The following is a 70397-nucleotide window of genomic DNA, read 5'->3' on the forward strand; positions in this document are numbered from 1 at the left end:
TTCTCAAAAAAAAGCACGATCTGCTTTTCACCCCTGGGCAATTCAGCTCCAGGGACCACACATTCGCTCCATAAGAGGCACAGACATTTCCCCTTACTTTTTAGGAGGAAAAAGGTGCGTCTTATGGAGCGAAAAAACGCTATGTCACTGGTGAAACCGCTGCCGCTCCTGAGTCCCTCCAGCACCTGGCGCAGTGAGGAACAACGAAGCAGGAGGCAGAGGGACTCAGAGCCACTGTGGTTTCAGCAGGGATATACTGTTGAAATTGCAGTGTCCCGTGCACAGCGGAATGATGAGGAGTACGTGCCACATACTCTATATTACTTTATTTACACTTCAAAGCTGGTAGGTTACAGAAAAACATCTTGCCTCTGCCGGAGCAGAGAAAGCATCCTCTCTCCTCTAAAGCATGGAGAGAACTGTGAAAAACAGGAAACCAGTGTACGTCACATCCAGTCTCCTTTCCCCTGGGAAAACCCAACAGCACAGACTGTGGAATGTAAACACCTGTCTCGTGACAAGCACTTCGCTGCACAGTGAAGAAAGCAGAAACCAACATCCTCCCCCTTTCTGTGAACATCACTGGGCAGCGTGTTCGTACAATATCAGTACAAACCCAACTTCTGCACATAGGTACAGTGTTGATCCCTTGATACAATCTTGGACAATACATCAGCAGGAATTTCATTACCTGGCATATAGGACACCGTTACGAGTCCCTTCTGAATACGTTCCCTAGCATGTTGCAACTTCAATTGCAAGTGCTTCGTGCTTTGCTTAAAACCTTCAGAATTCAGCAAAGCCAAACATGCTTTGTTGTCCTGGTAAACCTGGATTGGACATTTGACAGGAATTTTCATGTCTTTGCACAATTGTAACAACCATTCACAATCTTTGAGTGAATAAGACAGTGCATTCAGTTCAGCTTCACAAGTACTTAAGCTAACTGTTGTTTGCTTCTTGCATGACCAATCAAATAGACCCTAATTGTACATGTAGCAAACTCCAGACGTGCTTTTCCTGTCTGTAGTGTCACTTCCAAAACTTGCATCTGCAAATATCTCAAGACCACCAGACTTCTGATTGTTAAATCTCAGTCTGTAATGCATAGTGCCTTTCAAATAGTGCACTATGCGTTTCAGAGCTTTCCAATCCTTAATAGTAGGATTGTTGACTTGTCTGCTTAGCAAATTACAGCTAACAGCAATGTCTGGTCTTGAACATCTGGCAATGAAGTTTAGCTTGCCTAGCACACTTCTGTACAGGGTAGTGTCAGAAAATGCTTCTTCAGTGTCATCTACCTGATAACCTGTTGTCATCGGTGTGTCTACAGGGTTAGCATCCATCAGGTTTAGTTTGTTTAACACATCAGCAATTTTCCGTGACTGGTGTACTAGAATGTTACCATCTTGATCTCTTTCTATTTCCAGAGATAGGTAGTTGTTTACCTCACCAAGATCTTTCATGTCAAAGTGCTCTTTCAGTTGAGCTAGGGCGTTATTGTACATTGTGACATCTTCCCAAAAGAATAAAAGATCATCAACATAAAACAAGCAATACAGTTTCTTTTGCCCCTCCTCTTTGATAAATACACATGGATCAGCTTTCCCTTGCTGAAAACCTAGAGAAAACAATACCTCAGTGAGTTTTGTGTGCCAACACCGTGCACTTTGTTTGAGACCATAAAGGGACTTCTTCAGAGCACAAACAAATCCCTGTTTTACCTGTACGCCATCAGGTGGAAGCATATAAAGTGATTCATCTAGAGATCCGTACAGAAAAGCTGTATTCACATCATGGTGACTAATGTGTAGATTCTCCTCTGCAGCTAGCTTGAGCATAAGCCTAATGCTCTCATACCTCACTGTGGGTGAGTAGGTTTCGTGATAGTCTTCACCTGGTACCTGTGCAAAACCTCTGGCTACCAATCTGGCTTTGTGTCTGACTATCTTGCCATTTTGATCAGTCTTCGCTTTGAAGACCCATTTGCTTCCAAGCAGTTTCATTCCTGGAACTACTGGAACAAGGTCCCATGTTTTGTTCCTTTCTAAGGAATCAAGCTCAGCCTTCATGGCATTTAACCATGGCTCAGCTTCCTTTGAATCCAAATCCTGGATTTCTTGGAAACTTGAAGGTTCAAATACCTTCCTGGAGCTTTTAACAGCTGTTACTGCTATCTTAGCAAACTCATCAGCAAATCTCTTTGGAGGTCTGCCTTTTGTTGCTCTTTGTGACCTGCGAATTAGCCGTAGGTCTTCAACACTCTCCTCTTCCTTCTTAGGAGAAAAGTGACCTATTGTGAACAATGGTTCTTCCAATTCTTGATCAGAGCTTTCAGAGGGTCGCATAGAGGCTTTCGCACTCTTGAAATCCTCTGAATCACCCGATTCAGTTTCAGACTCAGAATCAGAACCTTCATCAGTGGGTGTGGGTTGCTGTGGCTGCTTTTGACTATCCTCAGTCTCATCACTGTCATCAGGATAACATTGGAAAATTCCCACATTCTCCCCCCACTTGGCATTGTACTCAACACTTCTTGTGAGCTTAATTGTCTTAGAGTCAGTCATCATTATTCTGTAAGAACCTTTCTGATAACCTAGAAAGATACCATGCAAACCACGCTTGTCTAACTTGGAGCTTTGTGGTGAGTGAACCCACATGTCAGAACCAAAAATTTTCATGTGTTTGATGTATGGCTTTTTGCCAAACATCTTCTCATAGGGGGTACAACCAATCGCTGAAGATAACCTGCGATTATAACTGTAAGTAAAACACGAGAGAGATTCAGCCCAATAACTCTCTGGAAGATTTGCATCATGCAGCAAGGTTTTTAACCCTTGAAGCAATGTTTGATTTGCCCTCTCGCAAAGTCCATTCTGCCATGGCGAGCGAGGACTAGACAAATCGTGTTGAATTCCTTTCTCAGTCAGAAAAGCTTCAAACTGCTGAGAAGTGAATTCTCCCCCGCGATCAGTGAAAAGAATTTTTATCTTCTTACCATGCACATTTTCCAACCAAGCACAGAATTCCTTGAACCTTGGAAAAGCCTCTGATTTCTGCTTGAGATTGTACACATAAATATACCTGGAAAATGCATCAATGAGAACCATGAAGTACCTATTTCCACCCAAAGAGGGCGCTAGTGGTCCAACCAAATCAGCATGAACAACCTGGTATGGTTCTGTAGCTTGCCTACTAGACACCTTACCTTTCGCAGCTATTTTCACCTTGTTTGCTGCGCATGCCTTGCACTTCATGTGGTACCTGCATGGTTTAATAGTCATACCTTCAACCAAGGCAGGCATTTTAGATACTGCCTCAAAATGCAAATGACCAAATTTTCGAAGAAAATCATGAATACATTCTGCATGCAAACTTTTGTTAGAACCTGCAATGCAACAAGTGTCATCCTGCACAACATCATCATAATACAAAACATACAAACGATCAATATATTCAGCATGCAATACATAATCATTTTTCTTTGTGATGATGCACCTTTTGTTCTTAAAGGAAACGTCAATTTTCCGCTCATTCAGCTGTCCAACGCTGAGCAGATTATGTTTGGCATCCGGTACGTAAAGCATATCCTGTATCGATAAGTCCAAACTGTGAAGAACAACAGTTCCGTAGCCTTTACTGGGGATTGTGTGGTCATTCGCCTGGTGAATTGCACCTTCCTGCGGTGTAAAAGACACGAACAGTCGCTTATCGTTGCACATGTGGTGCATTGCAGTCGAATCAACAACGAAGAAAGATCTAGACGTCTTCTGGACCTTTGCAACCTCTGGAGTGAAGCGTGAGACCATTGCCTTGTGCTGCGTTGTCCTGGACACCGGACCTTTGCCTTTGCCTCGGCCTTTTCCACGCGATGAGCTTTCACTGCGCTGCTCTGTCTTGGCCCTGGGATATTTGCATTCCCTCTTCATATGGCCTAGACGTCCACACGAGTAGCATTTCACTGCCTTCAAAGCTTTGGCGCCATCTGGTGGTTCCACTGCACTCTGGGATGACGTCTGTGAAGACTCCCCCTTACCCATGCAGCTATCACCCTGGCGATCTGCTTCATTCTGAATCACGGCAGTAACATAGTCCACTGTCAGCTGAGCAGTTGGCTGTACAGCAATCTGAGTGGCAACAGACTCCCAACCTGAACCCAAAGATTGTAGTATCATGAAGGAATACACAGCCTCTGGAAAGTTGAGTCCTCTCTGTTGCAGCTCATGTCTCAGATTCTGCATCTCCATCAGATGTGTACGCACATCTCCGCCTTCAGCAAGAGCCATATTATGCAGCTTGGTAAAGTAAAACATAGTGGATCCAGCTTCTGTCCTCAAGTGAGCCTCTCTCAAAGCGTCCCAAATTTGTCTGGCTGAGGTCTTATCAGGCAATAGACAGAGCTCTTCTGGGGATACTATCAATGTAAGAGTTCCCCTTGCTTTGGAATCTTTAGCTTCCCATGCATCTGTAACTGGAGCTGGGGGGGTGTCTGTAATTACTTCAAACAGACCCTCTTTCCGCAGAATAGCCTCTGCATAGAGAACCCAGTCCGCATAGTTTTTCTTATTGAGCTTAGGAATCCCAAAAGCATCAGCTAGCTTTGCATTCGCCATTTCTGCTGCGTTAAATCAAGCTGCGTCACTGCTGCAGCTGCTTTATTCCAAAAGCACTTTTAAAAGTTACTTTCGGTTTCCCCAGCATAGGAGCTTGTTCCTTTGAGCCTTTGCCTGTGCCCGGCAAAATGGCCATAAAAGTTCAGAGTCCAGCCATAAAGCCATTAATTAGAAGCTGGCAGGCTGCCCGGAGCATGAGCACATACCTCATCAATCATCTTTACGCGCAGAGCAGATACCGTCCGATCCGTCCCTCTGCATTCCGATCCTTTTGCCGGCATTCAGATGACTGCGTCTTTCTGGGCCCATAACCAAAAATATTGAAATTGCAGTGTCCCGTGCACAGCGGAATGATGAGGAGTACGTGCCACATACTCTATATTACTTTATTTACATTTCAAAGCTGGTAGGTTACAGAAAAACATCTTGCCTCTGCCGGAGCAGAGAAAGCATCCTCTCTCCTCTAAAGCACGGAGAGAACTGTGAAAAACAGGAAACCAGTGTACGTCACATCCAGTCTCCTTTCCCGTGGGAAAACCCAACAGCACAGACTGTGGAATGTAAACACCTGTCTCGTGACAAGCACTTCGCTGCACAGTGAAGAGAGCAGAAACCAACATATACCGCTGGGCAAAACCGCCATTGCACTCTGCCCTGGCAGAGGGAGAATCAAGCTGCATTTGCCAGTCGCCGATACAGCTTGTTCCTCCCTCCTTTTCTTTAAACTGCTTAGCTGAGGAGCGTATGGCTGCCCTCGCCCCAGCCAAGCTGTTTTACGGAGCCCCCAACCCGCCACCAGCTCATAGAGCCATGGGCAGGGTGGGGGCTCCGTTAATCTGCTCCCACTCCCCAGCTGAGGAAGCCCCAATCCTTCTCCTGTGTAATAAATGAAAACCTGCCCTTATTCCCTTATGGGGGACACAAGAGCCCTTATAGAGTCCTTTGCAGGTTCTCCATCGGTCGAAGAAAATAACAGAGGCCAACCAGAGAATACTGAGAAGCAAAGCAGCTCGTAAGCCTGATCTTTATTGAACAGTTGCAACGGGGTGCTCCCCTCTCACGCAGGAGAAGGAGGAGGACCCCAAACAAAGGTGTGTCCGCCCTTATATAGACATTTTAAATTGCCCGCCCTGGAGTCCAAGACCACCCCCAGACACATCATACATACATCACAGAAGGGGCGGTCTACAACAGAAATCTGAGTGCGTTGTTTATCTCATGTCGTGGTTTATCTCCTGTCTGGCAGGTTACCTGTTAATGCTTACTTGATTGGATACCCTGGGGAGCCTGGCCAGTCTTTTGTAATGATAAGTACGGTACTTTTCCTTCACAAATCCTGTCTTAAGGGTATATCTGTGTTTGAATAGGATGAGCCTTTGACCTGGCTCAGGAACTAAGTATTTATCATTACAAAAGACTGGCCAGGCTCCCCAGGGTATCCAAACAAGTGACCATTAACAGGCAACCTGCCAGACAGGAGGTAAACAACGCACTCAGATTTCTGCTGTAGATCGCCCTTTTTGTGATGTAGGTATGATGTGTCTGGGGGTGGTCTTGGACTCCAAGGCGGGCAATTTAAAATGTCTATATAAGGTTGTGTGAAGGGGGCACCCTGCTGCAACAGTTCAATAAAGATCAGGCTTACTAGCTGCTTTGCTTCTCAATATTCATCTGATGGGAGGGCGTTCCAGAGGGCGGGTGCCACCACTGAGAAGGCCCTCTGCCTGGTTCCCTGTAACTTGGCTTCTTGCAGTGAGGGAACCACTTACTCTCTGGTAAGCAGGGTTAGGACTGCAGCCTAAGACAGAGAATCAGAGAACCAGTAGAGTTGGAAGGGATCTCCAGGGTCATCTTGTCCAACCCCCTTTAATGGGGGATTGAGCTTGTTTTCTCCTGCTCTGGAGGATATGGGCTTCATGTTACAAGAAAGGAGATTCTAACTAAACATCCGGAAGGATGTTAATAATATAATAATTAACATATATATATATATATATATATAATATAGTATATATATTATATAGTATATATAATAATAACGCAACAGGTTTGGGGGAATGGTTTTGATGAAAGACCTGGTGCCCTGCTATCTTTATTATAATTATTTGTATGGATTTAATAGCATATTTTATTTTAACAGACTATTCTATTAAATTGAATATTAAAATTTAAAATAATTTTCTATTAAAATCAGGCAAATAATGTAAAGCATATACAAATATCTCAGTGGATTTTTTCAAGAGTATTAAAAGAACTGGCAGATGTGATCTCAGAACCACTGGCAGTCATCTTTGAGAATTCCTGGAGAACAGGCGAAGTCCCGGCAGACTGGAGGAGGGCAAATGTTGTCCCTATTTTCAAAAAGGGGAAAAGAGAGGACCCAAATAATTACCGCCCAGTCAGTCTGACATCAATACCAGGGAAGATTCTGGAGCAGATCATTAAGCAAACAGTCTGTGAGCACCTAGAAAGGAATGCTGAGATCACCAATAGTCAGCATGGATTTCTGAAAAATAAGTCATGTCAGACTAACCTGATCTCGTTTTTTGACAGAATTACAAGCCTGGTAGATGAAGGGAACGCAGTGGATGTAGCCTAGCTTGATTTCATCAAGGCATTTGACAAGGCGCCCCATGATATTCTTGTAAAGAAGCTGGTAAAATGCGGTCTTGACTATGCTACCACTCAGTGGATTTGTAACTGGCTGACTGACCGAACCCAAAGGGTACTCATCAATGGTTCCTCTTCATCCTGGAGAAGAGTGACTAGTGGGGTGCCACAGGGTTCTGTCTTGGGCCCGGTCTTATTCAACATCTTTATCAACGACTTGGATGATGGACTCAAGGGCATCCTGATCAAATTTGCAGATGACACCAAACTGGGAGGGGTGGCTAACACCCCAGAGGACAGGATCACACTTCAAAACGACCTTGACAGATTAGAGAACAGGGCCAAAACAAACAAGATGAATTTTAATAGGGAGAAATGTAAAGTATTGCACTTGGGCAAAAAAAATGAGAGGCACAAAGACAAGATGGGTGACACCTGGCTTGAGAGCAGTACATGTGAAAAGGATCTAGGAGTCTTGGTTGACCACAAACTTGACATGAGCCAACAGTGTGACGCAGCAGCTAAAAAAGCCAATGCAATTCTGGGCTGCATCAATAGGAGTATAGCATCTAGATCAAGGGAAGTAATAGTGCCACTGTATACTGCTCTGGTCAGACCTCACCTGGAGTACTGTGTCCAGTTCTGGGCACCACAGTTCAAGAAGGACACTGACAAACTGGAACGTGTCCAGAGGAGGGCAACCAAAATGGTCAAAGGCCTGGAAGCGATGCCTTATGAGGAACGGCTAAGGGAGCTGGGCATGTTTAGCCTGGAGAAGAGGAGGTTAAGGGGTGATATGATAGCCATGTTCAAATATATAAAAGGATGTCACATAGAGGAGGGAGAAAGGTTGTTTTCTGCTGCTCCAGAGAAGCGGACACGGAGCAATGGATCCAAACTACAAGAAAGAAGATTCCACCTAAACATTAGGAAGAACTTCCTGACAGTAAGAGCTGTTTGACAGTGGAATTTGCTGCCCAGGAGTGTGGTGGAGTCTCCTTCTTTGGAGGTCTTTAAGCAGAGGCTTGACAACCATATGTCAGGAGTGCTCTGATGGTGTTTCCTGCTTGGCAGGGGGTTGGACTCGATGGCCCTTGTGGTCTCTTCCAACTCTATGATTCTATGATTCTATATCTCTGTCTATACCCCTCAATGTCTGATTGCTTTTCAATTGCTTTTTCTCCATGTTTTTATTTTTAATCTGCAAACCACCTCGTACAAATAAAATACATTTTGCTGATTTGGACGCTTCACCCGACGAACTTCTGCCTCCCCGCCCAGCCTCTTGCAAGCGGAAAGCAGCGCCAACGGCTCCGCAAGGAAGCCGCCCTGGGCCTCCGACGGGGCCGGAGCGCCGCCCGAGCAGAGCCGCCCAGGGTGGCCTCGGCCGGGAGAGGAGGCGCGGCGGGCGGGCGGGCGGGCGGGGGAACGTTTCCAGGGCGGAACGGAGCAGCGCCGGGAAGCCGTTTCCACGCCGAGGGGAAGGATTTCGCGGCGCGCCGGCGTCCCCTGGAGGCGCCACGTGGGCCAGCAGGGAGGGCGGATCAGGCTGGATGCAGGGGCGGAGAGACAGCTGATTGATTGATTGATTGATTGATTGATTGATTGATTGGCAGTCAGGCGCCTGGGTGGCCGCTCACCTGGCAGCTCGGGTCCCCTGGATCCCCTTTCCTTCCTCTGCCAGGTAAGCCCAGATGCCCCCCTTGGGAGAGGACCTTGTGGGGTCACTTCGCCCTGGGGTGCCGTGGGGGGTGGGGGGTGGCTCGGGGCAAGTGGGGGGCATTGGGGCGAGGCTGCTTACGCGCAGAGTTTTGGAGCTTTTCCCAGGGAGAAGCGGATCGGACCCTTTGCAAGGACAGTGTCACCCCCCAGCAACCAAGGCTCCATTCCGCTTCTTTTTTAAAAAAATATTTTTTTAATTAAATTTTCAGTTTTGCAATTCCAAAAAACATTTTACAAACTTTAAAATATCCAATGACTTCCCTTTCTTTCCTCCTTCCACTGTTCATTTTACATATCGTACATCCCTGCATATTTTACTATAACCATTCAAATCAGTTTTCCACTTTTACATCCGTCAAAAATTATTTACTCTGCTGAATTTATCTTAATGCTGCCAGCGTTTTCAGCTGTATACAGTCATCTTCCACATATTCAATAAATGTTTTCCACTCTTCTTTGCTCCAGCCTGCTACTTCTGTTTTTTGTCCCACTTCTGTTGAGCTGTAGTTTGAGGCTGCCCCTTCAGAGGGCAATAATCTGGTAACATGGGGAAGCATCTCAGAACAAAGCAGAACGATATGTATAAATTGACCATTAACGCGCTATTGTTTTTCCAGTCAGTCTGGAGGGGCACTCAGAGAAGGCTGTGAAACTTTGGAGAACCACAACTTCTCCATTCATGTAGAAATGCGCTGCTGTTGCACACGATGTTTTGCATTTACGTCTGTGCTCTTTCCAGTACTCAAGCGCTTTCCACTAGTTGGATTGTGTTTTATTTGATGCTGCCTTTGGAAAAAGGTTGCTGCAGTCACTAATCTGTCGGTTGTCTTAGGGCACAGGAGGTGAAGATGCAGTCCATACGCAGCTGCATCGCGGGAGGTCTGAGGGTGTGCCATCCGCGGCCTCCATGCTGGACCCTGCAACCGGCTGGACCCTGTGCTTGGGCTTCCACCAGGGGCTTGGATCCTGGGGTGCCCAGCAGAGAAGCAAAGTGCAAGGGAGGCCTGGAAGATTTTCATGCTAAGTTGGCGGCAGGGCCATCATTGCAGCATTTCCTACAAGACGCTGGACCTATGCAGGAAACTCACCATTTGCCAGCTGAAGCAGCGGAGGACTCAGCACCCTATCTTGGCTCCAGAACCCTGGCAGATGCCCCAAGAAAAGGTCTGTGTTGCTGCCTTGCTTTTTCCTGCCACACAGCACCACACACCTTCCAGAGCTGAGGATTCCTCTGGAGACTGGAACTGCAGTTCCTCAATTCTGGTTTTGCAACTTGTGTGGAAAGGAGGGAGGTTGGAGTGGGCTGCAGGTGGGGATGGCAGGCTGAGTCCTGATGCTTTGCCAATGTCATGCTCCCTTTGATTCCCAAACTCAGGTGTGATGTGTCAAGAGAATTGCATTCACACAGCAGACATCACAAACAGGCTTACAAGATTATAATTTAGGCCTAAACACTTTGGAAAGAAATGCCTGACCCACAGTTCTCTCTCTATAGATACAGCCTCTTGTGTGTGATTTGCATCTTTAAATATCTTTATTGCATAAACAAACACCTTCCTCACGAAAACACATTATTTTTGCTAGGCTAATCAGATATCTGCCTGGAGAAGACAGCTAATCAATTATAGCAGCAGATTATATTCCTTCATTAGACACCAGCATACAACACAATAAGCATGGTTTCCTATTCTTTGGTTAGAAATGAGTTGGGGATGAAGACTGTGGATAAGTCTTATTTTAGTTCCCAGCTGCAAAACAGGAAGAACCATCCACTCATATCATGGGGTTATCATAAACATGACATTTAAGTGTCTTTGCCGTGTTTCATAAATTGATGGTTCGGTTTGTAATTGTTTTCATAGAATTGTAGAGTTGGAAGGGACCAAAGGGTTATCCAGTCTATCCCCCCGCAGTGCAAGAATCCGTGATGGGAATGGGAGACAGAGCTGTTTGATCCCCTCCCAAAGAAACTCACCCTTTTCTCTTCCTCCTCCACTTCTCCTCCATACCCCTTGCAGTGTACCTGGAGTCTTATGGCTGTCAGATGAATGTCAACGATACAGAGATTGCCTGGTCCATCCTCCAGAAAAATGGCTACCTCAGGACCAGCAGTCTGGAGGAGGTATGCTTGGCCTCCGCAGTTATTTGTGGCAGGGAACTGAGAGTGTGGGGATTCATGGCAGTTGGAGAAAAACTTGTGATTTTCCGGTTTCGAAGCCCGTGGCACATGTTTCCCTGACCAATGGCTCTCTTCCACCTTGAGGGCTAGAAAGTTTGCTTTTTCTTTTTGAAACAGAATGATCTGAGTCTGAGGGTTCTAGTCTGGCACTAGAGTTCTGTCCCACTTAGATAGAGCTTTTGGCCTCGGATGCTTCCCATCCGGTTTTAGAAATATTTTTTCTCCCTTTCATTTCTCCCCTTCTTCTTCTCTCTTCCGTTAGGCAGATGTGATTCTCCTCGTCACGTGTTCAATCAGGTACGGAAGTATTATCTGGTTTCCAAAAGGGGGGCAACAGAGGTAACCCTGGCTTATTGTGACATGCTTTGGCGTCCTTCGGAGAAATAGTTCCCTAGCCCTGGCACAAAAGCTGATCCTTTGCTGATCCTCAGGGAGAAGGCTGAGCAGACAATCTGGAACCGCTTACGATACCTCACGGCTCTGAAGTCCAAGCGGCCCCGATTGGAAGCGCCCTTACGGATCGGGATATTAGGTAAAGCGAAACGCCACAGCAGGGGGGATTGGCATGGGGTAGGGCATATGAAGGAGGAGAGGGCTTATTGATTTGTTCTTGCTCTTGTTATAATAATAATAATAATAATAATAATAATAATAATAATAATTTATTATTTATACCCTGCCCATCTGGCTGGGTTTCCCCAGCCACCCTGGGCAGCTTCCAACAAAGTATTAAAATACAGTGGTCTGTTAAACATTAAAAGCTTCCCTGAACAGGGCTGCCTTCAGATGTCTTCTAAAAGTTTGGTAGTTGTTCTTCTCTTTGGCATCTGATGGGAGGGCGTTCCACAGGGTGGGTGCCACCACCAAGAAGGCCCTCTGCCTGGTTCCCTGTAACTTGGCTTCTCGCAGGGAGGGAACCGCCAGAAGGCCCTCGGAGCTGGACCTCAGTGTCCGGGCAGAATGATGGGGGTGGAGACGCTCCTTCAGGTATACTGGGCCTTTGAGGCCGTTTAGGGCTTTAAAGGTCAGCACCAACACTTTGAATTGTGCTCGGAAACGTACTGGGAGCCAATGCAGATCTCTCAGGACCGGTGTTATGAGGTCTCGGCGGCCGCTCCCAGGCCCCAGTCTAGCTGCCGCATTCTGGATTAGTTGTAGTTTCCGAGTCGCCTTTAAAGGGAGCCCCATGTAGAGCGCATTGCAGCACTTTGTGTTTTTATCCTGCATTTTTATGCTGTGAACCTCCCTGAGATCTACAGATGAAGGGCGGTATAAAAATTGAACAAATAGAAGACAGTGAAATTAACGGTAAAAACAGTAAAAAGAACTCCTTAACTTGGAAAGTATATATTCAGCAGTAAACAGTTCTCCCCCGTTTGCAGGTTGCATGGCCGAGAGGCTGAAGGAGAAGATCCTGGAGCGGGAGAAGTTAGTCGACATCGTGGCAGGCCCTGATGCTTACCGCGACCTTCCCAGGCTCCTGGCAGTGGCCGAAACGGGCCAGCAAGCCGCCAACGTCCTGCTCTCCCTGGATGAAACTTATGCAGACATCCTACCTGTCCACACCAGCACCAGCCCCACGTCGGCCTTCGTGTAAGTGCCGGGTGGGCTGCTTGCTCCTTCGGTCAGGCTCTGTGGGGTTGCGAGTTCAAGTGCGCTTGCACACGGGCTGCGAATCTGTTCAAAGTGACCAGAGCTCTTTGAGGTCCCAAGTCTCTCATCTTCATGCATGCACCTGCCTCCCTCTGAGTTGCAGAGCCTGGTTCTTTCTATGAGCCAAGCTCCATGTGCTGCAGGCAGTTGGATCTGAAATAGCCTCATTTTAAAAATCAAGATGCTAGCCCTCATGTTTGAATATACAATCAGAAGAAATTGCAGTTGGCATTTCCTGAAGGCTATTCTTTTAAAAAGAAAAACATTTTAAGTTCTGCTAGCTTTTAATTTATTTTTAGTGATTATATTTTCCATATCTTTAGCTTATTATGTTTTATTTGTGTAATTTTGATAAACTACCTTGAATCCTGGGATATAAATTGTGATCACACACACATACATATAATCTACACTACTTGATAGTGAAAAAACTGCTCAAAGTTGTCTAAAAGGTAAAGGTAAAGGGACCCCTGACCATTAGGCCCAGTTGTGACCGATTCTGGGGTTGTGGCGCTCATCTCACTTTATTGGCCGAGGGAGCCGGTGTACACCTTCTGGGTCATGTGGTCAGCATGACTAAGCCGCTTCTGGTGAACCAGAGCAGCGCACGGAAACGCCATTTACCTTTCCGCCAGAGCGGTACCTATTTGTCTGCTTGCTTTTGGATGTGCTTTCGAAGTGCTAGGTTGGCAGGAGCAGGGACCGAGCAACGGGAGCTCACCCTGTCGCGGGGATTCGAACTGCTGACCTTCTGATCGGCAAGTCCTAGGCTCTGTGGTTTAACCCACAGCGCCACCCGCGTCCCTCAGACTTGTCTACAAAAGGATAAAACAATAAAATTGAGAAAAATTCACCACCATGTTTAAAACATACAAAAAGTTAAAATACTAAAGCAGGCAAAAATTCACACCAACTTTCTAAGCATGTGGGTAGACTTGGGTGAACAGGAATGTTTTTAGTAGGTGCTGAAAACCTGCCCCATAATTAATATTAGTAAAGGGAAACACAGGCTTTGGGGAGGCTCCCCAGAGTCAATTCTTGGCTCTCATACCCTTTCCTTCACGGCTCCTTTTAAGCATCCTGATTTCCTCCCTCTCCCTTGGAGGCAAATTAGATATTGCAATTGGAACAGAACATAGAATTTGATTTAAGGTTGATCCCATCCTTTTTGTGCAGGGGCCTTGGTGGGCCTTGGTCTGTCCAGTTGGGGAGGGGTGTCATAAGTGTCAGGAGTTCAACCTACACTCGAGTAGGACCTGGCAGAGACACATGCCTGACTGGCATGTTCTCTCCCTCCTGGTCATTCGTTTGGGAGCTTCAAGAGCGTTCTTCAGCCCAAACATCACAGCGACCGATGCCAACAGACACCGGTACACTTAGGGATCCACAGAGTCTTCGCAGTTTGCGTAACAGACCTCAGCAACTCAGCATTTTGGCTAATCTACTTTATTTACATATAAACACACACGGAGCACTGCAACATGGCTCCATCTCTCTCTAGCATCAGACAGCAAAGAGAAAAAGAATAAACGACAATAGTCCCACTTCACGGAACACAGGAACACAAACATCTCCGTCACTTCCCACTTTGTGGAGTCAAAACATACACCGTCATGTGAAAGACAACAATCCCATGACTGCAATCATGGAGCAGGAATTCTACAAATAAGAAGAGCCTGCAGGATCAGGCCAGTGGTCCATCTAGCTCAGCATCCTGGTCTCACAGGGGCCAACCAGATGCCTCTTTGGGGAAGCTAGCAAGCAGGAACCCAGCTCTCTCCTCCTGGAACTGGGACTCTGTTGAGGCAGAGCGTAGCCATCTTGGCTAATAGCTGTTGATACCCTCTTCTCCATAAATTTGTCCAGTCCTCTTTTAAAGGCATTTAAAAGGCATTTGACTTGCTGGTCATCACTGCTTCATGTGGTCAGGGAGTTCCACCGCTTAACTTTGTGCTGTGTGAACGAGGACTTCCTTTTACCTGTCCTGAATCTTCCAACAAATTGGTCTGGCAGACTTGGTGTATATCTCAGTCCTGGGAGGGGAAACGGAGACTGTGACAAACTCCCCTGCTTTGGAAGCAAACTGATGCCAGTTTGACCACCAAACCCACCCCATAGGGGACTTCTTTCTCTCTCTCTCTCTCTCTCTCACACACACAGGTCCATCATGCGCGGCTGCGACAACATGTGCACCTACTGCATCGTCCCCTTCACCCGCGGGCGCGAGAGGAGCCGGCCAGTGGCCTCCATCCTGCAGGAGGTGCAAGCACTCTTGGACCAGGTGACCAGCCACACTGCAAAACTCCCCTGCTGCATTGTGGGCAGGGCGGTGGGAGGAGACCTGGAAGCCAGAAATGGGGATCTCCAGGCCCAGGGGGTGGGTGTGCTTTCCTGGCCCTAAAATTAACAAAATCAAGGAAGGGTACATGAAAGAAACTGCCTACTATCTTTGATGGCCTAGGATGCCTGGTGCAGCAACCGGCAACTGGCCTGTGTCCTGGAATGCTTATATGTGCTTGTCAGACAGAGAGAAATGGGCAGTAGAGGAAAAATGGCATAAATGTAGAAGCTTGTGGGATTTGAAATTACAGTGGTGCCCCGCAAGACGAATGCCTCGCAAGACGGAAAACCCGCTAGACGAAAGGGTTTTCCGTTTTGGAGGTGCTTCGCAAAACGAATTTCCTATGGGCTTGCTTCGCAAGACGAAAGTGTCTTGCGAGTTCCTGCGGGGTTTTTCCCCTCCCCCCCTTTTTCTAAGCCGCTAAGCCGATAAGCCGCTAAAAGCTGCTAAGCCGCTAATAGCGCTAATCCGCTAAGCCGTCAATGGGCTTGCTTCGCAAGACGAAGAAACCGCTAGACGAAGAGAATCGCGGAACGGATTATTTTCGTCTTGCGAGGCACCACTGTATTGTCAATGAATCAAACTCAGTCACCGCCATGCTTTCATTGCAGACACAATGGCTTGATGCATATTTTATAATTCCTCATAATAATCCCATCTGATCACTACACCCACCGTGCCTGCTTTGTACCCCGGCACCCTCCACTCTTGAGAGTTTTTGCCTTGGCTGGAATGAGGCTGTGACCTCAGGTGATGCCTATTGCTTGCCTGGATGAAATGTAAATTGCCTCCGGTTCCTGGCTTCTCCCGCCACCCTCTCCCTCTGTGCCTTCTTGCCCACGTTGCCAATAATGACTCGGCTGCCTCCCTCTGCAGGGGGTGAAGGAAGTCACCCTGTTGGGCCAGAACGTCAACAGCTACCGGGACACCTCCGAGGCCCAGTTCCTCTCGGCGGCCCCAACTCAGCTGAGTCGCGGCTTCAGCTCCATCTACAAGCCCAAGCAGGGTGGGTTGCGCTTTGCAGACCTCCTGGACCGGGTGTCCGCCATCGATCCGGAAATGAGGATCCGGTTCACTTCCCCGCACCCCAAGGACTTCCCAGATGAGGTGGGTTTGGCTCCCCTTCCTCTGCTGGCCTACTGGCCAAGGGCAAGTGGTTTCCCACAGCCTGGGGTCCACTGATGGCCGCTGTGTTCTCGGCAGGTCTTCCAGCTCATGAAGGAGAGGCACAACATCTGCAAACATCTGCACCTCCCGGTCCAGAGCGGAAGCACCCGTGTCCTGGAGGCGATGAGGAGAGGGTGAGTCGGAGCTCTTGCACATTTTAGATATCCCTACTATATCAAAACTTTCCCCAAAATATCCCAGTCCTTGCTGGGCGGCAGCAGTAGCAGCAGCAGTTCTTATGAAGCCTGCCTGTACCTGTATGCCACAGGGTACCTGAGGCTGTATCAGTGCCTCCTAACTTCACCCTCTCTGCTTCACCCACCCAGATATACCCGGGAAGCTTACTTGGCGCTCGTACACCTCATCCGAGACTCCTTGCCAGGTTGGTTCCTCCTGTAGCTGTCGTTGCTGATGCTTAACTCTCCCCACTTCCCTACTGGCTTGACTTACATCTTTATGGACTTTCAGCTTCACCTGTGAGCCCGTGTGAAAGTGAAGTGTCAGGGCTGCATTGCATAAGGGGTATTTCTCTGTGTTGGTGTGATGGGGAAATAGTTCTGCTTCATGGACAAGGGAGCGCCAAGAGAGGGTGCAGGGATTGGGGAGCTGAAGAAGCGGGGTGGGTTAAAGGCCAGGTGGCCAGAGTGATATTAAAGACAAGGTTGCTCAAAATGTATGGTGCTGGTGGTGTCACAGATTGCATAGAATTGTAGAACGGGAAGGGACACCAAGAAGAACGTGACAGCCGAATTCTCAGGCTGTCAGATTGGAAGCATAGAGCGGCTGGGAACTGATCTGCTGCTCTCAAGACACACGTACAGTTTTCCTTGGAGCAAGGGGCTGGGTGAGGGGCTGCCCTCTTCTTGTTGAGGTTTCCCCAAAATGAGAGTTTTGACGGGCACCTCATTCCAGAGCTGAGTGAAGTTAGGAATTCCTTCCTGAGGTTTAATGGTCATAAGTGGGTTGTTGTTTTTATTTCGATTATGTATTTTTTGGTTTTATATTTTGATTTTGTTCTGTGAACCACCCTGACCTCCGGGTATAGAGCGGTACAGTGGTACATCAGTTTAAGAACAGTCCTGTTTACGAACAATTTGGTTTACAAAACTAGAAGTAGTGTCCCGGTTTGCGAACTTTACCTTGGTCTAAGAATGGAATCCGAATGGTGGAAGGGCACCGGTGGCGGGAGGCCTCATAAGGGAAAGCGCACCTCGGTTTGAGAACGGTTTCGGTTTAAGAACGGACTTCTGGAACGGATTAAGTTCGTAAACTGAGGAACCACTGTGTATAAATTCAGTAAATAATAAGTGTGTGCTGAGACAGAAAGAACCTCCTTGTTCTTCGCTATTTTCCACCTGCTGCACCATCCCATTCTCTCTGATTCCTGCTGAGTGTCTCACTTTGTCCCCTTCATGTTGCAGATGTGACTCTCAGCAGCGACTTCATTGCTGGCTTCTGTGGGGAGACGGAAGACGACCACCAGCAGACACTGTCCCTCCTTCGCGAGGTCCGCTACAACACAGCCTTCATCTTTGCTTACAGCATGAGGGAGGTGAGAACGGTAGCCCCTTACTGAACGGACAAAGCAAGCACATTCTGCCTCCAAGTCCCAGGGAGGGGGGAATCCTGGAAGGGACCCCCAAAGGTCATTTAGTCCAACCCCCTGCAGTGCAGGAATCACAGTTAAAGAAGCTCTGGAAGTTGGCCAGCCAACCTCTGCTTAAGAACCTCCGAGGAAGGAGAGGCCACCACCTCCTGAGGGAATCCATTCCGCTGTCGAATGGCTCTTGCCGTTGGAAAGTTCTTCCTGAGGTTGCGTTGGAATGACATGAAATGACATAGAATCATAGAGTTGGAAGAGACCACAAGGGCCATCGAGTCCAACCCCCTGCCCAGCAGGAAACACCATCAGAGCACTCCTGACATATGGTTGTCAAGCCTCTGCTTCAAGACCTCCAAAGAAGGAGACTCCACCACACTCCTTGGCAGCAAATTCCACTGTCAAACAGCTCTTACTGTCAGGAAGTTCTTCCTAATGTTTAGGTGGAATCTTCTTTCTTATAGTTTGGAGCCATTGCTCCGTGTCCGCTTTTCTCTGGAGCAGCAGAAAACAACCTTTCTCCTTCCTCTATGTGACATCCTTTTATATATTTGAACATGGCTATCATATCACCCCTTAACCTCCTCTTCTCCAGGCTAAACATGCCCAGCTCCCTTAGCCGTTCCTCATAAGGCATCGTTTCCAGGCCTTTGACCACTTTGGTTGCCCTCCTCTGGACACGTTCCAGTTTGTCAGTGTCCTTCTTGAACTGTGGTGCCCAGAACTGGACACAGTACTCCAGGTGAGGTCTGACCAGAGCAGAATACAGTGGCACTATTACTTCCCTTGATCTAGATGCTATACTCCTACTGATGCAGCCCAGAATTGCATTGGCTTTTTTAGCTGCTGCGTCACACTGTTGGCTCATGTCAAGTTTGTGGTCAACCAAGACTCCTAGATCCTTTTCACATGTACTGCTCTCAAGCCAGGTGTCACCCATCTTGTATTTGTGCCTCTCATTTTTTTTGCCCAAGTGCAATACTTTACATTTCTCCCTGTTAAAATTCATCTTACAGATAGGTAGCCGTGTTGGTCTGCCATAGTCAAAACAAAATAAAAAAATTCCTTCCAGTAGCACCTTAAAGACCAACTAAGTTAGTTCTTGGTATGAGCTTTCGTGTGCATGCACAGGTATCTGAAGAAGTGTGCATGCACACGAAAGCTCATACCAAGAACTAACTTAGTTGGTCTTTAAGGTGCTACTGGAAGGAATTTTTTTATTTTGTTTTGAAAATTCATCTTGTTTGTTTTGGCCCAGTTCTCTAATCTGTCAAGGTCGTTTTGAAGTGTGATCCTGTCCTCTGGGGTGTTAGCCACCCCTCCCAGTTTGGTGTCATCTGCAAATTTGATCAGGATGCCCTTGAGTCCATCATCCAAGTCGTTGATAAAGATGTTGAATAAGACTGGGCAAGACAGAACCCTGTGGCACCCCACTAGTCACTCTTCTCCAGGATGAAGAGGAACCATTGATGAGCACCCTTTGGGTTCAGTCAGCCAGTTACAAATCCACTGAGTGGTAGCATAGTCAAGACCGCATTTTACCAGCTTCTTTACAAGAATATCATGGGGCACCTTGTCAAATGCCTTGCTGAAATCAAGGTAGGCTACATCCACTGCGTCCCCTTCATCTACCAGGCTTGTAATTCTGTCAAAAAACGAGATCAGGTTAGTCTGACATGACTTATTTTTCAGAAATCCATGCTGACTATTGGTGATCACAGTATTCCTTTCTAGGTGCTCACAGACTGTTTGCTTAATGATCTGCTCCAGAATCTTCCCTGGTATTAATGTCAGACTGACTGGGCGGTAATTATTTGGGTCCTCTCTTTTCCCCTTTTTGAAAATAGGGACAGCATTTGCCCTCCTCCAGTCTGCCGGGACTTCGCCTGTTCTCCGGGAATTCTCAAAGATGACTGCCAGTGGTTCTGAGATCACATCTGCCAGTTCTTTTAATACTCTTGGATGCAGTTCATCTGGCCCTGGAGACTTGAATACATCTAAACTAGCCAAGTATTCTTGTACTATCTCCTTAGTTATTCTGGGCTGTGTTTCCTCTGCTGAATCATTTGCTCCAAATTCTTCAGGTCGGGCATTGTTTTCTTTATCGGAGAAGACTGAGGCAAAGAAGGCATTGAGGAGTTCAGCCCTTTCTGTGTCCCCTGTTTGCATTTCACCAGCTTCTCCTCTGAGTGACCCCACGGTTTCTTTGTTCTTCCTTTTGCTACGAACATAGCCATAAAAGCCCTTTTTGTTGCTTTTAACCTCTCTAGCATTTCAAATGACATGAAGGGGTTCCGCCCTCCAGAGCAGGAGAAAACAAGCTTGTTCCCTCTTCCATGTGACAGCCCTTCAGATATTTGTGTTGTTGTTTTTTTAAAAATAATAATAATATGTTTTCCTTATACATAGTTTTATAAAATACAATACAATAAATCACATAAGTCGCCAAGCTTGCGGCTTCCCTCCCTCCATTCAGCGAGTATCCCTTATTTTCTTAGATCGCGTATTCTATTTTTTTAACTTATATCTGTCGTACATTGTAAGGGCTATTTCAGTCCTGCCAGTGTTTTTAAAGTTTTACAATTATCCTATACACCATGAATTTACTCCCAACTTTCATGAAACCTTTGACCATCCTTATCCTGGATTCTTTCCTTCAGTTTGGCCAGCTCCGCATAACTCATCATTTTCGTCTGCCACTCGGCAATAGTAGGAATTTCTTGTGATTTCCAATTTGGGACGAAGCCCTTCAGATATTTGAAGGTGGCTGTCATATCACCTCTCAGTCTTCTTTCCTCCTGGCTAAACATACCGTATTTTTCGCTCTATAAGATGCACTTTTCCCTACCTAAAAAGTAAGAGGAAATGTGTGTGCGTCTTATGGAGCAAATGCAGCTATCGCTGAAGCCAGGAGAGCGAGAGGGATCTGTGTCACCAATTCCTCTTGTTCTCCTGGCTTCAGGGATAGTCACACAAAGCCTCCTGAGCGTGGCGGGAGCAGCGCTCCCCCTGCCCTGAAGAGGCTTGGCATGGCTATCCCAGAAGCCAGAACAGCAAGAGGGATTTCTGCTTTCGCTGTGCAGTGATCTCTCTTGTTGTTCTGACTTTGCTTTGCTGGAGAACCGCTGCGCAGAGAGGGAGAGAATATTTTTTTTCTTGTTCTCCTCCTCTAAAACTAGGTGCGTCTTATGTTCGGGTGCATCTTATAGAGCGAAAAATACGGTAACCAGCTCCTTCAGCCGTTACTCATAAGGCGTCGTTTCTAGACCCTTGATCATTTCGTTCGTCCTCCTCTGCACTCCTTCCAGCTTGTCAATATCCTTCTTGAATTGTGGTGCCCAGAACTGGACATGGGAGTCCAAGTGTGGTCTGACCAAGGCAGAAGCTTATGACTTCCCTTGATGTGGACATAACTTCTATTGGCCCCTTCCAACTCTACAATTCTCTGATTCCCATTGCAGAATTTGAAGAGCCACAGAATTTTGAACGTGGTGTGTGCAGAATGCAGATGACCCCTTTTTAACAAGGTGCAGGGCTTCTGAGGGACGCAGGTGGCGCTGTGGGTTAAAGCCTCAGCGCCTAGGACTTGCCGATCGAAAGGTCGGCGGTTCGAATCCCTGCGGCGGGGTGCGCTCCCGCTGCTCGGTCCCAGCGCCTGCCAACCTAGCAGTTCGAAAGCACCTCCGGGTGCAAGTAGATAAATAGGGACCGCTTACCAGCGGGAAGGTAAACGGCGTTTCCGTGTGCGGCTCTGGCTCGCCAGAGCAGCGATGTCACGCTGGCCACGTGACCCGGAAGTGTCTCCGGACAGCGCTGGCCCCTGGCCTCTTAAGTGAGATGGGCGCACAACCCCAGAGTCTGTCAAGACTGGCCCGTACGGGCAGGGGTACCTTTACCTTTACCTTTAGGGCTTCTGCCTCCGAGTCATTGGCACTTTGTTTCCCCAGAAAACCCGGGCGTTTCACCGTCTACAGGACGACGTGTCCCCTGAAGTGAAGCAGAGGCGGCTGAAGGAGCTCATGGCCGTCTTTCGCGAGGAGGCGTCCCGGGCAAACGCAGCCACCGTGGGACAAGTGCAAGTGGTCTTGGTAGAGAGTGTGAGTGCCACTTTGATAAATGCCACAGGAGTCAAGAGGGCGGGGGCAGAGAGCGGTCTTAGTCTTCCCAGGACATTCTTAGTCCTCCCAGGACAAGATCTCAAAGTAGCTGTCATATTACAAAAGAATTTCATAAATAGACTGGAAAGAGAAGTTGCTGAATTGCAACTTATTACCAAACTTAAAACCATGGAGAGACCTGGTCTGAATAGAGACATTGGATTCTTATCTCATTATACATGATATAGCTATTTTTAGCCATCTCACCCATTGCTTTTTCCTGTAAGACCAATTGCAGGCGTTAACAGTCGTCAACAGGTTTACCACACCTATCAGCCAGTCACCCATTCCCACCCCCCTTCTGAGTAACACCCCTCCCCACCCTCCCACTATATATAAAGGTCTGGTGACTTCTGTTTCAGTGTATCTGAAGAAGTGTGCATGCACACGAAAGCTCATACCAAGAACAAACTTAGTTGGTCTCTAAGGTGCTACTGGAAGGAATTTATTTTCTTTTGTTTCGACTACGGCAGACCAACACGGCTACCTACCTGTAATTAGTCCTCCCATGTCTACCTCTTCTGCACATAGCGGGTGGTGGTGTCAAGGGGTCTGCTTTTAGCATCAAAAGAGGGGAGCAGAGAGGAGAGGAGCTGACCTTGCTGTGTGTCTCCACCTCCATCGTTCAGCCCGGACACTGAGGTCCAGCGCCGAGGGCCTTCTGGCAGTTCCCTTGCTGCGAGAAGCCAAGTTACAGGGAACCAGGCAGAGGGCCTTCTTGGTGGTGGCACCTGCCCTGTGGAACACCCTCCTACCAGGTGTCAAAGAGAAAAATAACTACCAAACTTTTAGAAGACATCTGAAGCAGCCCTGTTTAGGGAAGCTTTTAATGTTTAATAGCTTATTGTGTTTTAGTGTTCTGTTGGAAGCCTCCCAGAGTGGCTGGGGAAACCCAGCCAGATGGGTGGGGTATAAATTATTATTATTATTATTATTATTATTATTATTATTATTATTATTATTACTTGCTACCGTATCCGGGACTGTCTTCAAGGGCAGCCCTTTGCAGAATGCATTACAGTAATCAAGCTGGGAACATGAGAACCTAGGAAGACCCCACTGGATCAGGCCAATGGCCTATCTAGTCCAGCATGCTGTTCTCACAGCAGCTGATCACATGCCCCCATGGGAAAGACGCAAGCAGGATGCAAGCGCTCTCCCCTCCTGCGGTTTCCAGCAGCTGTTATTCAGAAGCATTTAATGTCTCCAGTTGCGGAGGTGGAGTCAAGCCATCTTGGCTAGTAGGCTTTGATAGCTTTCCCCATGAATTTGTCCTATCTTCTTTTAAGGCGGCCCACTGCCTCCTGCGACAGGGAGTTCCATGGTTTAACTCTGTGCTGTGTGAAGGACTTTATTTTATCTGTCCCAAATCTCCCAACATTCAGCTTAATTGGATATCCAAGCGTTCCAGTGTTAGGAGAGAGGAAGAAAAACTTTCCCGCTTCCTCCATTCCGTGCCTGATTTTATAAACATCTGCGTGTCTCTTCTTCCTTGAGTCTTTTCTAAACGAAAAAGCCCCCAAAGCTGCAACATTCCTTCATGGGGGGGGGGTCGTTCATCTCCCTGATCATTTTGGTGTCCTGAACTGTCCTTAACTTGGAAATTTGTACGGCTGTTGCCCAAGCTTTTTTCCTCCAGGCTTAGGAATGCCTGTCAAATCCTGAAATACCTTCAATCCTAATAATTTGGATTGCTCGTATTCAAACTCAAATGCTCTTTTTAACTGATATATGGCACAATTTTATTCCTTATACAAACATTGAGGCAAAAGGTCACTCATTGACGGCTTGTTTAAGACTCTAGAAGATTTATTTTCAATCATGATGGAATTCACAAGTAGAGAACACTTATATTTACAAAGCTTTATTATCTGTAAAGGGAGTCTTTATAAACAATATTTGATTTATCCCATTGGAGCTGTGCTGTATATTTGTACTTTTTTCCTTCTCGGCTGTGATGCTTCATGCTTTACATTTTCAATCTTTTGCCCCTCTTTGCTATGTTTGCATTATTTTGTTGTTGCTAATTAACCAATAAAATAAATAAATTTAACACACGCCCTCCTTGCTTCCCCAGACGAGCAAACGCTCGGCCCTGGACCTGTGTGGCCGGAACGATGGCAACATCAAAGTGATCTTCCCAGACGTGGAGGTGGATGATGGCACCGGCTTGGGATCCCAAGTCCGAGTCCAGCCAGGCGATTATGTCCTGGTGAAGGTGATTGAGCAGTCCCTTGCTTTTTCCTGGGTGGAAGCAAATGGCGTAAGGAGAGAGTAGCAGCTAAATGCGCTCCAAGGCTAAACGAGTCCAGCATCTTGGCCTCCTCAAGTGACCAGCCAGATGCCCTAATGGGGGAAGCCCTAAAAGGGGTATCGGGGGGAGGCAGCAGCCTCTCTCCTCACATGGGGTCCCAGAAAGTGGTATTTCAGGGCATGCTGCCTCCGACAGTACAAGGAGAACATAGCCATCAGGCCTAGTGGCCACCTATGGCCATCTCCCCCTCCATTAATTGTCTAATCCAGGGGTCAGCCAACTTTTTCAGTAGGGGGCCGGTCCACTGTTGCTCAGACCTTGTGGGGGGCCAGACTATATTTTTTGAGGGGGAAATGAATGAATTCCTATGCCTCACAAATAACCCAGAGATGCATTTTAAATAAAAGGACACATTCTGCTCATGTAAAAACACGCTGATTCCCGGACTGTCCTTGGGCCGGACTGAGAAGGCGATTGGGCCACATCCGGCCCACGGGCGTTAGGTTGCCTACCCCTGCTCTAATCCTCTTTAAAAGCTATTCAGGTAGGTGATGGTCACTGCCTCCTGCTGGAGGGAGTTCCATAGTTTACTATACACTAGAAAAATCCTACTGCCTGGTTATTTATTTATTTCACAAAATGTCTACGCCGCGTGATTGGATTTTTATTTTATTTTTTTAAAAAAGTCCTTCAGGTGGTTTACAAAAAAAAAAAAAATTCTTCTTAGTGATAATTTTATTGTTTTAGCAGCAATAATTTAAGACTTTTCGCAAAGTGAAAATAACGATAGCCTAAAAACTGAAGAAATCTCGCACCAACTTTCTAAATGTCTGCATCGGCTTGTCTAAATGAAGATGACTTATAGTGAGTGCCAAAGAGAGTACAGTGGCACCTTGGGTTAAAACGTAATTCGTTCTGGAGCTCCGTTCTTAACCTGAAACTGTTCTTTCTTTCTTTTTTTAAATATTTTTATTCAGTTTCCAATACAAGATTTAAACATACATTTTCAGTATTATCACAGATACATAATTTTGACTTCCTTCAGCTCATCCGCGAATCTTCCGTTTTCTAATCTTCTATCCGCAATTCTAAATTTAACATTTTCCTTTGTTTTAAATAAAACCTATTCCCTTATTCCCTTTTTTACACTGTTTCTAATATTATTTCTTCACAAAGCTTCCTGTAAACCCACAAACGTTATTTGCATATCACAAATGCTTTTCATATAGTCCACAAATTTACTCCAGTCCTTGGTAAACTTGTGATCTCGTCGGTTTCGGATCCTTCCTGTTAATTTATCTAATTCTGCGTAGTCCATTAATTTCATTCTCCATTCTTCTATCAATGGTAATTCTTCCTGCTTCCATTTTTGGGTCAGTAGTATTCTTGCTGCTGATACTGCATATAAAAATAATTTATGGTCCTTTCTATTTATTTCATTTCCAACCATTCCTAACAAAAAAGCTTCTGGTTTTTTAACAAATGTATCTTTCAACATTTTTTAAAATTTATTATATATCAATTCCCAAAGACTCTCACCTTTTTACACTCCCACCACATATGATAAAATGTTCCCTCCTTTTCTTTACATTTCCAACACTTATTACATACTTTATACATTTTTGCTAATTTTACTGGAGTGATATACCATCTATAGACCATCTTCATCATATTTTCTTTTAATGCAGTACAGGCTGTGAATTTTATCCTTTTGTTCCACAATTTTGTCCACTCCTCTAATTGATGACTTATAGTGGGTGCCAAAGAGAGTACAGTGGCACCTCGGGTTAAAACGTAATTCGTTCTGGAGCTCCGTTCTTAACCTGAAACTGTTCTTAACCTGAGGTACCGCTTTAGCTAATGGGGCGTCCTGCTGCCACTGCACAATTTCTGTTCTCATCCTGAAGCAAAGTTCTTAACCCGAGGTACTACTTCTGGGTTAGCAGAGTCTGTAACCTGAAGTGTTTGTAACCCGAGGTACCACTGTACAATGAAAGCGCCTTGCCTGATATCAGTAAAGGTAAAGGTAAAGGTACCCCTGCCCGTACGGGCCAGTCTTGACAGACTCTGGGGTTGTGCGCCCATCTCACTCAAGAGGTCAGGGGCCAGCGCTGTCCGGAGACACTTCCAGGTCACGTGGCCAGCGTGACAAAGCTGCATCTGGCGAGCCAGCGCAGCACACGGAAACGCCGTTTACCTTCCCGCCAGTAAGCGGTCCCTATTTATCTACTTGCACCCGGAGGTGCTTTCGAACTGCTAGGTTGGCAGGCGCTGGGACCGAGCAGCGGGAGCGCACCCCGCCGCAGGGATTCGAACCGCCGACCTTTCGATCGGCAAGCCCTAGGCGCTGAGGCTTTAACCCACAGCGCCACCTGCGTCCCATCACTGATATCAGCCTGATATCAGTAGGCACTACCAGTTCCACAGATGGAAGCAGTTGAGTGGTTGCATCTGGAGGTCAGGCGATCTTGCAGGTGAACTCACCGGTTCCTTATTACGGGGGCACCGCCTAACATGCATGCCCTCCTTCCTTCTTTCCAGATCTCCTCTTCCAGCTCCCAGACGCTGAGGGGCATCCCTCTCCGCCGAACCACCCTGAAAGGATCCACAGCGTTTGGAGGAGCGGACTGAAGGGGGGGGGGTGGAAGGGAGGAGCAGAAGGCGATTTTGGGACTGGAGACAGATCCTGGCATGTCCCAACTCTGCTGAGAGGGTTGCTCCGTTAAATGACCTGGTCGGTCAGCCTTCCTCACCCCTCTGCCTTGCCAGGCAGGGGGCAGCGTCAGTTTTCTAGTACACCTGCCATTACGTGGGGCCCAGGCAGCGCTCTTCCTTGCTGATGCTCCACTTGGTTGACATTTGTGCTGATGAGAAACTTCTAAGGCTGTTGTCTTCCAAAGAGACTTGTCTGACCGGGGGTGGAGGGGGCGACCAGTATCCTTCGGTGGACAGTAGGAACATTGGCAGAAACTAATGACTTAGGCATGTCTCGATTGCTCCAGCCATACAATTTGGCCTGTAATTTTAATAATAATAATAATAAAGTTTATTTATACCCCGCCCTCCCCGGCCAGAGCCGGGCTCAGGGCGGCTAACACCAGTAAAATTACAGTAAAAACATAATAGGGGAGACAACCCCCAGGTAAATGTAGTTCTTCTTAAAATAAAAGCTGTTGACCTGAGTATTGAATGTTGGTTGCTTATTGCGGAACGAGGGACGTTTTATAATGTTAACTACGTTTTGATATATTTTAAAGGTAAAGGTAAAGGTAAAGGTACCCCTGCCCGTACGGGCCAGTCTTGACAGACTCTGGGGTTGTGCGCCCATCTCACTTAAGAGGCCAGGGGCCAGCGCTGTCCGGAGACACTTCCGGGTCACGTGGCCAGCGTGACATCGCTGCTCTGGCGAGCCAGATTCGCACACAGAAACGCCGTTTACCTTCCCGCTGGTAAGCGGTCCCTATTTAACTACTTGCACCCGGAGGTGCTTTCGAACTGCTAGGTTGGCAGGCGCTGGGACCGAGCAGCGGGAGCGCACCCCGCCGCAGGGATTCGAACCGCCGACCTTTCGATCGGCAAGTCCTAGGCGCTGAGGCTTTAACCCACAGCGCCACCTGCGTCCCTTTTGATGTATTTACTATTGGGCTATTACAGGTGACACACACAGCCCGTCAGGTCAGAACTTGGGACGTGTGTCCTGTGCCACATTTTGACATTTGTGGTTCCAGCACCTAAGGGTATGTCTTACCAGGGGTCAGCAACCTTTTTCAGCCGTGGGGCGGTCCACCGTCCCTCAGACCATGCGGTGGGCTGGACTATATTTTTTTGGGGGGGGGATGAACGAATTCCTATGCCCCACAAATAACCCAGAGATGCATTTTAAATAAAAGGACACATTCTACTCTTGCAAAAACATGCTGATTCCCAGACCGTCTGTGGGCCGGATTGAGAAGGCAATTGGGCCACATCTTAGGTTGCCTACCCCTGGTACCCTCTTTTTTTACCCTATAAAAATTCTTTTATTGATGCAATTATTTTATACACATTTTAATTGCATTGGGAAAGGAGATCTGGCATCTCCTTCCTCTGCCCATTTTGAACCACATGTTTAATTAGGGTTTATGAAGGGTGGTTAGATAGATAGTAGATATGACTTAAAGTGTTTTTAGATTTTACATTTTCTTTTCTTTGTTTACTTCATTTTCTCTTTTATTGTACACAGCTTATATATGCATATATATAATAACTGTTCCTTGAACGATTTTTATCTCCTGACACACCTTTTGATTTACCAACTTTGTTCTGTAAAATAAATTATTTCATCTGTTAAACATCTCCCTAAGTCTCCAATATCAGAGAGTTTTTCTTCCTAAAATTAAGCAGCGGTTAAGACTGGGCTCGCTGCAATTGGTGGAGCATTTTGATAGAAAATAAAATCCCCAAAGTAGAAGAAAGTGTGTTATACTTTGGTGAGGGAAAATTCCTGTCAGGAAATGGCAGCTTCTCATAAACCTCCAAGGCGAGGGGAGGCAGTCAGGGAGAAGCTCAGTCTGAAGGAGCAATTTCTGAGGGAAATTCAGGGCAGGAGAAATGGAAAACAGAATAGAAGCAGAAAAACAGATTCAGTTAGACAAAATACAAGGCAGAGGAGCAAGAAAAGGTCAAAACACAAGCAGAACCAGAACAAGCCGATTCAATTAGCGAAAATACAGGCAGGTGACAGAGAAAGAGAGAGAGAGAAAGGCGGAACGTGAAAAAGAAATGTATAATCTTAAAATGCTTAGAGCAGAATGACTGGTTCCACAGAGAAGTGGGGAAGTTACCTCAGCGGAACAAGCAAAATTTCAAAAAGGAGATGATATAGAAGCATTTTTGTTCAGTTTTGAGAGAACCAACCAAATTCAGAGGTTCTGGATGAGACCAGAATGAAGGATCTCCTTAGTGAGATTTGCTCAAAAATGAGGGATGAGGAAACCGCCGATTATGAGTGAATGAGGGAGAGTTTGGGGATCACGACTGAGCAGAGCAGGAAAACATTTTGGAGAAATTAAGAGGAAACCTGGGGGAACTTCTGCCCAGTTATGTTCTGGCCTCAAGAGCCTGGCTGAGGGCAGGAAGGGTCAGGCGCTGGAGGAACTGAAGCAACGGATAGTTTGGGAACAGCTCTTTAAAATGGTCTCCTCCCATCTGGGATAAAAAGCTGAAAACGGTGGGGGAAGCCACCAGTTCCCTGGACGAGATGGAAGGAGACTGGGGAGGTTTGGGGTTCCCACCCGCCTTCCGGAAAAGCCAAGTTTGGGGCTGCTCAGAGAAGTTGGAGGCAGCCCAAACCAGCCCTGCGAGGCAGAACAGAATGGGGGGGGGATCTGTTTCCCCTCAGACTAAGCTCAGAGGCTTCCTTCTCTGGCCAGAGGAGAGCTAGAAGGGATCCCAAGGCAGGAATCCTCTCAGAGAGGCCAGGATCAGGCCCTGCTGGGAAAAGGAGTCCCTTGGCTTGAGCAATGCTGTCCCTGAGGAGAAGGGGGTGCATTGGCCCTCATCTCGCACCTGAGCCCCAACCCCAGTTATGGCTGCTTAGAATCGCAGGACTCGGAGCCGGAAGGAGGAAGGAGAGAACCTGCTGCCCATTTCTCTGTTTCCCATTTCCCTGCATTCGGGATCTGGGGGGGGGGGGGGAGACCCCAGGGAAATCCATCAACAGTTCGGTGTACATTTCTCTGGATACACACACATGGTTGCGTGCAATTCTTCCTAACACGCACAGTTCGGCAAAGCAATTTCTCCTCCCATAATATGCTTTTGTACGTTATTTTCCCTTTATCTTAGTGTATATATATCAATACTGTATATCTATCTGTGCAAATGTCTTGGCCGGAGGACTGCACAGCAAGAACAGGGGTGTGTGTGTGTAAATTTCAAAGGACGGCTGTGTATTAATATCTGCATATTCAGCCCCCCCCCTTAATTCTAGTCCTCCCTTCCTTGAAAAGAGGACTCTCTCCACACCTGTTGACTAGGTGACTCTTGGGGGTCCCAAGATACCTTCAGGTGAGAAGGAGCCCTTGGCCAAGGGGGTCCCTCTGGCACAGGCAGAGACCCCCCCCCATTTCATGGGCAGTCCCTTCACCCCACCATTGGTAGGGAGTTCCTGAGAGATGCCCCCCATTTTGGTCTCCCCACAGCCAGCAGGTGGAAGGGCCCAGAGCCAAGGTGGAGATATTGGGCCAGACTAACTGATGGGCGGCTTTTCAAGGGACAGCAAGCAAGCAACTTTCCTCAAAAAAGCAGCATTTGCAGATGCATTCAGCAAAGGAAGGAGCAAGTTAGCAAACAAAACCGGCCAGCCTTTCCCTTCCTGCTGCTGCCAAGGTCTGGGTGGCACCAGTAATTGTACTAAGGTAAAATGGCTCGTTGGTCCAGCAAGATCCCAACACACTGCAGCCGACACACTAACAAAGTTTGGAAAGCACTGCTTTATCCTATTTTAGGCACCTCCTTATTTGGGCTGACTCAGAGGAAACTCAGTAAACACTTTAAACTCTGCAACATGACACACGTTTTGAGACGTTTGCACACTGGATTTAATTTCATTTGCAAGTTCCCCAGTGAGAAAGCTGGAGTCCCTGGCAGTACCCAGAAGATCCCTTTACCTTGATCATTGTTCTTCGTAATTTCTACTCCCCATCCCAGCACCCCAGTAGCTTAACCATGAAGAATTCATTCCCCTCAAATTTCAGGGTTCAATACTTGCTTCTCTCTTTTTTTTTTTTTAATTAATTTTTATTAAAGTTTCCACGAAATTTTTATCAACACAAACAGAACATAAATACATAACAATAAAAACATAAAACACATATAATTTCGAGTCTTAATTTCTTATACCTTACTTTCCCGACTTCCTCATACCTCCCCTTCCTGCATTCTCATGTCTATAATTATTTAGCGAATCCCTCCCTTATTTCCAACTTAATTTTAGTAACACTCATTTTCTTTTAACTTATCCATTACCGCTGTTAACCCCTAATTTCTCATCCAGCATCAACCTAACATTCACTAATTTTTGCATATTTCTTTAGATAGTCCTTAAATTTTTTCCAGTCCTCTTCCGCCGTCTCTCTTCCCTGGTCTCGGATTCTGCTCGTCATCTCTGCCAAACTCATGTAGTCTATCACCTTCATCTGCCATTCTTCCACGGTGGGTAACTCTTGTGTCTTCCAGTACTTCGCGATGAGTATTCTTGCTGCTGTTGTAGCGTACATTAAAAATGTTCTATCTTTCTTTAACACCAATTGGCCGACTATGCCCAGGAGAAAGGCCTCTGGTTTCTTAGGAAAGGTGTACTTAAGTACCTTTTTCAATTCATTATAGATCATTTCCCAAAAGACCTTAATCCTTGGGCACGTCCACCAAAGATGAAAGAATGTTCCTTCCGTTTCCTTACATTTCCAACATTTATTATCGGGCAAGTGGTAGATTTTTGCAAGTTTGACTGGGGTCATGTACCACCTGTAAATCATTTTCATAATATTTTCTCTCAAGGCATTACATGCCGTAAACTTTATCCCAGTGATCCATAACTTTTCCCAGTCAACAAACATAATGTTAGGACCAATATCCTGTGCCCACTTAATCATTACCGATTTGACCATTTCATCTTGTGTATTCCATTTCAACAGCAAGTTATACATTCTTGACAAATTCTTAGTGCTGGGCTCTAACAATTCAGTTTCTAATTTTGATTTTTCCACCTGGAAGCCAATTTTCCTGTCTATTTTGAAGACTTCCATTATCTGATAGTAATGAAGCCAATCTCTTACTTTCCCTTTTAGCATCTCAAAGCTTTTCAATTTCAATCTGTCCCCCTCTTGCTCCAAAATTTCCCAATATCTCGGCCAATTTACCTCCATGTTAAGTTTTTTAATGGCTTTCAATACTTGCTTCTATTCCTTCACAGCAACCCTCTCCTTTCTCAGTGTGAGGAACCCAAGGGAATGAGCAACTTTTCAGGGCCTGAGTTCCCCTCTGTGAGCCTATGCCAGTGTAACTTGCCCCATGGTGGGTGCACTGACTTTTGACGTCAAGATCTAAAATGCCAGGGCACCAGAGTTATGTGTGCATGAACGAGTGCAGAGAAAGGCATAAAGCACCAGTTTTAGGTGCTTGGGAGTTTAGTATTTATCTGGCAGGCATTTGGGTCTGTCTCTCTACCAGAATACTAATTTGGGAAGTAATGGGAAGGTGTTGTTGTTGTTGTTTAGTCGTGTCCGACTCTTCGTGACCCCCCTGGACCAGAGCACGCCAGGCCCTCCTGTCTTCCACTGCCTCCTGCAGTTTGGTCAAAATCATGCTGGTAGCTTCGAGAACACTGTCCCATCATCTCGTCCTCTGTCGCCCCCTTCTCCTTGTGCCCTCCATCTTTCCCAGCATCAGGGTCTTTTCCAGGGAGTCTTCTCTTCTCATGAGGTGGCCAAAGTCTTGGAGCCTCAGCTTCAGGATCTGTCCTTCCAGTGAGCACTCAGGGCTGATTTCCTTCAGAATGGAGAGGTTTGATCTTCCTGCAGTCCATGGGACTCTCAAGAGTCTTCTCCAGCACCATCAAAAGCATCAATTCTTTGGCGATCAGCCTTCTTTATGGTCCTGCTCTCACTTCCATACATCACTACTGGGGAAGATACAGAAATGGGAAGATACAACCATACAAATGCAGGAGAAGCAAAGTGTTTACTAATGCTGAGGGCTTCATTGATGTAAACCTTAATGTAGTAGCAAAGCTGATGTTAGAGGTAACAGATTATTGTTAATTGTTGCTGTGCCCTTCATAATCACAGACGAAGAAGAAGATGAAGGAGAGGTGAGACAATAGCAGTAGCAGTAGACAATATATTTTGCTGGTGTTGTAAACAAAACCTGCCCATTTTCCCTTATTGGGGTACCCAAGAGCCCATATAGAGTCCTTAAGTAGGTTCCCTATTAGTAGGAGAAAATAACAGAGGCCAACCAGAGAATACTGAGAAGCAAAGCAGCTAGTGAGCCTGATCTTTATTGATCTGTTGCAACAGGGTCCTCACTCACCACATGCAGAAGGGAGAAGGAACCCAGAACAATGGTGCACACCCTGTAGCTCAAGACCACCCCCAAAACATCATACATACATCACAGAAGGAGGTGGTCTACAACAGAATTCCTGTCTGCCAGGATACCTGACAATGGTCACTGATTGCTTTACCTGGGCAGCCCAGCCATTCTTTTGTGATGGTAAATACTTTAATTCCCGAATTGAGGTCACAGGCTCACCCTATTCATACACAAAGACACCCTAAAGACAGGTAAGCAAAAGACAATGGAGAGGCTTTCCCATTTCCTTCCTCCTTGCAGAGAGAGATTTGAGGTCAATTTGGGAGAGTCAAAATAGTTTCAGGATTGTTCTCCTGTACTATTTCAGACCATAGCTGTTAATCTTTCCCTTTTTGGAAGGGAAATTCCCTTATTCCGAATAGGATTCCTCGCAAGAAAAGGGAAAAGTTGACAGCTATGTTTCAGACACATGGTTTACATACTTATGTATGTGTTTGCCTTGTAAATTTATGAGCATTTAATTTATATATTTGAGACCTTTAATTCTTATAACGCTGGGCAAGCACCTGCTAAGTGGTGGTTGGAGTACTGAAGGAGATCTGGAGACCTCCATGCTCATTTCATCCATTAAGAGGGATTGATACAATGGGAAATACAACTTTATTCGCACTGGACACTAACCACTTGAAAGCACTTTCAAGGAAGCTCCAGTCAAATCGATGGGTGCTGTTTCACCAAGAAGAGCATTCAGGACCCTGTGTGTGGCTCCCACCTTTGGGCACTGCCCATTGCCTCTTGCCACAACACAGACCTTTTAAGCAATTTAAATCCTAAGAGAGGCCTTAGCTACAGAAATCCTGGGCTTTCCAAATTTGGAGGCAGCACCATTTCCTGCTGCTGGTTGGTGCTACTGAAGGAAATGGCCCCAAATGGGACAGAAGTGGTGAGAGACGATTCTGGCTTCTTGGTTTTCAAGCAGGACTCCAGAGGACATCTTTACTTTGTGATTATAGAAACCAAGAGGAATTCCTATAGTGAAGAAAAAGAAAGAGTTCAAAATGTGCCCATCCGACTCCCGGAGTGTGATGTTTTCTCCCAATGCCAAAGACTTCTCTCCTCCAACTCTGCTTTTTGAGCCCTTCCCAGCAGGCTCCCACCCTCTGCCCCCTGACTCCTGGAGCCACAGGACCCTGCTAAGATCCCCTCCTTTTCCTTGCTGCCTCCGCAGCCTTTCCTTGCCCTCCTTCATGCCCCCCTGAGGCTTTTTCTCTGGGCTAGAGGGTGCTCTTGAATCCTGGCCATGCCTCTCCCTGGCCTGGGTAAGAGGGGGGAGGCGTGTCCAAACCTCTGGACTTCTGCATGGCTGAAAACTAGCTGACCGTGTAAAGTTAAGCGTCACAACCATGCCTAGAGCTTCTCCTGGTTCTGGCCCCATCCATCACCAATGGTATGTGCAACCCCCCTTCCCAGAAAGTTAGAGACAAGGGTTTGTGGTTTGCTGGCTGAGAAGAGTCCCTGTGACTCCACCGGAGTTGACGCTTGTTAAAGCAGACTGGGCACCTTTAAATGAAGACACTCAGCTCAGTGAAGCTCAGGGCCGGGCTGCCCATGAGGCAGATGGAAGCAGATGCCTCAGGCAGCAGAGTCCCACGGGGCAGGGTTGCTGCCAGCAGGGTTGCATGGAGACAACTTTCAGCAAGATCTCCATCCTGAAGGAGCATCTCCACCCCCATCGTTCTGCCCGGACACTGAGGTCCAGCGCCGAGGGCCTTCTGGCGGGTTCCCTCACTGCGAGAAGCCAAGTTACAGGGAACCAGGCAGAGGGCCTTCTCGGTGGTGGCGCCCGCCCTGTGGAATGCCCTCCCACCAGATGTCAAAGAGAAACACAACTACCAGACTTTTAGAAGACATCTGAAGGCAGCCCTGTTTAGGGAAGCTTTTAATGTTTAACAGACTAGTGTATTTTAATACTTTGTTGGAAGCCGCCCAGAGTGGCTGGGGAAGCCCAGCCAGATGGGCGGGGTATAAATAATAAATTATTATTATTATTATATTTAACAAAATCTCACTGTAAGCTGCCACCACAGCCATGCAACTCTGTTAGCAAGGCTTTGGGGGAGGGCATCAGTGGTGGTGGTGATTTTCCTGTTTCACCTCAGATGGCGAAGCAGGGCGGGCAGCCCCTGGGGAAGGTTTAGCTAGCAAGCCTGATGGAACTGCAACTCCTGGTTGCTGCTGAAACCTGGCCCCTTCTCCTACAGAGGTCTCCAGCCCCAGCTGTCCAAGGTGCCTTTGTCTTGGCCCCTGCAGAAGCCATTGCTTCAGGAGAATACCACCCCAAATCTCCCCCTCTCCCTCTTTCCATCAGCCCCTCTCCTGCTGCCTGTTGGCCTGGCTGTGGGTCCCCCCCCCCCCCCGCACACTTGCGCAACAATTCATCTCTTGCCGCCTGTTTGCCTTGCCATCAGAGCTTCTTACATAGAGCGCCTGCTCTGCTGAACTGCAGCAGGGAACTGCACTCTGAGACTTTGAGGAAAGTCCCCTGTGGCACTATTCCTATGAATATAAATTATATAAATTTTTATTTATACCCCGCCCTTCCCGGTTCAAAAACCGGGCTCAGGGTGGCTAACAACAGATTTAAAACACTTAATTGTAAAAGCAGCATAAAATACAGTATCAAAACATGAATAACAATAAAATTCAAAAATCAATTTAGGGGAAATAAGCATGAGATAATCCCCAGGGCTAGCTGGCTGAATTGGTCCTACTTGGGCCAGCGAGGAGACCAGGGGAGAATTAGCTGTGGGGTCTCAGAGTGGGTGATCTTCATAAAAAGGGGAGGGGGTAGGAAGAGAAGGGAAATAAAAAATCAGGCTGAATTCAAATTAAAGGCCAGGCGGAATAGCTCTGTCTTACAGGCCCTGCGGAAGGAAGTTAAATCCTGCAGGGCCCTGGTCTCCTGGGACAGAGCATTCCACCAGGTCGGAGCCATCACTGAGAAGGCCCTGTCCCTGGTGGAGGATAGTCTGACTTCCTTAGGGCCCGGGGCCTCTAAACTATGGTTATTCCTGCCCCTTAAGACCCTCCAGGGCTGCATTGGTCAAAGCCTGCATCCTGAACCATGGACTAAATGTCAAAGGCTCACATCATAGGATGTATCTTCCATCTTCATCACTTCACCAATGTCTGGAACCAGAGGCAAGGGGAGCTCCTGCTGCAGGTAATCTGGAGAGAAGAAACACAACATGCACCAATTTGGGTCAACAGAAGGCATTCTGGTTCATGTCACTAGGCCAGATTGAGGGGGGGGGGAAGTACCACGTTCCTCTCTCCTTGACATTAGGGCTTCTAGGTAAAGGTAAAGGTACCCCTGACCATTAGGTCCAGTCACAGATTCTGGGGTTGCAGCGCTCATCTCGCTCTATAGGCCGAGGGAGCCGGCTTTTGTCCACAGACAGCTTCCGGGTCATGTGGCCAGCATGACTAAGCCGCTTCTCGTGAACCAGAGCAGCGCACGGAAATGCCGTTTACCTTCCCACCGGAGCGGTACCTATTTATCTACTTGCACTTTGATGTGCTTTCGATCTGCTAGGTTGGCAGGAGCAGGGACCAAACAACGGGAGCTCACCCCGTCGCGGGGATTCGAACCACCGACCTTCCGATCAGCAAGCCCTGGGCTCAGTGGTTTAGACTACAGCACCATCCATGTCCCTTAGGGCTTCTACACAGCCACAAAGGGATGCTCCTCCAGAGAGCCTTTCTGAACTAAGTGGAGATCAGCTGAAGGCTTCAGTTCAGCCATCGGTGCTACCCAACAAGCAAGCTTTGTGGTTTGAGGCTGAAGCGATGGCTTGGAAGGAAACCTCAAAGGTGATCAAGGCTGCGACTGTACCTGAGTCAGCGTCACCTCGGTACCCCACAACTCTTACCCAACATTGGAAAAGGACTCTCTTTGTTCAGCACCTTCTCCAGCATTACCACAGCGTCGTAGGCACCTCCGTAGAGCTCGGCCCTCTAGAAGAAGAGATGCGATCAGCAATGCAAGGAAACAGCATGGAAAGGGAGGCATCTCATGCCCAGGTCCAACAGCACCATAAACCATGTGGCTTCAACGGAGTCAGCATGAAGAGCCATCTCAAGGCACTTCGCTCCAGAGATGGACAATCCTTTTGACACCTCCCTCCTTCCCATTAATCAGTTGTGGTGCCTTCCCCTCCTGCAAAAGTAGCCATACCTGTTTTTATCCCAGATGCGTTTGCCACCCTGAGCTCTTTGGGAGGAGTGGAGGGATATAAATTTAACAAATAAACACACAATTTAACAAATAAGTAAATGTACTGTAGCTAGGGAGAACATTCCTGTTATGTACTGAGTTGAATAGGATCCAAAATGCAGCAGTCTGATTGGTCCTAGAACAATAGGATTCAGAATGCAGCACTCTGATTGGCCCTAGAGCAATAGGATCCAGAATGCAGCAGTCTGATTGGTCCTAGAACAATAGGATTCAGAATGCGGTAGATTGGTCCTAGAACAATAGGATTCAAAATGCAGCACTCTGATTGGCCCTAGAGCAATAGGATCCAGAATGCAGCAGTCAAATTGGTCCGCAGGAGCCACCTAATCCAACTCCAGGTAGAAGTGAATCCACAACCTGATTGGCCTACCAGAGAATCCCAGAATTAGCCAATCACGTGGGGCCCATTGTGTAAATAATGTATATAAAGCAGACATTTCGGGGGAACTTCCATTCCTCACTACTATGAGCTGAATCAAGAGCATGAAATCCACACTCGAGTCCGAGTATATTTCAATTCCTTTGAGCTAGGCCAGGAGCAGCCATGGCACTGGGCCCAGAACATAACTGGAAGCCACTGCAAATCCTGACATCACCCACGAACAAATCCTTAGACTGAACAAAAGCAGGGCCAGTGGGTGGAAAGAGCAGACAAGTCAGTCTCTGAAGTCCTGAGTTCCAATCCCTGCTTGGCCATGAATTGGCTGAGTGTCTTGGGCAAGACACTTAGAAGCTTTTAAGCACAATCATGGCCTTTGCCGTGATTTTCTGATGAGGGACTGTGAGGAAGGTCAAGCAAAGAAGAGCTAAATAAATGAATCTTGCTATATGACAGAATGTCTTAGAATAGGTGGAAGAGCTTACGTTTTTGCCTTCCATGTCCAGAAATCCACTGCGAGGAAAAAGGAAATACTTGTTAGAAGTGGCTTAGCACAAGATCCCCGTCAACTGCATTGCGCGTGATTCCCTCCCGAATCTGAAGCTTCCCCTCAAGGGTCAAAAATCCATATCTATTAATTAATTACATTTGTATACCACCCTTCATCCGAAGATCCCAGGGTGGTTCACAACAGAAAATAAACCTGAGCTTGGACTCTTAGCAACAACTATCTTCCGGTGCCCATCTGACCCCACCAGTCTGCACTGTGCCCTGCAAAACGTGACCTATATCCTGGTTGCCCCAATATAGGAGAGCAGGACATGGGGCAGAGCTGCTCCCACCACTAGGCATGGTGAGGCGAGTGCCTTGGGTGGTCCATCCTGGGAGGCGGTGGGGTCCCTCGGCTCTTCCTCCTGAGGCCCCTGACCAGAGTCTTCTGTTGCAGAAGAGAGTCGTGTGCTGTGCCCCCTTGCTCTCCACTTTTCTAACAACCCTTCAAGACCTTGAATTATTACACTTCATTATTATTCCCATCTATGGATGAAAACCGTCATCTCCAACTACTCGTAACCTTTGGCTTCTGCCACTTGACTCACGTGAGCAAAGCGCCCCATTTTAATTGGGGCTTCTGTCTTTATGTTCAATCTTAACTGATTTTATTTGAGATTTCAGAAGAAGTAATCTTACGGCACACTGCTTAGAAACGACGATGTTAAGCAGTATATTGTACTGTTTTGACTAGCTTGCTTTATTGTTTTGATGGAATTGTTGTAGTGTGTACTTCAGTTAAGTGTGCTTTCTGGTTGCTTTTGTACTTGCAAATCACATAGAAGCCATCCTGGTAATTAATTGGTATATAAATTAAACCAGTGATTCCCAGCCTTGGGCCTCCAGCTGTTTTTGGACTACAACTCCCATCATCCCTAGCTAGCAAGACCAGTGGTCAGGGATGATGGTAATTGTAGTTCAAAAACAGCTGGAGGCCCAAGGTTGGGAAACACTGAATTAAACAACAACAACAACAACAACAACAACAACAACAGTATCTACTGGCATGCAACCTTTTGCTTCTATCATCCTGCACATGTAAGCAAGAAGTTCTATCAAGTACGTCAAAAGGCAATGACGCTGAATAGGGCATTAGGGTGTTTGTTACCTGTCTAGAGTTAACGAGAGCTTCAGCTTGTTGTCTGTAATAAAAATATCAGCTGGTAAACAGTAAGCCTGCCATGAAAGAGAGAGAGAAAACAAGAGAAGGTCCATTCAGTGGAGGGAGATGGTGCTGATGGACCAAGAATGTTCTGCTCCAGAAGACTCCCCAGACTGGAACTCACATCGGTCAGAGTCCAAACGGCGACCTCCATTTCCTTGGTATGGAACACCTCCATCTTTAATGGATGGATCACATAAAAATCACCATAGGCCCCATGGAATTTAGGTGGCCCACGAGCCGTTACGTTCACCAGGTATTCGTTCAGCTCCTGCAGAGACGCAGTTTAAATGGAAATATAAATGACTCTTTATTTTTTTGAAATTTATTTATTTGGTTTTTCAGATTGAAATTTTAGAACCACATAGCCAACATTCAACATTAAAAACTAGATTCCAAGGAATCTCTTGGACTTCCCTCCTCCCTTTTGTGGGTCCGACTGTTAATTATTTCCTCCTGCATATATAATAATCCAGATCTTTTTATATCTCCATTGCACCCAACATTCATCATTAAACTACAAGTGGTATTCCAATCCTGCTAACGATTTTAGCTGTTTACAATGGTCTTTAAGATAAGTTATAAATTGATGGATTATGCTGAAATGGCTAAAATGACTGGAAGAATCAGAAATCAGGAAGACGAAAAGTTTAATAAGGACTGGGGGAAATTTAAATCACTCTTTACTGGAAGAGCGCTCTCTGGCTACCTGTTTGTAATGTTCTCGCATTTCCTAATGCAGAGATGGCAACTTCCATTTGTTGAATCTGTTTTGTAACAAGAGTGAGCAGTTGTCCCCGTGCACCCCAAGATCCTCATCATCCGTTACAGACTGGTATCATACCTAAACACTTTTGACCTTTAGCTCGAAAAATTATAAATTACCTCCTTTGGTCTTCCAGGTTGCTGTTTTTCCATCTTACCTGTCTTCGTGTTGCCTGGTTGCTTTGATTTGTTTGTGGGAGCATCAAGAGGGAGTCCCAAGACTAAGTTCACAAGATTTCTTATGCCTGTTTTTGTTTCTTATTATGCATTTCTCGTTTATATGAGAAAGCTTCATTAAAAATCATTTTAAACAAGACAAAGAAATTTCAGAAGGGAAAACCATGTTTAAAAGCTGAGCTGTACTAATGCAATGTACTCACCTCATAAGAGATGTGCCCTGGAAGCGCAGGCAAAACACTTTCCAACAGGCAATTGCCCTGGGAGATGTACATGGAATGAGAAATGAATGGAGAAGGTCAGAGAAGAGAAGTGGACTTTCATTCTTCACCATTCTGCTGACTGTCCTCCCCCTCAACTAAACTAATCTCCATTTGGCTGAGCCACGCTTTGGCCTTATTATCTTGTGAGCTAATTTGCTATTTAAAACTTCCTCTGAAAACAAGACCATCCATTTGTTGGATTAGTGTTAGAATTAGAAGAAATTCAACGCCATTTTAAGCAGTTCTGAGTGAGGAGGAGATGCAAAGTGTATTTAAGTCTTGCATGGGCCCAGAGTTTGCCCTACAGCAGGGGTGTCTGCAGTCAACAATTTTTGCTCACCCCCCCCCCAAAAAAGCTCAACAACTCTGGTCAATCCAATGGGTAGATCACTGCCAGTTTATCTATAGTCAGCGGCGTAGCGTGGGTTGTCAGCACCCAGGGCAAGGCAAGTAATTTGCGCCCCCTAACCTGGGACAAGGCAAGTAATTTGCGCCCCTAACCCCTAACCTGCCACCGCTGCCAGCTTCTTCTTGCTGCTGCCTGGGCTGCTGCCATGGGGCTCTGCTACAGCCTGTGCCCGAGGCTCTTCGGCGACTCCGGAGGCGGCGAGCGCCCCCCCCCCAGATGTTGCGCCTGGTGCGGCTGGCCCCCCCTGCACCCCCACGCTACGCCACTGTCTATAGTGGAAGTAGATCGCTGTCTAAGGGACGCGGGTGGCGCTGTGGGTTAAACCACAGAGCCTAGGGCTTGCCAATCAGAAGGTCGGCGGTTCGGATCCCTGCGGTGAGCTCCCATTGCTCAGTCTCTGCTCCTGCCAACCTAGCAGTTCGAAAGCACATCAAAGTGCAAGTAGATAAATAGGTACCACTCCGGCGGGAAGGTAAACTGCGTTTCCGTGCACTGCTCTGGTTCGCCAGAAGCAGCTTAGTCATGCTGGCCACATGACCTGGAAGCTGTACGCCAGATCCCTCGGCCAGTAAAGTGAGATGAGCACCACAACCCCAGAGTCGGCCACGACTGGACCTAATGGTCAGGGGTCCCTTTACCTTTACCTTTTAGATCGCTGTCTTTTGGAAATTGGACATGCCTACCCTACAGGGCCAAGGGCAGTGGAAGGAACCAGATGCAGCTACAGCAGACAACGTTACTCACCATACTGTGATCTTTGTCAACTATGAAAGGCTCAAAGGGGTATAAGAGCTGGTTAAAGTTCTGCTCCAGCTGGTTTTTTGTCATGGCAACGTCCGCAACAGCTCCATCTTGCATTGCGGGAAGAGACTTCAAGAGGTCAGCAATCCTGTCTTCTGCTCTGCCGTCTGCTTCTCCTTCTCCTGCAGAGAGCTGGAAACAGCAGCCACAGGAGTTGTGTGTTTCTCATGCGTCTCTTGAACACCAGTAATGTCTTCAAACGGCCCTTTCCCTGTTACTTATAGCACTGTTGATGCCCCGGCTAGAGCCACCATGCTTCCATAAGAAAACCAGAAGAGCTTGCTGGATCAGACCAACGGCCCACCTAGCCCCCAACCTCTTCTTCTCACATTGGCCAATGAGATGCCTGTTTTAAGCCCCAAATCAAGAGATGACCCAACCACACTTGTAATCCCCAGAAACTGATATTTAGAGGTGGTTGATGCACCATGTTTGTTTGTGGCACTATGCATGACCTTGAATGTTGACATTATGACAGACCTTCACAAAGTTATGAACAGGAGGTGTCTACAAGAGATGGTGGCCTCCAGGGAAGGCATACCATAAGGGTACGCTCTCAGGATTTGCACCAAAAAATATCTATAATTCCCCCCATTTCCACAAAAGTGGATGAAATCCACCAGCATAGGAGGCAGTCCAAAGTTGATTAAGCCTGCCAAATTGTAGACAGGTTCCTCCAGGGGGTTACAGCAGGGCTTCTTTAAATTTTGATTTTCTTCAAGAGAAACTTTCCTTTCCTGCCAGAATTGGATGTACAGTGGTACCTCTAGTTACGAACTTAATTCGTTCCTGGAGGTCTGTCCTTAACCTGAAACTGCTTAACTCTTTCGCTAATGGGGCCTCTTGCTGTAGCTGCGCTGCAGGCACATGATTTCCGTTCTCATCCTGAGGCAAAGTTCTCAACTCGAGGTAACTCTTCCAGGTTAGTGGAGTTTGTAACCTGAAGTGCTTGTAACCTGAGATGTTTGGAACTCGAGGTACCACTGGCATTTGTAGGTTAGGCCACCCCACCAGAGGGGGACAAAGCCTGATGCTCTACGATACTATAAACTTCCTTGAGCAACTTGTTCTGATACCCAGTGGCTCCTGGGACATTGCCCCAAATCTTTACATCTATGGTCTCATAAAGAAGATTGCTGTCTGGTGCTGAACTGATACAGTCCTCCTTCTAATTAATACAGTGGTTCTCAACCTGTGGGTCCCCAGATGTTGTTGGACTACAACTCCCATCATCCCTGAGCTCTGTCCTTGCTAGCTAGGGGTGATGGGAGTTGTAGTTCAACAACATCTGGGACCCACAGGTTGAGAAAGGCTGTAACAGCTAACACAAATCTAACAAATCCCATGAACGGTTGCCAGTGCTTTGAGCTACTAGGTCCCCTTGTTGATCTCTTTCTGGACAAGCAGGATCCCCTGTAGGCAAATGTTTGGTACTTACGCCCAGCTTGAGGATGAGAACATCGTCTTGTATCTGGAAGCTCTGGAGAGAATACTGGATCCCGGCAGGTGACAAGTCAACTGCACAAAAGGCAAAAATGAGATAAGGAGAAAGGGCTTTATTGTTGTGGGTTCAGGACTCCTGGAAGGTGTCTCCCTTGAGCACACTGCTCTCCTGGTCTTGAGGAGACCTGGGAGGTCAGGGTTCAAATCCCTGCTTGGCCGTAAGCTCACTGGCTGACCTTGGGCCCGTCACCATCTCTGAACCTATCCTACCTTGCAGGTTGTTGCAGGGATTAAATGAGGAGGCGGAGAACTATGCATGCCAGCTTGTGCTCCTTGGATTAAAAGGAGGAATATAAATGCAACAAATAAGAAACTAAAACAATAAATATAAAAGCACACACCCTTTTGATACATTTTCCAGTGTTGGCTTTTCTGAAATCTACAATAATGGAATGGAATGTGGATAAATTAGGGGGGGGGGGGATGTTTCATTTGTTTTTCTTCAACCAAACAACCATGAGGCGGATTTCCCTGAATTTTTTTTTGCAGATGCCCATTGTGAGAAACACCCCAGCATGAATCCCCATTTTATTTTGTTTTGTTTCAATTTATCACTTTCAGTTTTGCAGATTGGACATTTAACCAAATGCAGACCATGCATTTACCACCAACTTCCCTTCCTTCCTGGTTCATTTTATTAGCCTTCTAACGCTGCAACTTCTAGTATGGGGCCTGCGAGGTGGAGCCGAGGAACAGCCACTCCACGCTTCTCTGTTCTGGAAGAAAAAGTGTTGAGGGAGAAAGGAAGGGACTCACCCAGGTCCTGGAGGCTCAGCAGGAAACCATCAGAGTCAGAAAGGGACAACCTCAAGAGGTCGCAGGCCTGCAAGACAAATGCCGCAGAGCAAGGGGAGGCTGCTGTCATAGGAGCTGCAGTCCATTGGGGTGGTTTGGGTGGTCTTTGCAATTAGCAGGGCAATTAGTGCCTGCTAACGAGTCATGATGTGGCAGTGGCCCAAAGGGCCACAATAAATGTGATAATGTGTACCCCTGTAAATCTTTGAGGGTGCTTCTAATAGAGAAGTTATGGTAGCCTTTCTACTTTATGAAACTGATGATTTTGCAAGTCGCCGCCCACCCACTGGGGCAGAAATACAACTAATATGTGAATCACAAAGATACACATAAGTTGCTACATGGTGCAAATGGCTACACGTAACACAGGTCCACAACATGCACACTAACACAATGTAACAGAACACAGTGGGAATCACTGGCAGAAATTGCCAGTGCTTATTGCGCACGTGTATTAAACATGAAATGAGGTAATGATGTATAGGATTGGTGGAAATTGAAATGCTTTGTTTGAAATTTTATAAATACCGCTGCCTGGACCACTGGACAGGATTGCAGTTTTGCAACACGATCCGACTGCAACCTATTGTTTTGCAATAAACAATGCTGGATTCCTAACTCCTCATGTTTCTGAGTTTTATTGGCGTAAAGTCAGGAAATACGCTATTTTCTGGCTTACAACAATGAGACTCCTTCACACCAGAGCTGCCAGATTTCCTCATCTCTGTTTGTGCTCCATGTGTGCCAGTCCTTGTGCCACAAGGAGTTGCACCAACTCAGGATCTTCTGAGCCAATACTTCAAATATAGGTAAAGGACCCCTGGATGGTTAAGTCCAGTCAAAGGTGACTATGGGGTTGCAGTGCTCATTTCGCTTTCAGGCCGAGGGAGCCAGCGTTTGTCCACAGGCAGCTTTCCGAGTCATGTGGCCAGCAGGACTAAACTGCTTCTGGCACAACAGGACACCGTGATGGAAACCAGAGCGTGCAGAAACACCGTTTACCTTCCTGCCACAGTGGTACCTATTTATCTACTTGCACTGGCATGCTTTCGAACTGCTTGGTTGGCAGAAACTGGGGCAGAGCAACAGGAGCTCACCCCGTTCTGTGGATTTGAACCACCAATCTTCTGATCGGCAAGCCCAAGAGGCTCAGTGGTTTAGACCACAGCGCCACCCGCATCCCATACTTCAAATACAATGCCACCCAAGAATACTCTAGGTAAGACCTACATTTGCATCCAAAACAGGAACTAGATTTTGATCCAGGGACTTTTTCACCATCGGTGTGACGCCTTCCTTCAATGCTTTGACAGTTCTGAAGGGAAATAAAGGCAGTAGCAAAAATGAGAAAAGTTGGGAGAAGATCGAGTTCCTCTTTGACCAGGTCTTTGACTGATTAACATCCAATGCCTTTTTAAAAATGAGTTGGGAGCGGGTTGTTGGGTTATTGCTTTTGTTTCTATTTTGAATGTGTATTTCGTGTATAAGGAAACGATGCCTTATGAAGAACGGCTAAGGGAGCTGGGCATGTTTAGCCTGGAGAAGAGGAGGTTAAGGGGTGATATGATAGCCATGTTCAAATATATAAAAGGATGTCACATAGAGGAGGGAGAAAGGTTGTTTTCTGCTGCTCCAGAGAAGCGGACACGGAGCAGTGGCTCCAAACTACAAGAAAGAAGATTCCACCTAAACATTAGGAAGAACTTCCTGACAGTAAGAGCTGTTTGACAGTGGAATTTGCTGCCAAGGAGTGTGGTGGAGTCTCCTTCTTTGGAGGTCTTTAAGCAGAGGCTTGACAACCATATGTCAGGAGTGCTCTGATGGTGTTTCCTGCGATGGCCCTTGTGGTCTCTTCCAACTCTATGATTCTATAATTCTATGATTCTATGATTCTATGATTCTATGATTCTATGTGTTTCTATATTGTGATTTTATCTTGTGAACTGCCCTGAGACCTGCGGTGATAGAGCAGTATGTAAATAAAAATAAATGGTAATAGAGCAGTTGTCTGCAAATCAAATGAACAGGACCAGTCAATCCAAGCAGAAGGGCCAAGAGAAAGATTCAAGAGAAACAATGTAGTCTGAGGGTGAAATGCAATGAGCGACATGGGGGGGGGGGGCGACGACGACAAATTGCCTTTTGTGAGTTCTTAGGATGGGCCTGTTGTCTTTGTCTACGGAGTTTTCTTGGTAGGGATACTGGAGTGGCTTGCCAGGTGCTTTTGAATTGTGGTGCTGGAGGAGACTCTTGAGAGTCCCATGGGCTGCAAGAAGATCAAACCTCTCCATTCTGAAGGAAATCAGCCCTGAGTGCTCACTGGAAGGACAGATCTTGAAGCTGAGACTCCAAGACTTTGGCCACCGCATGAGAAGAGAAGACTCCCTGGAAAAGCCCCTGATGTTGGGAAAGATGGAGGGCACAAGGAGAAGGGGACGACAGAGGACGAGATGGTTGGACAGTGTTCTCGAAGCTACCAGCATGAGTTTGGCCAAACTGCAGGAGGCAGTGGAAGACAGGAGTGCCTGGTGTGCTCTGGTCCATGGGGTCACGAAGAGTCGGACACACTAAACGACTCAACAACAACAAAGATGGGTCTGAGGCTACAGCTTAAAAGCATAATGTGGGTTTGGGACTCTGCAATTATATAATTCTGTTATTCTAGATATTATTCTCAGTGGCAGCAAGTATTAGCAAGTATTTAGGGGTTTGAGCTGTTGGAGTCATTCTGCATCCAGTCATGACAGTGGAACTCAGGGCTGGATTTAGGTTTGATGAAGCCCTAAGCCGCTGAAGGCAATGGGGCCCTTTATATGTCCAGCTGTCCTTTGTCAGCAACAAATTGTCACTGTTTTTAGGGAGCAGGCTAGCAGGCGGGGCCCATTACTTACATTATAGGAGCCGACACAACACAAAACACTGTTGCTATATGTAGGTTTTATTTGTTTTCTATCTTATATTTTTGAAATGTACATCCAGGTGTTTTTCCCTTTATTTTTTGGGGGGCCCCGAGAGCGTGGGGCCCTAAGCTGTAGCTTGTTTAAAGGTAAAGATACCCCTGACTATTAGGTCTAGTCGTGGCCGACTCTGGGGTTGTGGCGCTCATCTTGCTCTAAAGGCTGAGGGAGCCGGCGTACAGCTTCCAGGTCATGTGGCCTGCAGGACTAAGCCGCTTCTGGCGAACCAGAGCAGCGCACGGAAACGCCGTTTACCTCCCCGCTGGAGTGGTACCTATTTATCTACTTGCACTTTGACGTGCTTTCGAACTTCTAGGTTGGCAGGAGCAGGGACCGAGCAACGGAAGCTCACCCCGTCGTGGGGATTCGAACCGCCGACCTTCTGATCGGCAAGTCCTAGCCTCTGTTGTTTAATCCACAGCGCCACCCGTGTCCCAAGCTATAGCTTGTTTAGTTTATATGTAAATCTGGCACTGGTTGAACTGGTTGCAATAGCCCTCCCTTTCCCATGGGAAATTGGGTAGGATTTACTAGCAAGGTTATGCCATACCCAGGAAAACCTCACCAGAGTGCAGATTCAAGCCACCTTGAGACATAATGTTTGCAGACTAACCCTTCAGCGAAATACCTGGAGAGGACTCCTGTTTCGTGCCTTTACCTGCCATGCTGTGTCCCAAGTGACCAATTTGTCTGTCTCCCTCCTTTCCCTGCCCCAGAAGCTGGAGCATGCTCTCAAACGGATATTTACTTGTACCAGGTTTTGATGTGCGATATCCCAGCACAGGAGTGGCAGCTCTGGAGGCGGAATCCATCGCTGCTTCCATTAGCAACAGCGGAGAAGTTCTTTGTCACTTGAATCTCAACGTCTTTGCTGAAGGCATCCGGGGAAGAAGAAGAAGAGTTTGGATTTGATATCCCGCTTTATCACTACCCGAAGGAGTCTCAAAGCGGCTAACATTCTCCTTTCCCTTCCTCCCACACAACAGACACTCTGTGAGGTGAGTGGGGCTGAGAGACTTCAGAGAAGTGTGACTGGCCCAAGGTCACCCAGCAGCTGCATGTGGAGGAGCGAAGACGCGAACCCGGTTCCCCAGATTACGAGTCTATCGCTCTTAACCACTACACCACACTGGCCTCACTGGTTCCTTTTCACACTGGAAAAGGAAAGAAATATTTTATCGCAACTTGGAGACTCAGAGTAATAATAGTTTTACCCTCGCAGAAGCCTGGTGAACATAGCCTGGGAGAGAAAATGTAGGAATGTAGGAATCATAGAACTGAGAAGGAAACCCAAGGGTCCTGTGATCCAACACTGTAATGCAGTGACAGCATCCCTGATGGATGGCTGTCCATCATCTTGAACTTCAGGGCCAATTAGCGTTTTGAACTTGGCTTTCCCAACCCAAGCCCACCACTCCAAGAGTCTGGGCCAAAAGGCACTCTTTCCTTGAAGCTGGCAATAATGTTCCACTCAATAATAGTAGTAGTAATAATAATAATAATAATAATAATAATAATAATTTATACCCTGCCCATCTGGCTGGGTTTCTCCAGCCACTCTGGGCGAATCCCAACAGAATTAAAAGCACAACATCACGTTTGTCTTGGTTTTCCATTGATTTTAGTCTGCAGCTTTGGAGGTTTCCATCCAAATGGCACAGAATCTCGCTTGCTTTTTATATATTATATTTCTCATTTATTGTACTTAGTTCATTAGATCAGGGCAAGATAGGCAACCCAGTAAAGCAGAGGTGTGTGTGGGTGTGTGTGTATTCAAGACAAAAATCTTACAAAAGGTGAGAATGCTTGATTATTATTTTTCTAAATTAGTGATTTTAAAAACTTTTTTGAATGTTCAAATCAAATTCCAATAGAATGTTACTATAAACCAAAAGACAACCTTGCATTAATCATTTTGCATAAGACACCAGTTGGGACTTATCACTGGTGAAGTAGCACAATGTAATATCCTTGAGGCTGTTTCCCAAAATGAAGATGCTAACAAGGAACTCACTATTCAAAGTAGATCCCGAATTGCACGCTGAGATGGATGTTGAAGGAATCATTGGATCGCATGGCTATTTCGACAGCTGGGAGATACGGGGTCTCCACCTTCAGCCTGCAAAGAGAACAAATTCAGATAGGGGCCCAGTCTATGTGAGGAGCGCCAAGTGGGAAGGCGCCTGAAACTTCGAGTTTTACCTGCCTTCTGCCCCAAGGATAAAAGCGCAATCCACTGGGACATTTTCTTGGAGAAGGCCTTTTAAACTGAATGGGAGCCACATATAATATTGTTGTAGGTTTGGGGCTCTGTCTGGATGGTGCCCTGAGTTCTTCCAATTCTTGGGGCCCTGGACCCAGTGAGACTTAGAATCTAATAGAGGACTCTGTGGCTGAATGGGTCAGGCAATTTTCTGTGTAAGACAATGGCCTTACCTGGGCCCCATGAGCATCCCCAAAGAATGAGCCAAGCTGCAAGAGCTGCTGCGAAGTGATGGGGCTCTCCAGGCTAATGGGTGGGCATTCCCCACACTCACCTAGCTGCTAGGTAGGAGAAGGATTTTGGGGTGTGAGCTGAGCAGGAAGCAGGCTGGAAGCTGGAGACACAGAGACCAGCTTGCTCTGTGCTGGCTCCAAAGCTATGACTAAGGGAAAAGTAAGATTTGTTGGGCTGTCAGTGCTGTGAACCCCTCCCTCCTATGCTCAGGGTGTATATATGTGTAAATAAGACCAAATCATCCTAAAGACACCGCAGTCTGCTGACCTTCATCCCAAGGAAACAGGACCTGGGTAAGAGCCTGCCAGCGGCGTAGCGTGGGTTGTTAGCACCCGGGGCAAGGCAAGTAATTTGCACCCCCTAACCCGGGGCAAGGCAAGTAATTTGCGCCCCTAACCCCTAACCTGCCACCGCTGCCAGCTTCTTCTTGCTGCTGCCTGGGCTGGTCGGGTGTGGTTCTCTCCCGCGCTCAGCGCTGCGCTGGGCGGCCGCTGCACTGTCCCTCCCCCAGATAGTCCCTCCCTCGCTCTCTCTCCGCTCCGCAACGCAACGCACGCCTGGCACCCTCCCCCTCCACAGTGGGTGGCGACCCAGCAGCTCGGATCAGATTCGCACAGCCAGCACTGTGAGAGAGAGAGAGTGAGTGAGCCAGGTAGGGGCAGAGAGCTGCGAGTGCGCGGTCCTGGAGGTTCTGCTAAACATGATTAGGGGGGATCAGCTGGTAAAAGGGATTCAGGTCGGAGCCAGACACTACAAATTGAAGGCCTTTGCAGATGACTTAGTATTGACCTTGCAAGAGCCAGACACTAGTACCAAAAGAGCTCTAGAATTAATTCAAGTATTTGGCCAGGTCGCAGGATTTAAGTTGAACAAACAAAAAACCAAGGTACTGGAAAAAAACTTAACAAATGCTGAAAGAGAAAGATTCCAAGAGGAAACTGGGTTAGTGGTGGCAAAGGGTGTAAAATACCTGGGGATTAACATGACATCAAAGAATGTAAACTTATTTAAAGATAACTATGATAAGTGCTGGACTGAGATAAAGAAAGATTTAGAAATATGGTCAAACCTGAAGCTTTCCTTGTTAGGTCGAATTGCAGTAATCAAAATGAATGTACTGCCTAGAATGTTGTTTCTGTTTCAGACATTACAAATTGTTGATAAACTGGACTGTTTCAAGAAGTGGCAGAAGGATATATCTAAATTTGTCTGGCAGGACAAAAAGCCCAGAATTAAGTTTAAGATACTTACCGATTCTAAAGAAAGAGGGGGGTTTGCCCTGCCGGACTTAAGACTCTACTATGAATCGGCAGCTTTCTGCTGGTTAAAAGATTGGCTACTTCTTGAAAACGCAGACATTCTAGATTTGGAAGGATTTGATAATAACTTTGGTTGGCATGCATATATCTGGTATGACAAGGTTAAAGTGTATAAGGGGTTTAAAAACCACATTGTCAGGAAAGCACTATATAATGTTTGGATACGATACAAAGATTTATTGGAAAGTAAAACTCCCAGGTGGCTCTCACCGATGGAGGCCAAGGAGGTAAAGAAACTTAATATGAGAACTAATTGGCCAAAATATTCTGAAATTTTAGAACAAGAAGGTGGTGAATTTAAATTACAAAGTTATGAGAAAATAAAGTCCAAGGTACGAGATTGGCTCCATTATTTTCAAATAATGGAGGCCTACAAACAAGACAGGAAAATTGGTTTCCAGGTGGAGAAATCGAAATTAGAAACAGAACTGTTAGAACCCAATACTAAGAATTTATCAAGAATGTATAACTTGCTGTTGAAGTGGAATACATTAGATGAGACAGTGAAGTCTGCTATGGTTAAATGGGCACAGAACATAGGTCATGACATTATGTTTGCTGACTGGGAGCAGTTATGGACCACAGGTATTAAATTTACGGCATGTAATGCCTTACGAGAAAGCATTATGAAAATGATTTACAGGTGGTACATGACCCCAGTCAAGCTTGCGAAGATTTATCATTTGCCCAATAACAAATGTTGGAAATGTAAAGAGACTGAAGGTACCCTTTTCCACCTTTGGTGGACCTGCCCAAAGATTAAGGCCTTCTGGGAAATGATTTATAATGAAATTAAGAAAGTGCTTAAGTGCACCTTTAACAAGAAACCAGAGGCATTTCTCTTGGGTATGGTTGGCCAGCTGGTGTCGAAGAAGGATAAGAATTTCTTTTTGTATGCTACTACGGCAGCAAGGATTCTTCTAGCAAAGTATTGGAAGACACAAGAGCTACCCACGCTGGAGGAATGGCAGGCGAAAGTGATTGACTTTATGGGATTGGCAGAAATGACCGGCAGAATCCGCGACCAAGAGAAAGAGACTGTGGAAGAAGATTGGAAGAAATTTAAGATGTATCTTAAGAACTATTATAAAATTGAGGAGTGCTAAAATGCTGAGGGAAAAGAAGACGTAGAATTGCAGCGGAAAATTGTGTTTAATTTTAGGGTGGAATTGAAAATGAGAATCAATTTTCATTTAAATTGGTTAAGAAGGGTTGCTGAACAATGGTTTAAAATTAAGGATGCAAAAAGGGAAAGGTATGGGGAAGTCCGGGAAAAGAGGGTTATGGAAACAAGGCTAAGAAAAAATGATTTTTTGTATTTGTTTTTATGTTGCTTTTGTTTATGTTAAAAATTTGGAAATTAATAAAAAATTTATTTAAAAAAAAAAGAGAGAGCTGCGAGTGCGCGCCCCCAAATGTTGCGCCCGATGCGGCTGGCACCCCCTGCACCCCCCACGCTACGCCACTGGAGCCTGCAAGCCCCAGGGTCTCTCACTGCTTGGAGATTGGGATGGCGGGTAGCAAAACAACCACCTCCACCACCACCACCACCACCACCACAACAACAACTATTATTATTATTATTTATACCCTGCCCATCTGGCTGAGTTTCCCCAGCCACTCTGGGCGGCTCCCAATTGAGTGTTAAAAACAATACAGCATTAAATATTAAAAACTTCCCTAAACAGGGCTGCCTTCAGATGTCTTTTAAAAATAGGATAGCTGCTTATTTCCTTGACATCTGATGGGAGGGTGTTCCACATGGCAGGCGCCACCACCGAGAAGGCCCTCTGCCTGGTTCTCTGTAACCTCACTTCTCGCAGGGAGGGAACCGCCAAAAGGCCCTTGGTGCTGGATCTCAGTGTCCAGGCTGAACGATGGGGGCAGAAACGCTCCTTCGGGTACTATATACAGGATTGAGGAATATTGTTGTTCTCTTACAGAGTTCCCATTCCAAAGTGGGAACTCAGCTACACAGGTCAATTATAACATTAAAAATGCGTTAAAAAAATGTGATACTGAGGGCGCTTTACAGCAGTACATCAAGAGCTATGTAACATTTTTTTCTTAGTGTTTTTTTAGATCCCTGTAAATCCAACCAGGGTTTAGCTGCCCATATCTGGTGCTCCCATGAAAAGCTGTTCCCTCAGCTGTGCCAACCACTCTCCACACCAGTACAGGCCCTACCTGGGTGATAGATTTTCTAAGTATCCGAAGACGAACCTTCCAGCGCCGTGCCGTGGCTCTGGGTTGCGGGCTGAAATCAAATGGGTTAGTTCTTCTCCCAGGTTGGACTCGACCAGACACTTTGCAAGTTCTGAAAGAAATGCAAGCCCGTTATAATTGTGAGTTTGACTGTGCGCATAGCCGTGAGCTCTGCTAGAGGATGAGCTCCTGCAGGGAGAAAGCCAGGATGAATGAGAAAGGGAGTTAAGGGAGGAGTTAGCAGCCAGCAGCAGCTCTGCTTATCTGACTGCAGCTTCTGGGAGCTTGTGGCTTGGAAATAGAGGAGATGGGGAGTTGCAAGGGCATTTAGAGGGGTGGCCCAGGATGCTTTCTCGCAGTGTATGTAGGACCAAGAGACATGGATGGCGAGGGAGATGCTGCGGTGACTTGCAACACCTGCGCCATGTTTATCTTTCTGCCTGAGAATGTGCAAAACGGCACCTGCAGCAAGTGCAAGCTGGTTGCCTTGCTGGAAGAGAAGGAACAGCAACTTGGGGCACTGGGAGCTACTGGGCGAGAGGAGGAATTTCTCAACAGAGCAGAGTGGACTGTTTTGGAGCCATGACACAGATGGGATGACCTTAAGAAGGAGGAATATCGTCCACTGCAAGAGCTGAACACCTGGAGGACCATGACACCATGAAGCAGGAGTGTCAGGAACCATGCTGTGTCACTGCAACTGCAAAATTGACACCTGTCAGGATGCTATCAGTGGCTCCCAGCTGGTTGACCAGGAAAAGACAAGGGAAAGTTTCCTAGCATCCTTTTTTATTTCAGTATTTACAGAGAGAGGCTATAGAACCCAGCCTCTTGCATAATGGTGAACCTCCACCCATCATCTCCCCCACTTCCTTGTTCATCATTCTCATCATATCCTCCAGGGGTGCTACTACGTGCCCTCTGTCTCTGAGCTCTTTGCTCTCCTACTTTTAAGGCTCACCAGGTTCTGGGAGATGGAGGGTCTGGAATGCTTTCTAATGGCAACGTGTCAGCTGGGTGTTGTTGCTCCGGCTCTCCCATGATTTCCCAGCTTTCCCCCTCACCTGCCTCTGAGCTGTAAGGTAAAGGTAAAGGGACCCCTGACCATTAGGTCCAGTCGTGGCCGACTCTGGGGTTGCGGCGCTCATCTCGCTTTATTGGCCGAGGGAGCCGGCGTACAGCTTCCGGGTCATGTGGCCAGCATGACTAAGCCGCTTCTGGCGAACCAGAGCAGCACACGGAAACACCGTTTACCTTCCCACCAGAGCGGTACCTATTTATCTACTTGCACTTTGAGGTGCTTTCAAACTGCTAGGTTGGCAGGAGCAGGGACAGAGCAACGGGAGCTCACCCCGTCGTGGAGATTTGAACCACCGACCTTCTGATTGGCAAGTCCGAGGCCCAGTGGTTTAACCCACAGCGCCACCCGCGTCCCAGCTCTGAGCTGTGACTTCCCTCAAACCACCGTTGTTCTTCCTCCTCCCTGGAAGGGTTAGGATGGGGGGAACAGTCTCCACCATTCCTACCCTTCCCCGTCCCTGACAACACCATGCCTTCACCTCAGATTCCAATTCTGGGCCAGAGGAGCAAGGACAACTGTTGCAGACTTCAGAATATGCCAAGGTATCTGTGAAAGGTGTGGTGGATAGAGCAATTCCTGCTCTCCCCCCCCCCCAGAGGAAGAAGAGACGTGTGGTGGTGGTGTTGGTCGACCCCATGTTTTGCCTGCAGAAGACTCTGGGCTCGTTTCCTAGCCTCTCCTGTTAAAGGAACTCAATGTCCTCTGCCTGGGAAAGGAGACTCACCCACCAGGCCGGCAGTGCCTACTGTTTCCAAAACCCCCTGCCCATCCACCTTTTGTGCCAGCTGCTCGGCAAGGTGGATCTGCCTACACTATCTGATACAGAAAATGGGAATGTTTTCATTTCTCACGATCCTCCCAGAGGCAGCTGTGATTGTGTGGCTTCCCCAAGTCAGGGAGGTGTCAGTGTGACGCTTACTTTCTTCCAGGTATTTCTTTTTGATCCTCAGAAAGACCCCCCGGCCTTCATGTCCCAGAGTCAGGCTCAGGAAACCGCAGAAGAAGAGAAGTCTCCATGCTCGGACCATCTTCTCCTCTTATTGCAGAAATTTCTAGCACGAAGTTCGCAAGAAGGATGCCGGAAACCTAGAGACGCCTGTTAGAGATGATAGGGAAATATTCAGGAGGGTTCAGTCCAGCATCAAATATAGGGACTTGCTAATCCAATTTGCAGCGAGAGAGGACTAGTAGGGGAGTACTTTCCAGGAAAAAGTGTGGATGATTATCAGTGTTGGATGGAGGGGGGTGGGGTAAATTTGATTCTGTTTGCATTGAATCCACACGTTCCAAAACAAAACACGAGGTGAAACACTGCTATCCTTTGAAATTCACAATTCTCTGAATTTTGCAATGCAGTTCTCCAGCCAATTAATGTGCACCAAAATGCACTGAGGTAAAGTCTCCATGCAAATGTACATTTTTGGAGATATAACCCATAAACATGCATTTTATCAAGGAAAACTGCTTTGCAAAAATGTGCGCATTAGGCAAAATCACATTTTAAAAAGTGTCTCTGAAAGGACATTTTAATGCTGACTTGAAAAAATCCCAAAAGGACATGGAAAATGTAGAGAACTGACTGTAACACTGAAAAGTGAGAAACTGACATTGCATATTAATCTATCCCCAATCATGGACTACAAGGTATACCTTCAACCACAGGTTTCGGGTTGCTTCTTGACCCCTGATCCTGGGTGCTCCAGAAATCCCTCCCCATGTGCAAGTCCCGCCCCCACTTCCCCCCTCCCCCCAGGACTTTGCCACCACAGGCAAGAGACCAGAGCCGGCCATGCAGCTAAGTTAGTCATTTGCTGCCTCACCTCTTGGAGTCAGCTGCAATTCTGCAAAGATGAAGCCCTTTTGCTTTTGGGAGTCTCCACCAGACCAGGCTGAGAGAGAGGACTGATCCTGCTCTGCTGCTGCTGCTGCTGCTGCTGCCGGCACCAGAAGTCCCTGGACACAAATGTTCAGGTAACCTCACTCCCCAGGGATGCAGCTGTGTACTTGCAAGCAATCTGCTCTCACACCTGAGCCCCAACTTCAGCTATTGCTGTGTTTTTGCTGCTGGAAGGGAACAGGGTGAAAAAGCTTCCAACATATATAAAAACATAGGAAAGCATTACAGTGGTAACTCGGGTTACATACGCTTCAGGTTACAGACTCTGCTAACCCAGAAATAGTGCTTCAGGTTAAGAACTTTGCTTCAGGATGAGAGCAGAAATTGTGCTCCGGCGGCACGGCAGCAGCAGGAGGCCCCATTAGCTAAAGTGGTGCTTCAGGTTAAGAACAGTTTCAGGTTAAGAATGGACTTCCGGAACGAATTAAGTACTTAACCCGAGGTACCACTGTACACGTTAAAAGACTTCCCTATACAGGACTGCCTTCAGAGGTCTTCTAAAAGTTGTGTAGTTCATTATCTCCTTGACATCTGACGGGAGGGCGTTCCACAGGGTGGGCGCCACCACCGAGAAGGCCCTCTAATTGGTTCCCTGTATCCTCACTTCTCACAGGGAGGGAACTGCCAGAAGGCCCTCAGAGCTGGACCTCTGTGTCTGGGCTGAATGATGAGGGTGGTGTTATAAGAATTTTAACGTCTTAGATATATAATAAATGTTCATAAATGTACCAAGCAAACACATACATAAATACTGTATATAAACCACATGTCTGAAACCCCACAGAAAAAAAGTCCTGAACAAATTGGCCTCAAATATTTCTCTGCAAGGTCAAAGTGGGAAACCTCCCCATTGTCTTTTCCTTCACAAATCCTGTCTTAAGAGCACACTTAAGATATGAATAGGGTGTGAGCCTGTGACCTGGCTCAGGAACTAAGTATTTATCATTACAAAAGACTGGCCAGGCTCCCCAGGGTATCCAATCAAGTAAGCATTAACAGGTAACCTGCCAGACAGGAGATAAACAACAACAGGAGATAAACAAGTTACAGATAGGTAGCCGTGTTGGTCTGCCATAGTCAAAACAAAATAAAAAAATTCCTTCCAGTAGCACCTTAAAGACCAACTAAGTTAGTTCTTGGTATGAGCTTTCGTGTGCATGCATACTTCTTCAGATACACTGTGTATCTGAAGAAGTGTGCATGCACACGAAAGCTCATACCAAGAACTAACTTAGTTGGTCTTTAAGGTGCTACTGGAAGGAATTTTTTTATTTTGTTTAGGAGATAAACAACACACTCAGATTTCTGCTGTAGACCACCTTTACTGTGATGTAGGTATGATGTGTCTGGCAGGTGGTCTTGTGCTATGCCCCTGCTGTGATGTATGTATGATGTATCTGGGGATGGTCTTGGACTCCAAGGCGGGCAATTTAAAATGTCTATATAAGGGCTGACACACCTTTGTCCTGGGTCCTCCTCCTTTCCTGCGTGAGAGGGGAGCACCCCATTGCAACAGATCAATAAAGATCAGGCTTACGAGCTGCTTTGCTTCTCAATATTCTCTGGTTGGCCTCTGTTATTTTTCTCCGACCGATGGAGAACCTGCAAAGGACTCTATAAGGGCTCTTGTGTCCCTCATAAGGGAATAAGGGCAGATTTCTGTCCTGTTTATTACAGTGGAGACACCCCTTCAGGTCTACTGGGCCGAGGCCACTTAGGGCTTTAAAGGTCAGCACCAACACTTTGTTGTTGTTTTTTAATATTTATTCAAAATTTAAGAATAACAAACCAAAGAAAAGAAAAATACAAAATACAAGATACAAAATACAAAATACAACAAAAAACAACACCCAAAAAGAAAAAACACATCCACTTAAAAAAAAATTAAAAAAACTTTAAAAAAACTGATTAAACCTTAACATAGCTTTCTTCCTTTACTTATTTCCATTACTTCCTCTCACCTCCCAATTTTGTATTCTAATTCAAATCGTTATTTCAGCAAGTCCTTCCAACCTTATTTTCATTTAAATAGTTTAACATAATATATTACAATTTAACGTCCTCTCTTTTCGTCAATTTCATCAACTCATCTTTACTTAGTCCTTTATGTCATTTCAACCAAAACCGTCTAATTTTCTTTTTCCAGCATCTTTCTAACAGTCCTTAATTTTACAATATATTTGAAGATATACTTTAAATTTTTTCCAATCTTCTTCCACTGACTCTTCTCCCTGGTCCCGGATTCTGCCAGTCATCTCAGCCAATTCCATATAGTCCGTCAGCACCAACACTTTGAATTGTGCTCAGAAACAATGTTCCTAAATTCAACAGAAAGGGGGCACTCTTTGATTTCTTTTGGGAAGGACTATTTATATGCAGAAGTAGATATCTTTCTGGAACTCTCTAGCTTTCTCCATAATCCAGCGCATGTTTGCAATTTGGTCTCTGGTTCTTTGTCCATGGAGTTTTCTTGGCAGGGATACTGGAGTGACTTGCCGGTTCCTCCTCCAGGTGGATCACGTTTGGTCAAAACTCTCCACTATGACCTGTTCATCTTGGGTGCCCTGCTCGGCATAGTTCATAGCTTCTCTGAGTTCTTCAAGCCCCTTCGCCATGGCAAGGCAGTGATCCATGAAGGGGTAAGAAAGCTAGAGAGTTCCAGAAAGACATCTACTTCTGCTTCATTGACTATGCAAAAGCCTTTGACTGTGTCGACCATGGCAAACTATGGCAAGTTCTTAAAGAAATGGGAGTGCCTGATCACCTCATCTGTCTCCTGAGAAATCTCTATGTGGGACAAGAAGCTACAGTTAGAACTGGATATGGAACAACTGACTGGTTCAAAATTGGGAAAGGAGTACGACAAGGCTGCATTTTGTCTCCTTGCTTATTTAACTTATATGCAGAATTCATCATGCGAAAGGCTGGGCTGGATGAATCCCTAGCCGGAATTAAGATTGCCGGAAGAAATATCAACAACCTCAGATATGCAGATGACACAACCTTGATGGCAGAAAGTGAGGAGGAATTAAAGAACCTTTTATTGAGGGTGAAAGAGGAGAGTGCAAAATATGGTCTGAAGCTCAACATCAAAAAAACGAAGATCATGGCTACTGGTCCCATCACCTCCTGGCAAATAGAAGGGGAAGAAATGGAGGCAGTGAGAGATTTTACTTTCTTGGGCTCCATGATCACTGCAGATGGTGACAGCAGCCACGAAATTAAAAGACGCCTGCTTCTTGGGAGAAGGGCAATGACAGGTCTAGACAGCATCTTGAGAAGTAGAGACATCACCTTGCCAACAAAGGTCCGTATAGTTAAAGCTATGGTTTTCCCAGTAGTGATGTATGGAAGTGAGAGCTGGACCATAAAGAAGGCTGATCGCCGAAGAATTGATGCTTTTGAATTATGGTGCTGGAGGAGACCCTTGAGAGTCCCATGGACTGCAAGAAGATCAAACCTCTCCATTCTGAAGGAAATCAGCCCTGAGTGCTCACTGGAAGGACAGATTGTGAAGCTGAGGCTCCAGTACTTTGGCCACCTCATGAGAAGAGAAGACTCCCTGGAGAAGACCCTGATGCTGGGAAAGATGGAGGGCACAAGGAGAAGGGGACGACAGAGGACGAGATGGTTGGACAGTGTTTTCGAGGTTACCAGCATGAGTCTGACCAAGCTGCGGGAGGCAGTGGAGGACAGGAGTGCCTGGCGTTCTCTGGTCCATGGGGTCACGAAGAGTCGGACACGACTAAACGACTAAACAACAACAAATTTATATGCAGATAACAGCAAAGTCAATCGTGTTTGTGTTAGGAACTGGAAGCATTTAAGTGGCAGCTACATTGTGATTCTATTCTGAGATTTTATTTATTTTTATTTTTACAAATGGAGCTGGAAAGTGTCTTTGATAAGAAGCTGATTAAGACTGATTGCTGAAATCAAAGACAGATCAGGGAGACAAAGGGAGAAGCGTTTTTGGCCTCCATTGCCCAATCTCCCTGCTTTATTATCAAAGCACATCGCCCTGTGTTTCTTAGATTTGTCTGTGCTGTTTTATGTTGAATTATGTGGGGGACGGGAAACACATAAACAGCGCATATATACACACAAAGTTGCATGTTGTATGCGTGACATTCCACACTGCACTCACAAATTTCCATGGAGAAGGTGGAAGGGCTTGTGTTGCTTTTGCGACTGCTAAAGTGTGGTCATGTATGCATATTGAAAGGAACACTCACAAAGGAGGCTGCTAAAATGTTTCAGACCAGTTCCTTTCTGAAATCAATCAGCCCTAGTGAATGTGAGCATCACACTCATATAATATTCTAATTGTTCATAAAGGTAAAGGTAAAGGGACCCCTGACCATTAGGTCCAGTCGTGACCGATTCTGGGGTTGCGACGCTCATCTCGCTTTCCTGGCCGAGGGAGCCGGTGTACAGCTTTCGTGTCATGTGGCCAGCAGGACTAAGCCACTTCTGGCGAACCAGAGCAGCGCATGGAAACGCCGTTTACCTTCCCACCGGAGCGGTACCTATTTATCTACATGCACTTTGACGTGCTTTCAAACTGCTAGGTGGGCAGGAGCAGGGATCGGGCAACGGAAGCTCACCCCGTCATGGGGATTTGAACCGCCAACCTTCTGATCGGCAAGTCCTAGGCTCTGTGGTTTAACCCACAGTGCCACCCATGTCCCAATTGTTCATAGTGTAATAGAATAAGGTCCGTGGGGGGGGGGGGATACAATCACATCCATTTGTGACAAAGAAGCAAGTCTGCCAGCCCTGATTTTCAAAACCCAACAAATGATTATGATTTCCATTTATATCCCCCCTTCCAAAGGAGCCTATTTGAAGTTTTGCTTTTTAAACTCACTTAAGTCACAGGATAGTCCCAATACCCTGAAGAAAATGTGGTTTTCTCCTGCTGCCCTGGTGCAAAACACACTTTTTTGGAAATAAGCACTTGTGGAAGGCTGATCTCAGCCAACACCATCCAAGACCTCGGTCAGAGAGGTCTCCCCAAGCCCTTTCGCCTGAGAGCTGTTTAGCTGGAAGTGCTGGAGACCCAACCTCTTGGGACCTTCTACATTCAAAGCACCTGTCCTTCCAGCCAGCTAAGCCCACTCACACTTGAAGCAAAGGCACTGTATCCAAATCCCCTCTTCTGCATCGCCCCACATGTTTTGTAGGTTCCAGACATGGAAATCAGGTTCTGGGGCTAAGCCATTATCAAGAGAAGACCCTGCTGCTTCAAAATCCGAGCACAGGAGTCTTGCCTTTGGCACAAGAGGGGAGAAGATTTTTGCCCTAGATGTTTGAAAAGAGCAGACTCTGAGGCCTTCTTGGTGTTGTGAAGAGAATTGTTTTATTATCAAGGCAAGATAAGCAAGCAGAACATCTTAGCAATTCACAGAGGGAACCCTGCAAAAAGACTCTGGGCCAAACACTCCACTGCTTTCAAACAACAGACATTCAAGGCAAGGTTTTCCAAGAGCGGGATTTGATGCCAGCCTTACGGGATTTCCCGTGATCTCAAGACTCAGGTGCCATCACTTTTAGCTTTGACATTTGTGCCGTTCCCAAATGGCAGGAGGCAAATCTAGCTCTGGAAATCGCGTTGTAAAGGTTCCATTGCTGCTTTTGAGCCCCTGAAGCAGAGAGCCAAGGGATGTCACAGGCTCCAGAGGTCCAAGGCTCTGCCTGTCGGGGGTGCTTCAGTTGTGACCCGTGCATTGCAGGGGGTGGACTAGATGACCCTCGGGGTCTCTTCCCATTCTACAATCCTACGAAAGCAGAGGCGTAAAGGGGGAAGGGAAGGGAAGCAGCAGCAGCAGCAGCAGCATTATCCATCTTGTTCCAGGATCTTTTCTTCTGATGCAGGTCAGGATCTTGATCCCCACATTCAGGAAGCCAAGGGGGGAGCGAAGAGCAGAAGAGCGTTCTGTGAAAAGGAAGACAGTCGCCTTAATGCTGGCCATAATTTCAAGTAACCAAACCCCTGTGTTGAAAACAATAGTCAGTAATATCCAAGGCAACATGACGACCAAATACAATGATACGATATCAATAGACACTTTTTATATAATATGAAATATATGAAATCACATAAACAGAAAACTTGTGAATCTCTGAAAGTCACCAAATATACACTCTTAATGGATTCTCTTGAAAACATAAAACCAAATAATCATAACTCTTATAAGACTATGCAAGTCTCTGAAAGAAGCAATGTATCAGTGGGTATATCCGGAATCACTGTTCACAACGTCTGTTTGTGAACTACTTTGGTGGCGTTGGACACCATAAACAAAGCTTTACAGCCTGTTTTCACCAGATAAGAATATGATACATTGCATTAAGAGTGCATATTTTGTGTAGTGATGTATGGAAGTGAGAGCTGGACCATAAAGAAGGCTTATTGCCGAAGAATGGATGCTTTTGAATTATGGTGCTGGAGGAGACTCTTGAGAGTCCCATGGACTGCAAGAAGATCAAACCTCTCCATTCTTAAGGAAATCAGCCCTGAGTGCTCACTGGAAGGACAGATCCTGAAGCTGAGGCTCCAGTACTTTGGCCACCTCATGAGAAGAGAAGACTCCCTGGAAAAGACCCTGATGTTGGGAAAGGTGGAGGGCACAAGGAGAAGGGGACGACAGAGGACGAGATGATGGGACAGTGTTCTCGAAGCTACCAGCATGAGTTTGACCACACTGTGGGAGGCAGTGGAAGACAGGAGTGCCTGGCGTGCTCTGATCCAGGGGGTCACGAAGAGTCGGACACGACTAAACAATTTTGTGACTTTCAGAGATTCACAAGTTTTCTGTTTATGTGATTTCATATATTTCATATTATATAAAGAGCGTATATTGATAGTGTATCATTGAATTTGGTCATCATGTTGCCTTGGATATTACTGGCCATAATTTCAAGCCTGTTTTCTTCTTGGCTATGGTGTGTGGGCTCCCAAGAGCCGTTTTGCTCCACAAGGCTCTGGAGATTTAAATGCATAGCTGTCAACTTTTCTTGAGAGGAATCCTATTCGGAATAAGGAAATTTCCCTTAAAAAAAGGGAAATGTTGACAGCTATGTTTAAATGACTAGCAGACTTTGAGAAGCTGGCATCACTTGATTCATCATTTTTATTTTTTGGAATTAGTAGAACCATTGGATTTTGAATATAGTGTGTGTCAATGGATAATCATTGCCGTTTCAAATTTTCTTCTGTTATTATCTTCCTTAGTGGGTTGTGCAAACCGCTGTTTTGAATAATGCTTTTTACAGGGTGGGGGGGCAGGGGGGGTCACAGGGGAGGTGTTTATGGAACCGAGGGGGTGGAAAAGCTTGGGGACCACTGGACTAGACCATCCTTACCTGGCCAGGGGCAGCATTGAGATGGTCAATGCCAAGCTGTTGCACCAGAGGCAACGGGAAGCCTTCAGCCAGCAAATCTGAAAGAGAAAGGTCTCGTGAGTGCTGGGGACACGAAAGAGAACAGATGCAATGGCCCTTTTCACACATTGCATTGGACACAGGGTGAGCTGTCTGTCTGTCTGTTTTGGTATTATCAAGCAATATGCAAATTTCATGAAATAAATAAACCTTTGCTAACAGGGCCACTCGTGGCACCTGTGACACAGATTAGCCAAATAATGTGACTGAAGAGCCAGGGGCACTGTGATAATTATTATTTTTGATCAGAATGATTTAACAGGCAACCTGATCAAAAAGTCAACGCCCCAAGGAAAGAGAGAGGAGGAGGAAGATTGGGGGAAGGGGCAAATCAATCTATTACTCCTCTGTGCCATTTTTATATTAATTATCTTAATTAGTTATATATATATTTATATTCATGTGTGTTCCTTCATAAGACTATTCTGTCTGTGCATTAATCTGCAAAAAAAAAATTTTTTTTAAGTCTGCAAAAATATTTTCTGGCAATGTATGTATTTCTTGATGCATTTCAAGCACATTTTGAGCCAGGAATTGCTGCGCAACATTCAGTTAGTGCCGAATCTGGAGACTAACTAAGGGCTTCTCCTCACTTCTGCTAGTCCCTTGCCTAGAAAGCAGGGAGCCAAACACTTTTCTGAGCGGTGTTGCAAAACCCACTCTTTAGCACTGAATCGGAACAAACATCAATGACAGAAAAACTGACTGATGTTTGCTCTAATTTGGCAGTAAAGAGCGGGTTTTCCTGGGAGAAAGTGGTGGGACATTCCTTAAGTTCCAACCTGCACTTGAGTCCAGAAGCGTTGGATCAGGCAAGTTCATACAATGCAATTCCGAAAGCCCTTCTAGAAAACAGCTGCATTTCCCTGCCCTGTTCTGGAGACTTTTCACCTGACAGCATTGGACTGATGGCACAGCTGTCTTTGTGCATATGAATCAAAGTGACTTCATGTTTTCCATGGCTGTGGACATCATGCAGCAGTCCAGTGAACGACCCCCCCCCCCGGGTGGCCGGTCCCCAGCAGAAAGACAGGGAAGATAATCACTGGACCCTGTTCAGTATATATTGCCACCCAACCCTCCCAACCTGCCACCACTCGTCCTTACGGTTCTGATGGGGTAAAACGAAGGCAGACACCAGGTGTGAAATTGCACTTGTCAGGTGCTGCACCTGAAACACAAATGAAGGAAAGAAAGTGTTATGTACTGAGTTGAATAGGATCCAAATTGCAGCAGTCTGATTGGTTCTAGAACAATAGGATCCAAAACGCAGCAGTCTGATTGGTCCTAGAACAATAGGATTCAGAATGCAGCTGTCTGATTGGTCCTAGAACAATAGGATTCAGAATGCAGCAGTCTGATTGGTCCTAGAACAATAGGGTCCAGAATGCAGCAGTCTGATTGGTCCTAGAACAACAGGATCCAGAATGCAGCTGTCTGATTGGTCCTAGAACAATAGGATTCAGAATGCAGCAGTCTGATTGGTCCACAGGAACCACCCATTCCAACTCCAGGTAGAAGTGAATCCGCAACCAATTGGCCTACAGGAGAATTCCAGAATTAGCCAATCACGTGGGGCCCATTGTGTAAATAATGTATATAAAGCAGACATTTCGGGGGAACTTCCATTCCTCCTCACTACTATGAGCTGAATAAAGAGCATTAAATCCACACTCGACTCCAAGTATATTTCAGAAAGCAAAACAGGGGAGGTCAGATGATGACAACAACAGGGGATAAAAGGTCCCTCAGTTAATTGGAAAGCAAGTTTTCATCTCCATCACAACTTTGCTGCTGCATTGCTGAATCACGCTTGTGTTTCTAGTGACGCTCAATTTAAATGTCAAAAAGCATTTCCAAACATTTGCATGGATGGATAGAACGGTTTTAATGTATGTTTATTATTATTCACTGCTGGGAAGCAGTTCTTAAGTTGTGCAAAACAAACAAACCATGTTATTTTAAACGCAGCCCCTCCAACCTGCAAAGGCCGCACACAAGCACCCTCAGCAAATTCTACCCGTGAGGTAGAATTTCTGAAAAAAAGAATGATCAGTGAGGTCAGTTTCATGCACACAAAGGAGCGACCGGACCACAGCAAGAACCAGTTTAGGAGGTGCCCAAAGTTGAGAGTGAAAAACTGCTCCAGTTAAGGAGCAAGGAGGGATCTGCATGTACAGTAAAAATAAAAAGGACTGTGGTTGGATGAGAGATGGTTGGGGAAAAGATGGAACAACCTAGATGACTCTCCCCCACATATAATGTGTCACAATGGAAAGCTCTTGCAGACTGTTTGGACTCTGTCCTGGGACTCAGCTATACAGCTGTAAATAAAATGTTTAAAGTGTGTTGTAATGTGCATTATGGGGCGCAGGTGGTGCTGTGGGTTAAACCACAGAGCCTAGGGCTTGCCGATCAGAAGGTTGGCGGTTTGAATCCCTGTGACGGGGTGAGCTCCTGTTGCTCGGTCCCTGCTCCTGCCAACCTAGCAGTTCAAAAGCACACCAGTGCAAGCAGATAAACAGGTACTGCTCCAGCGGGAAGGTAAACGGCGTTTCCGTGCACTGCTCTGGTTCACCAGAAGCGACTTAATCATGCTGGCCACGTTACCCGGAAGCTGTACGCCGGCTCCCTCGGCCAGCAAAGCGAGATGAGCACCACAACCCCAGAGTCGGCCACGACTGGACCTAATGGTCAGGGGTCCCTTTACCTTTTTAATGTGCATTATACAAATGTGACACTAGATGGCGATGGTGAGCCATGGCAAATTCAATGTATTTTTCAAAATGTTTTTTAAAAAAACATTTTCACAGTGTTTTTTATATGTGTCTATTCCACCCTGTAATGCGTTACTGAATAAAGTCTGGCTAACCAGGAATCTGGTTTGAGCCTCTGCCCTTGAACCCCCAAAGGGAATTTTCTTTTCCCTTGCACAGAACGGGACGGCTCTCCTCTAAAGCTGAGCAAAAGTGAACCCCCAACATCCCCCGGCCTATTTGCAGGAGGCACAATTGGAATGGGAAGTTGGAGGCTTATTAAGCTTGCGGCTGAGGTAAGATTTGAACGGGGGACTTTGCTGGGTTACAGCCTTAGCCACTGCATTCTTGGGATATGCTACTCACATCAAAGTTTCCAACAGAAGAGTTGATCAAAGAGAGATTGTCAATCCTGAAAAGAAACAATAAAACAGGAATTATTATTTTTTAATAAAAAATAATAATAAAAAAAATGTGTTTTGGCTAAAAGTTTCTCTTTGCTAAGGAATGGCTTTGTTGCATCTGAGCAACAACCTGAATGTTGTCTTTAAACCAACTATACAATTCTATGATCTGATGAAATTCCGGTTAGGATATTGATGTTCCGTTCCACCTCAAAACAGATGTGTGGATTGTTGTATGTCATATGCCTGTCTACACTCCAGCACAGCTTGCTGGGAACTTCCGTCTTGTGTATAGCTTTTGCTTATGCCCTTTTGCTTGGACACGAAGGGGAGAAGACATGTTTTCCCTTTTGCCCTGATGCTGAATGCCTGTAAATACGCTTTACACAGCCTCTCTCTGCCCTTCTGTTGCAAAGAGTTATTTTCTCTGCTGGCTTGTTTGCTCAGCCTCTGAAGGTTTCTGAGGCTCGAGTCGCAGTTTACATGTTGATCCAAGGACCGGATATCGCCCGGCTGCCGGCTGGTGGGCTGGAGACAGCTGGGGGCCTGCCAATTGCCCCCGTTCCCTTGGACGCATCCCAACAATTCCTTCCGGCTGCAGAGGGAGCTGGCCTCCAGTGAGCGGCTCCGGCAGGAGTCAGAGTGGATTTCCGCCCCCCAAGTCCCATTCCCCTTCTAGCCTCTCATGTTGCTTTGGAGCAGTGGTTCCCAATTAGGGGTCCGCGGCCCCATCCCATGCCTCCCCCCAACTATTTCCCCCCCCCCCCCATTTTGGCATGGTAATTGTTACGAAAAAGGAGCAATGCAGCGAGCTGCAGCTGGCTGGAAAGCCAAACAGGATGTTGATGTTTGTGACTGTACCGTGGGATCGAAAGGACAGTCTATTCACTGTACTGAGCACCGGATGTTAGCTCAGTGTGTCACCTGACATGTACTGGAAGTACAGGGGAGGAGTTTCTCTCTCTGCTGTTTGATGTTTGGAGAGTGCAGACATGTTTCTCTGTACTGCTGCATAGACAGAAATAAAGGCATGTAAATACGTTTCTGTCTGTCTCTTTCCCCCTCCTGGGGAAGACAGGGAGGAGGGAAGAGTGGTGTGTTCTTCTCACGTTTGAGGAGAATCGCCGATAGAGATCTCGCCTGCATCCTGCCGGGAGTCGCGGACAGGGAGGTCAACAAGTAATCTGAGCCGGGTGCCTGGAGAATGGCACATTCCTCTGACTAGGCTTGAAGATTACAACAGTAATATCACAAACTGTATGGTTTGTTTTAGCGCTGTGCGGTTTTTCAATACTTTGGCCAAAATCACTTTTGAAATCACATAATGCAATACAGTCATACCTTGTGTTGTGTTTGCTTCAGGTTGAGCATTTTCAGGTTACTTCTGGGTTTCGCTATTCGCGCATGCACAGACGCTCAAAATGACGCCACACACATGCGCAGAAGCAGTGAATCGCAACCCACGCACGCGCAGACGCGGGTTGCGTTCTGCTCATGTTGTGAACGGGGCTCCAGAACGGATCCAGTTCGCAACCAGAGGTACCACTGTAACGATTTTGACCCGGCAATACACAGCAATATATCGCTCTTTGCGTGAGGGAGAGCAGGGCGGCTGATTTCAAGGCACCCCCAATATTGCACGGTAATGCGACTGATCTGAGCTGCCTTCCCCAGTGCAGACTCTTTTTACGTTCCTGTGATGCTAAATAAATTGGGGGTTTTCTTTACCCTTCAAGGTGAAGAGTGAGTCTCAGGCTCCCTCCGGCCGCAGAAACAGCACCAAGCGAAGTCACCGTCTGTGATTGAAAAGAAGATTTGCTGTTAACTTGAAATGCTGCTGCATTCTGAACTGAATCTTGGGGAAAAGGGGAATTCCTGGGATGCTCTGCTTCAGGGCTTCGGGGGAGCATCTCTGTGGCCTCTGGGAGAAACAGGATGCTGAGCTACACAGTCCCTTTGGTCTGATCCAGGTGGGCTTTTTGCAAAGCCACTTCCACCCTATGGAGGAGGTAGGGTTGCAGGCGTCCCCCCCCCCTTCCCCTATTATGTTTTTACTGTGATTTTATTGGTGTTAGCTGCCCTGAGCCTGGCTCTGGCCAGGGAGGGCAGGGTATAAATAAAATTTATCATCATCATCAGATCACCACCATTATATTTTGGTGTCCCAGCTACTTACAGCACGAACAGTGAAGAGATGCCGGCTGCTGAACACCTTGACGTCGATATTCTGCTTCACCTCGATCCTTCCTACGGTCAGGGTGAGGACAGAAACCCCGTAGGAGACCTGCAAGGCCCGTATTGCGCCCTGCAAGGATCCAAAACATGAAGAGGAGACCCCTGAGCACAATTAGGCTTCGAAGAGACTCTCACTTAGCACTTTGCTCCATAGATATTACGACTATGCATCAAGCCTTGCAGAGTATTTTATTGATTGATTGATTGACTGATTGATTGATTTCATAACATTTTTATACCACTTGGTTGCAAAGAATGTCCCCAAAGCAGTTTGCAGAAAACAACAAAGCAGTAAAAGGACCTGTGAAATGATTAAAAGCAGCTATTTATAACATGCAAATAATAATTAAGATTGCAAATAATTAAGATGCAAATAAACTACATACAGATGAAAATCCTTGCTGCTTTCCATCTGGATAGGCATTGCAAAAAAAAAAAAAAAAGCACCTGATTGGTGTCAATAGGTGGGGAGTTCCAAAGGTCCTGCCACAGTAGAAGTAATAATATGCATATACATGCATACATACATATTTGGCAGAGGGAGGCTAGAAATGATGGATCTTTAAAAATACTGACCTTAAAACCAGACAGAGCTGCCATCTGTTGACTGAATGCAGTAATCTTTGAAGAAACAGAAAGAAGAAGAAAGAGTTTATATTCTCAGTTTTTGTCCCTCAAAGCAAAGGTTTTAACCCAGACTCCTTTGCTCTCTCTCTACTGTTTTTCACTTGTGGTGGGGAAAACATTGGGTGGGGGGGCATACTGTCCCCCTTATCTTTCCACAGAGGGCTGTGTGAGAAACAGCTTCACTGCTACAAAGGGCTCAAAGCAGCAAAAAAGGAACTCTGAACGTCATCATTAATTAGAACAAGGGGGGGGAAAAATAAAAAAATTCCTTCCAATAGCACCTTAAAGACCAACTAAGTTAGTTCTTGGTATGAGCTTTCGTGTGCATGCACTCTTTCTCAAGCTCTGGGAGAAAGACCTTTCATTGCCTACAGACAGCCACCCAATCTTAAACAACTCCTAACCCACAATAATACTACAACCAGACTTAACACGGACACTGGCACCAGAGCCTGCAATAAACCCAGATGCCAACTTTGCTGCCACATACACCCGGACAACA

General features: G+C 46.5%; 3 protein-coding genes across 4 annotated transcripts in view; 1 reads left to right on the top strand and 2 right to left on the bottom strand.

Moving 5' to 3' along the window:
• The first annotated feature begins 8718 nt into the window (after window positions 1-8718).
• Window positions 8719-27479, top strand: CDK5RAP1 (CDK5RAP1 mitochondrial tRNA methylthiotransferase). The gene is made up of 14 exons (XM_079979333.1): window positions 8719-8907; window positions 9778-10109; window positions 10964-11067; window positions 11387-11421; window positions 11556-11656; window positions 12507-12717; window positions 14938-15058; window positions 15995-16225; window positions 16322-16419; window positions 16612-16667; window positions 17707-17837; window positions 21833-21982; window positions 24120-24260; window positions 26838-27479. The coding sequence occupies exons 2-14, from the start codon at window positions 9794-9796 to the stop codon at window positions 26925-26927; spliced, it is 1785 nt and encodes a 594-aa protein (XP_079835459.1). The 5' UTR covers window positions 8719-8907; window positions 9778-9793; the 3' UTR covers window positions 26928-27479.
• Window positions 27480-33409: 5930 nt separating this feature from the next.
• Window positions 33410-42576, bottom strand: LOC307217945 (uncharacterized protein). 2 transcript variants are annotated; one of them, XM_079980036.1, is made up of 8 exons: window positions 42117-42576; window positions 40904-40960; window positions 39883-40029; window positions 39705-39772; window positions 38533-38560; window positions 37304-37388; window positions 36520-36599; window positions 33410-34400 (listed from the first exon to the last, which is right to left on the bottom strand). In XM_079980036.1, the coding sequence occupies exons 1-8, from the start codon at window positions 42228-42230 to the stop codon at window positions 34368-34370; spliced, it is 612 nt and encodes a 203-aa protein (XP_079836162.1). In that variant the 5' UTR covers window positions 42231-42576; the 3' UTR covers window positions 33410-34367. The 2 variants fall into 2 exon arrangements, with proteins under 2 accessions (XP_079836162.1, XP_079836163.1); XM_079980037.1 differs by lacking the exon at window positions 40904-40960.
• Window positions 42577-61763: 19187 nt separating this feature from the next.
• Window positions 61764-70397, bottom strand: part of LOC307217753 (BPI fold-containing family B member 1-like) — an 18616-nt gene continuing 9982 nt past the window's right edge. Inside the window, exons 10-16 of the mRNA XM_079979588.1 lie at window positions 69845-69889; window positions 69210-69338; window positions 68762-68829; window positions 66996-67041; window positions 64981-65044; window positions 63796-63872; window positions 61764-62365 (exon numbers count right to left, since the gene is read on the bottom strand). Of these exons, the coding sequence (XP_079835714.1) occupies window positions 62327-62365; window positions 63796-63872; window positions 64981-65044; window positions 66996-67041; window positions 68762-68829; window positions 69210-69338; window positions 69845-69889 (468 nt within the window). The 3' untranslated portion in view covers window positions 61764-62326. The remainder of the gene's footprint in view (window positions 62366-63795; window positions 63873-64980; window positions 65045-66995; window positions 67042-68761; window positions 68830-69209; window positions 69339-69844; window positions 69890-70397) is intronic.

The sequence above is a fragment of the Podarcis cretensis genome (genome assembly GCF_951804945.1).
Source record: "Podarcis cretensis genome assembly, chromosome: 6".
NCBI classification, from domain to species: Eukaryota; Metazoa; Chordata; class Lepidosauria; order Squamata; family Lacertidae; genus Podarcis; species Podarcis cretensis.

Bases quoted from the DNA above. Each gene is read 5' to 3' on its own strand.
- LOC307217945 (XM_079980036.1), bottom strand. From the start codon at position 42,230: ATGCAAGATGGAGCTGTTGCGGACGTTGCCATGACAAAAAACCAGCTG. The intron at 39,773-39,882 runs GTGAGTTCCAGT...CTTTCATGGCAG, and splicing joins CCGTTTGGACTCTGACCGAT to GCTTACTGTTTACCAGCTGA. The intron at 37,389-38,532 runs GTAAGCTCTTCC...CTCTTCTTCTAG, and splicing joins TGGACATGGAAGGCAAAAAC to AGGGCCGAGCTCTACGGAGG.
- CDK5RAP1 (XM_079979333.1), top strand. From the start codon at position 9,794: ATGCAGTCCATACGCAGCTGCATCGCGGGAGGTCTGAGGGTGTGCCAT. The intron at 16,226-16,321 runs GTGGGTTTGGCT...TGTTCTCGGCAG, and splicing joins CCAAGGACTTCCCAGATGAG to GTCTTCCAGCTCATGAAGGA. The intron at 21,983-24,119 runs GTGAGTGCCACT...TTGCTTCCCCAG, and splicing joins AAGTGGTCTTGGTAGAGAGT to ACGAGCAAACGCTCGGCCCT.